General features: G+C 43.1%; 2 protein-coding genes and 1 pseudogene across 4 annotated transcripts in view; all 3 read right to left on the bottom strand.

Annotated features, from left to right (window-relative positions):
* Positions 1–4,661, bottom strand: part of Adh1-ps1 (alcohol dehydrogenase 1C (class I), gamma polypeptide, pseudogene 1) — an 18,177-nt pseudogene extending 13,516 nt beyond the window's left edge. Inside the window, exons 1-2 of the transcript XR_005501336.2 lie at positions 4,502–4,661; positions 3,263–3,364 (exon numbers count right to left, since the gene is read on the bottom strand). The product of XR_005501336.2 is annotated as an alcohol dehydrogenase 1C (class I), gamma polypeptide, pseudogene 1 (transcript). The remainder of the gene's footprint in view (positions 1–3,262; positions 3,365–4,501) is intronic.
* Positions 4,662–21,637: 16,976 nt separating this feature from the next.
* On the bottom strand, positions 21,638–43,920 carry Adh6a (alcohol dehydrogenase 6A (class V)). Of its 2 annotated transcripts, XM_006233371.5 has the most exons (9): positions 43,851–43,920; positions 40,518–40,619; positions 29,455–29,593; positions 27,738–27,825; positions 27,387–27,606; positions 26,491–26,751; positions 25,306–25,441; positions 23,493–23,631; positions 21,638–21,855 (listed from the first exon to the last, which is right to left on the bottom strand). In XM_006233371.5, exons 1-9 carry the CDS (start codon positions 43,905–43,907, stop codon positions 21,831–21,833), a joined length of 1,167 nt encoding a protein of 388 aa, XP_006233433.4. In that variant the 5' UTR covers positions 43,908–43,920; the 3' UTR covers positions 21,638–21,830. The 2 variants fall into 2 exon arrangements, with proteins under 2 accessions (XP_006233433.4, NP_001099945.1); NM_001106475.1 differs by lacking the exons at positions 40,518–40,619; positions 43,851–43,920 and having other exon boundaries at positions 21,640–21,855; positions 29,455–29,606.
* A 14,829-nt stretch (positions 43,921–58,749) lies between these two features.
* On the bottom strand, positions 58,750–70,338 carry Adh1c (alcohol dehydrogenase 1C (class I), gamma polypeptide). Its single transcript, NM_019286.4, has 9 exons — positions 70,258–70,338; positions 68,152–68,253; positions 67,460–67,598; positions 66,224–66,311; positions 65,909–66,131; positions 63,022–63,282; positions 61,113–61,248; positions 60,094–60,232; positions 58,750–59,386 (listed from the first exon to the last, which is right to left on the bottom strand). The coding sequence occupies exons 1-9, from the start codon at positions 70,273–70,275 to the stop codon at positions 59,362–59,364; spliced, it is 1,131 nt and encodes a 376-aa protein (NP_062159.3). The 5' UTR covers positions 70,276–70,338; the 3' UTR covers positions 58,750–59,361.
* Between the last annotated feature and the right edge of the window lie 1,310 nt (positions 70,339–71,648).

Here is a 71,648-nt window from a genome sequence, read left to right as displayed (position 1 = left end):
CAGCACCAACAAGTTTTATCTAGACATTCTGTTTATTTTCACTGGCTAGCAGAAATTGATCCTTGGAGCTTTCCAGATTCTTTGTCAAATTGCTCTTCTCTTTTGGCAGTCTGACTGCTCACATTGATTTCCTTTATTCCTCTGGGCTCTTTGGGGGATGGGAGATATTTATCTGTTTTCTTGGTCCGTTTGTTCAGGCCTTTGGTTCAAATAGCTGACCTACAATCCCATTTCTCTGGATACTTTTGTTTATCTGTTTGCTGCTCTCGAACGCCCTCTCTGGCTGGTCTTCAGGGAAATCAGCCTAGTCTGGTTCACAGCATTTCCCGAGATTCAAGTGCTCTTAGCATGGACTGTTGTTTCTTTGCTTGGTTCTCTGTGTCGAGCTTGCTGCTGCGTTGCTCACGGAGTTTCCAGGCCTCTCTTAATTGCTTATCCCCAAGTTCTCTGATATGGGTTTGGTGTGATTTGCCCCTGAGAGGTTCATATTCTAGACTCTTGGTCCCCAACAGTACTGACAGCTAGCAATGCTTTTGATTGATGGGCTCTAGTACAATACCCTCACGAATGGCTTAATGTCTTTCTCAAGAGGTTAGATGGAAAGACTTGTTAGGATGGTTCATCAGTTAGGAATGCTTTCTGCTCTGGCAGGGGACCTGCATTTCCTTCTTAGAACCCAAGTTAGGAAGCTCGCAACAGTTTACAATTCTAGCTTCAGTGTATCTGATGTCCTTTTGTGCTCTCTAGGGGCACACAAGTATACATAGATACATAGACACACAGAGACAGACAGATATGCACGTGTGTGTGCGTGCACACACACATACACACACACCCACTTTAAAAATGAAATACATCTTTTAAAAAGAGACTAGAGGATTGAGGATTTGGCTCAGTGGTAAAGCACTTGCCTATCAAGCCCAAGGCCCTGGGTTTGGTCCTCAGCTCCCGCAGTGGGGGTGCAGGGGTGGTGGAAAGAGACTAGATTAAGTTTTAGAAATAAATTAGTCTAGCAGGACTGGTTTAGTTACCAAGAGAGTTGAATATTCCTTCTCTGCCTTCTTGTAAGAGAACATGAGCCGCTTACTGAAAACTTGTTACAAATTAGCAACACACTCTTAACAGAAAACAGACTGAAACCAGTCTTTTTTGGGTTACTTCTCAAGATATGGGTCTTCCCACACTCTTTTCCAAACAAAGTTTGCCCAACTAACAGAGAGGTGCAGTGCTGAGACCTCTAACTTGTTTCTTTCCATGGCTAGAACATTTATGTAGTGTAGAGTTGTGGTAAAGACAAATATCTCCCTAAAGTAGCAAGTCTACTCCATGAGCAGGGGATTGGGACCATGGCCTTTTTCTAGATAGTGTATCTTTTACATATGAAGACCCCAGCTATCCCCTAATATAATAGCATTTGGAGGTGGGGCCTAATTTCAAAGCTTCCTGGTGAGGTTGCTCTCTTTATGAAGAGAGAGACCCAGAGCTTCCTTCTTTCCTCTCTCTCTCTCTCTCTCTCTCTCTCTCTCTCTCTCTCTCTCTCTCACACACACACACACACACACACATAAAGGCACAGCAAGAAGATGATATCTATCTAAACCAGGATGAGAGCTTTCACCAGAACTCAGCCTTGCTGGTGCCCTCATCTGGGAGACTTCCAGACTCTGGAACTGTGAGAAAACGAATCTTGTTTAAAGAACACGGATGAGAGGATTCTGATGGCTGCCGGAGCAGGCTCAGCCCTCATTTGGCCCTGACTGCTACAAACTTTTTCCAACGAGTGAGAATGGGAAAGGAGAGTGGCCCATCCATCCCTGGTATCATCTATCTGTCCTACCTGGAGTGGACAGTCCCTCGGAGGACAGTGCAGGAGAGTGAGGCCAGACCTCTTAGGCCCCATTCCCACGGGGAAGAGCATGTATTATTGTCTAGGCTGTTTCCTAGTGATGTAACAGAGTACCACAGATTGGGTCAGTCTTGCACTATCAGTTTCTTTGGCTCACAACTGGAATCTGGTGAATCTGAGAGCATGCTATCTCTCATCCAACAAGGGCCTCCCTGCTGTTACAGTAGGGTAAACTGCAGGTGAATGTGTGTGAGAGTCGGGCAGGTGCAGAATCGTGTTTTTATTAGGGGCCTATAAGTAATCTCTTCCTACAGTCGCAGCTTTAATCCATTTATGAGGGTGACGGCCCTTTAATCTACACACTCATTCTTCAGAGGCGCTGCTGTAGAACCATTGTGTTGGCAACTACACTTCAGCACAAGTTTTGGAGGACACCTATAGCTTTCAAATGGCTACACACCAGCATAGCTCTATAGCTATCAAATGGCTATACATCCGAACAGCTCAGGAACTGTGGGAGAAGGAGGTTTCAGAAGCAATAATTGTGTTGACTTTCACTAATTTTAATTTCTGTGTATGTGGGTACATGTATACATGAGCTTTCATGTGTGTGTGTGTGTGTGTGTGAGAGAGAGAGAGAGAGAGAAAGAGAGACAGAGAGAGAGAGAGAGACAGAGACAGAGAGAGAGACAGAGAGAGAGAGAACTTCCTGAGTGTGTATGTGTTTATGGTGCCTTCGTGTGTGTGTGTGTGTGTGTGTGTTTGTCACAAACACACACACACACACACACACACACACACACACACACACACACATGCCAGAGGCAGAAGTCCAAATATCTTTTCTCATTTGTTTCTCTGGTTTTTGTTTTGTTCTGTTCTGTTTTTGAGACAAAACCTCCCACTGGAACAGAAGCTCATCAGTTTGGCTACCCTGGTTGGCCATGAAGTTCTGGGGAGTCTCCTGTCGAGAGCTCCTGGCTACCAATGTGCACCTCATACTTGCATAACGAGTACTGCACTCACAGAACCAACTCCCCAGTTTGATGTTTAAGTCTAAAAAGCAATAGAATTTTTAAAATATCACTGATTACCTGGTATTCACATCTATCAAGTTTGTGACATTTCTACAAAATGCAGCCACCCACTTGACTATTACTATATGCTGGTATCTGTCAATAATGATAGGAAGTCTTAGCTCTAATATAGACTACCATTTTTCTTTTTTTTTTCTTTTTTTTTTCCCTTTTTTTCGGAGCTGGGGACCGAACCCAGGGCCTTGTGCTTGCTAGGCAAGCGCTCTACCGCTGAGCTAAATCCCCAACCCCGACTACCATTTTTCTTAAATTATAAAACCATTGCAAACATACATATACACAATCCACGCCTACTCCACACACTGTCCTTTGCACTCACCTTAACTCGAACCTCACAAGCCTTTGGTGGATCAACTGTAACCTCCTCGACAGACAGGGGGGCATTAGTGGTCCAGGCGACAGCTGCCCGGCATGTGATGACCTATATGCATACACGAATGGAGTCATAAGCTGACCTTACTGGTAATGAGCTACAAACAGGTGAGATGTGGTGACAAATTCACATCTCCCGTCCAGGCAACCATCCTGCCTATGTCCTTTTGACAATTGTCTCATCGGAGACAATTGCATGTATATTTTATGTCTAACTGGTTTAGATAAAAATTGAAATAAAAAGTTATAGTGGGATATATATATATATATATATGTGTGTGTGTGTGTGTGTGTGTGTGTATGTGTGTGTGTATGTATATTTTACTGTGCACATATTACACATTCTTTTAGCTCCAGAGAGCCGATCAGAATTCTTAGCTGGTTTCTCTATGTTTAAAATGTCACAACATATTAATGCTGGCTCATGAAATCCAAGTCTGCCCTGTGAATTAAGTTTCTGCATTTAATTAATACAATTTCTAATGTTAATCACTTACTTAGAGATTATAATCTGTCATGCAAAGGACATTGTTAGAGAACGTAAGCACCACCTTGGAAGTAAAGCAAGAATCGTCATCCATTTCATTTTCCTAACCAAAGTCCGTCCTCGTGAGATACGACCTGGATCATTTACTTTGCCATCATAACTTACCTCCTCTGCCCTACAGCATTTATCCATTTTAGCCTGAAACTCTCCACACAGTTCAGCTTTCTGGATTGATATTCCTTTATAGTACGCATTTTGAAGATACACATTGAAGCATTATATTTTATTTTTTTAACTTTTCAGAATTGTCTACACTGTTTATTTCTTTAGTGTTTCGACACAAAAATAAGGGGGGAGGTGGGAACACAGCCTTCCACTACCACCAATTATGCCATTTTCCTAATTTAGGACAATCATAAGGGTCAGCACATGTGGAGTGCAGTGGAGAAGCCTCACCCCAGGAAAAACACCTGCGTGATCATAGTGTCTCCCCCTTTGGGCAAGCTTCTGTGTTATTTCTTTAATTAATAACAGCTATCTTATCATGATTTTTGACAGAAATGCTCTAAAATTGACTTGTAAATTATAGTTCTTCATCATGTAAAGCATGTTCTCAGCACAGCCTTAAATAGTAAAGTGCATGTACATTACTAATTATGACCATTCAGGAATATATTCCAAGAGCAAACCCTGACTTACATCGCCAGATGTTTTCGTGGTGTGGCTGTCTCGTTCCATCGTTGCTTCTGGAAGGTTCAGACTGGAGAGCGCTCTGTCTCTAGCTGTTTACCTGCTGAACTGAGCACAAATGTTCTCTTCTACTCCAGAGAGACTCAGAGGAAATTATACACTAACCCGGGAGAGAGTGGAAGGGGAAGAGAGAGATGGAAAATCCAAAGAGAGAAGGATAACGGGAGGAAAAAACCATCGAGGAATGGTGAGGAGGAAAAATGGGTGAAGCAGAAGCAAACAAGGAAAGGAAGTGGTTGTTTTAGAAGAAAAGAGATGAAGGAAAAGTAACAACTTATTCTGCACCGAATCGTGTGCACATCCTGTCTTCTGATCCTGCACACCACTTCTAGACTACCTGCTCCTTTCTGGAGGAGCCCACCAAACTTCCTAAAGATTTATAGGTTTAACTTGTCCCAGAGTTCAAAGAAGAATTCCTGTTTCAGATGCTCTGAGTTTGTGGATGGGCTGGGGGGATTATGAAGAGGGACGTACTGAACTGTGAGGAAAGAGAGAAAAATGAGAAAGAAAGCTACCGACTGATGAAGGGTGTTCGGGAGGAGCGAGTGTAAGAAAGAGTGAAATTAAACAGGTTGTAGATCTACCTGCCTCGACCTGCCGAGTGCCGGGAGTACAGGAATGTGCTTCCAAGCTTCGCAGATTTAACACTGTGAAAGAAAACCACACCAAGCATGGATACAAGCGGGAAAACAAGAATCATCGAAAACACATACATTATATTTTAAACTGCACAATCAATGAGAAGCCATTTTTCTTTGACAAATATTCCCTGGGGAAGTATAAAGCACACATCAACTCACCCCGGAAAGCGAATGCAGGGCAGACTGAAGTAACGATTGATTGCACTAGAGTCCAACTTGTTGAACCACTGAGTTTTTATTGGGGTTACTAACAGGGAAGAAGCATCGTTTGCAGAAACAAGGATGGCTCAAATGCAGTTGCATCAGCATCCCCAGGTGACATCCCTGGAACTCTCTGCATGGCTGGCACAGGAGCTCCACAGTCGCAGAGACCGCTCTGCACCTTGCTGGTCAGTCTCTCTTGAGCAGCTGCTTACTGCTTCCACGACCCTTGGGAAAGGTCACGGAGAACCCCGTAGGCTTCAGTTTCCCAGCCGTGTGAAGCTCCCTCCATCCTGACTTTAGCCAGCTCCTTCTCTCTCTCCCGCAGTGTTTCAGGTCACAGGAAGATGCTGTACTGTGGAGACACGTCGCATTTCAATGCCTGTAATGCGGTTGGGCTTTACTTTGGATATTTCCCACAGCTGTCGCGTCTTCGTCATCCTCGTTCCTTTCGCGTCCTCTTTCTGATTAACCATACGATGAATCTCGTGCGGTCTCCATTAGTGTAGTTGGCCATTCTTCACCTTGGGCTTCCGAACCACTTACGTCCCTCCTTGAGAGTCTGTCTTTCTCTCCCCAACAAGTACCACTTTGTCAGTAATCTTTTTCCTTCTCTCCTGGCACACGTGTGGCATTACCCATCCACATTTGAATCAATTTAACTTGAAAAGAAAAGCTAGTCTCCAAGAGTAGCAAGTGACCATTGCTTCCCGGAAGCATGGGTTTCAGCAGTGATCAACACACTTGGGGTCTTACCTTACTCTGCCGACTGCTCCCGAACTTCTGTCTTGAGCTGCTACCTTCTGGCTAACGTCTTTGAGCTGGTTTGCCATCTGAAGGCTAGCCTGCCTCTGGAGCTAGGTGGCTTATGGTTGCATTTGCTGTGTCTTATGAAGCCTTTTTTTTACTGATTCTAGAAGCAAGAAATGCAACTCGGTATGAATACATAGATATAGTAGTTAAAACAAGGAATGCCTTCAAGGCTCATGAATTCGAACTTTTGATCCCCAGCTGGCAGTGATATTTGGGGTAACCTTTAGGAGGTTGATCCTTGCTGGAGGAAATACATCACCAGGATCTTCCTTTTTGAAGGTTTATAATCCCACTCTGCTTCTTATTCTCCTCTGAGTCTCTGTGTGTCTGTGTCTGTCTGTCTGTCTACCTTTCAGCTTTCTGAATGTATCTGCCACCCTGACTTGTCTTCCTCACCATGATGAATCATATACTAAAATAAACACTTTCTTCCTTAAACTGCTGTTGGTCATAGCGTTCTGTAACATTGCTGTTGGTCCTGCATCTTCAAGTCATTCGTCTGATTCGTCTATAGTGGAAGTTACCAAATATGAAATAGGAGAATGTGGTGTTCTTTGCTTTAGCCATCAAAACAGTTGCCTTGCATAAATTCCCCAGGACTTCAACCCTAAACTATCTCCTATTTAGGTTAAAGGTTGAGCACATACAATTCTTTTGCAGTCTAGTTAAAGTGGTAAACATAGCACAATTAGAATTAAAACAATTCCTTTAATTATCCATTGTACAAAAGCTCCTTAGGGAAGGAATAGTGAGATGTATTGTTTCTCCTTCATTTCCTGACTGTGATTTCTGACACAGTAAAATGTACACATTCAGTTCTCTGTTTCTGGCTCTGGACATAGCACTCCTGACTTTCAGGAATTTTTCCAATGAAGAACATGACTTGCATAGAACTCCTCAGGCCTTGAATATGCTAGGGTATAGGAGAATAGGGTATAGAAGAATAAGGTATAGGAGAATAGGGTATAGGAGAATAGACTATAAAAGAATAGGGTATAGGAGGAGAATAGGGTATGGGAGGAGAATAGGGTATAGAAGAATAGGGTATAGGAAAAGAATAGGGTATAGGAGGAGAATAGGGTATGGGAGGAGAATAGGGTATAGGAGAATAGGGAATAGAAGAATAGGGTATAGGAGAATAGGGCATAGGAAAATAGAGTATAAAAGAATAAGGTAAAGGAGGAGAATAGGATATGGGAGGAGAATAGGGTATAGGAGAATAGGGTATAGAAGAATAGGGTATAGGAAAATAGGGTATAGGAGAATAGGGAATAGAAGAATAGGGTATAGAAGAATAGGGTATAGAAGAATAGGGTATAGAAGAATAGGGTATAGGAGAATAAGGTATAGGAGGAGAATAGGGTATGGGAGGAGAATAGGGTATAGGAGAATAGGGAATAGAAGAATAAGGTATAGGAGAATAGGGCATAGGAAAATAGAGTATAAAAGAATAAGGTATAGGAGGAGAATAGGATATGGGAGGAGAATAGAGTATAGGAGAATAGGGAATAGAAGAATAGGGTATAGGAGAATAGGGCATAGGAAAATAGAGTATAAAAGAATAAGGTATAGGAGAATAGGATATGGGAGGAGAATAGGGTATAGGAGAATAGGGTATAGAAGAATAGGGTATAGGAAAATAGGATATAGGAGAATAGGGAATAGAAGAATAGGATATAGAAGAATAGGGTATAGAAGAATAGGGTATAGAAGAATAGGGTATAGGAGAATAGGGTATAGGAGGAGAATAGGGTATGGGAGGAGAATAGGGTATAGGAGGAGAATAGGGTATGGGAGAATAGGGTATGGGAGAACTGGTTCTAACGAGGCAGCTCAGTAGGACTCCTCATAGTCTCAGCAGGACAACTGGTCACCAGAAACCATGCCATGACTAGGGACTTGAAATGCTCAGTTTCACCTACTATCTTTTAGGGAGACAAGAGGGTTGAAGAATCAGTTAATGTTCCCTTCATGCTTATGCCATGATGATTCCTGTTGGTCTGGACACCTTGCAGGTTGGTGAGCACACCCATGTGCTGGGAGGGTGCGCTTTAATTTAACAAGGTCAGGGTTCCCTGTTTCCAGGAGCTATTTGGACCTTGTTCTACATCTTTTAGTTTATTTTCATATCTTTTAAATATCCTTTCTAATTAACCTGAAGTTGTTCTCTGAGTCCTGTGAGCCAGTATGGCAAATTATTAAAACTGATGAAAGGTCATTGAAACAGCTGACTCACAATGTCAAGGACATGAGTAACTTGGTCATCCACCACCCTTGATTGGCATCTGACATGGGAGACAGTCTCAGGGAACTGAGCTGTGGGCTTTGTGTTCAACTTTAGGTAGTTTGTATTGGAACTGAATTAGATTGTAAGAGTCCAAGGTGGAGTATATGGGGAGTTGGAGAATTGTCCAGTATAGAAACCTGATGTGTTAGATGTGAGAAAAACTATGCTGACAGGGGATTACTATTGGCAAAATATAAAGGACTAAAAAAATGAAATACCCAAAGAATCAATACATAAATGGGCAGATGAATTATGCAATTCTCAGAAAAGTCATTCAAACAATCAATCAATACATGAGTAAGTGCTCACTATCTTTAGTTATCGAGGAATGCAAATCAAAATTCTATCAAGAGTCCATCTTACCTCAGTCAGAGTGGCTCTCACTGAGAAGACCACTCCCAAGCTAACTGCAGCAAGGACACTCTGGGTTAGAACCACTACACACGGTTGGTGGGGATGTGTATCGGTGTACTCACTATGGAAATCATTATGAAGGGACTTAAAAAAACCAAAAACCAACTAGAACAAGAGCTGCCAAGTGATCTGGCTATTCTGTTCCTGGATGTATACTCCAGGGACTGCGAGTACAGCACGCCATGTTCACAGAGACTCTGTGCACAGTACTCAAGCTTTGGAGCCAGCCAAGAGGCCCACCATAGATGGATGGACAAAGAAAGTGTGACATCTATCCTCTATCTATGCTTCTGCCTCTCTGTCTGTCTGTCTGACTGACTGTATCTATCTAGCTATCTGTCATAACCTACTTATCTAATATCTATTTATCTATCATCTGCTTGTCTATTATACTCATCTATTTACCTATTCTCTCTTACCTACGATATGCTATCTGTCATCTTCTATGTATCTATTATACCATCTAATCTATCTACTATCTGTCATCTATGTATTCATTTACTATTTGTCTACTATCTATCTATTATCTATCATCTATCTATCTATCATTTACCTATCTTTTTTATGGGATTAAGAAGAATGAAATTGTCATTTGTAGGAAAATGTATAGAATTGGAGATCATCATATTAAGTGAAATAATCAAGACCCCGAAAGACAAGTGTTGTGTCCTTTCTCTCATTACAGAAGAATCTCGGCCACAAGAAAGAGTATTAAAAGCAAGTGGAAGAGGAAGACAGCCAGTAGGTGTGAGAAGGGGGTCAGGGGAGGGTAATGAGAGTGAATCATGTTAAAACATGTTATATATATGTGCCTGAGAATGTCACAGTGAAACTCATAATTGTATACAATGAACAACCCCTAATAAAAAGAAGCAACATTAGACTAAAGGGTTCTTAACGAAGCTTTTCCTGTACAGATTCACTACCTCATTTCCCTAGATATTCCGTGGCTATTCCCCCTTTATTTTCTGGTATAAAAAACATGCTTACTTGAAAGGACAATTCTCACCTCAATGTGGAGAAACAAAAAAGCCCAGGATTGCTGAAACAATCCTAAGCAGTAACATGACTGTTGGAAGTGTCACCATGCCTGATTTCAACTTGTACCACAGTGCAAATATAGTACTTGTATAGTATCAAAACCACCGTGGTATTGGCATAAAAAAAGATACCTTGATTAGTGGAATCAAACTGAAGACCCAGACGTAAATCCACACACCTATAGATCTATATGGTTCTTTTTTTATATAAAAAAGTCAGAAATACACACTGGAAAAAAAAGACATCATCTTCAACAAATGGTGCTGGTCAAACTGGATCTCTGCATGTGCAAGAATATAAGTAGAACCATATTTAATACCCAAGTTAATCAAAGACCTCAACATAAAACCAGATACTCCGAACTTAATAGAAGAGAAAGTGAGGAACAGTCTTGAATTCTCTGGCACAGGAAAAGACTTTCTGAAGTGTCAGCACTAAGATCAAGAGTTAATGGCACCTCATGAAACTTGAAAAGCTTATGAAAGGCAAGGACACTGTCATTAGGACAAAGCAACACCCTTCAGAACGGGAAGAGACTTTTATCAATTCCACATGTAGTAGATATATAAGAATTTATTATCAAGAAATTTGATCATCAAGTAATTTATTATCAAGAATTTAATACCAAGAAACTAGATATTAAAAAACCTAATAATCCAATTTAAAAATGGGGTGCAGATCTAAACAGAGAATTCTCAATAAAGGGATCTCAAATGTCTGAGAAACACTTGAAGAAATATTCAGCACCGCAGCCATTAGGAAAATGCACATTGAAACTATTTGAGATTCCTTCTTATACCTGTCAGAACGGCTGAGATTAATAATACAAGTGACAGCTCAGGCCGCCGAGAATGTGGAGCTAGGGAACACTCCTCCATTGCTGATAAGATTGCAAATCTGTACAGCCACTCTGGAAATCTATATGTCGGTTCTTCAGAAACTTGGGAATCTCTCTACCTCTCTACCTACGGCACTCTTGGGCATGTGCCAAAAGATATATCTATCCTACCACAAGGACACTGGCTCAACTATGCTCATTGTGGATGTATTCATGATAACTAGAAACTGGAAACAGACAAAATGACATCATGGAATTTGCAGGCAAATGGTTGGAACTAGGAAAAAAAATTATCCCCAGTGAGGTAACCTGGAGCCAGAAAGACAAATGTATATATTCACTTATCCCTGGACATTAGCTATTAAGCTAGTGATGACCAAGCTATGGTCCACAGAGCCCTGAGATGTTAGGTAAAGAAGAGTGCTCTAGCTGGAGCACATGGATCTCCTGGGGAAAGGGAAATAGAATATGTTTTATGTGGGTGGACTGGGGGTGGGAGGATGGGTGCAGGGGGAACCAGGTAGTAGGGGGGGGAATGGGATAAAGAAGAGAGTGTGGGGAGAGAAGACTGGAACTGGGGGCCACGTGGAGGGCAGTGTGGAAATCTAATGAAGTGGAAACTTCCTGGATTCTATGAGGATGACCCTGGTGAAGACTCCTAGTAGTGGGGGGTATGGTGCCTGAACTAGCCATCTCTTGTAACCAGACTTCTAGTGGCAGGACTGGGTTGCATTCAGTTGAGTTTGTTGGCAAGGGAGGGTCCCTTGGAGATCACTAGGCTGATGTGAGGACAGGGAGCTGCTCTCCACAAACTGACAGCAGGGCCCCACTGCTGAGGGTCACATCCACATAGCTCATTGAACATGGAGAGGCTGAACTGGTGTCTGACTGGAGCCTTCACCTCTACGCTCTAGTCTTTTGCTGGGAGAAGGCATTTTCCAGGAGACCAAAAGAGAAATGTTGACACCAGCCCAGACACAAAATCCTTGACCTTTGATCTGTCCTGTTTGCAAGATGTGCCCACTGGTGCAATGGTGGCACAGAACTTGTCAGAATGACCGGCCAATGTCTGACTTAACTTGAGGCCCACACCATGAGAGGGAGCCCATGCCCGACACTGATTGGCTATTCAGGAACTGGAGACAGGGTAGCCCTAGCGTAGAACCAAACATGACTGCTCTTAAAAAACGAAAAACCAATGAAATGATTCCTAATGATATTCTGCTAAACTTGTAGATCAACTCCTTGTCCATTCGTCACCAGGGAAGCTTTCTCTGGCAGCAGATTGGAGTCAAATGCAGAGACTCACAAACACGTTATTTGGAGAGGAGAGTCTAAATTAGAGGTCTCTATTTGACCCTTCACCTTGGAGATCAGGAACCCCTCAGAAGGGTTGGAGAGATAGCTCAATGGTTAAGAGCACTGACTGCTCTTCCAGAGGTCCTGAGTTCAATTCCCAGTAACCACATGGTGGCTCACAGCCATCTGTAATGGGATCCGATGCCGTCTTCTGGTGTGTCAGCAAGAGTGTACTCAGATAAATAAAATAATAAATAATTCTTAAAGAAATAAAAGGAACCCCTCAGAAGAGGGAGAGGAAAGACTGTAGGAGTCAGAGGGGATGGAAGATATCAGGAGAGAATGTCCACGGAATCAATTAAACAGGGCCCCTACGGGCTCCTGGGGACTGAAGTGGCACTCGTCCTCTGCATATATGTTGTGGCTGTTACCTTGGTGTTGTGGGAGTGGGTGTGTCTCTGACTCTTTTTCCTACTCTGCAGACTCTTTTTCTCCTGTTGGGAGAAATGGACTCTGTACATTTTTCCACACAGTGCAGTGCTCCACAAGTTGCAAGCACCTGCAAACATGTTTCTTTTTTTCCCTTTTTCTCTTTTTATTGAAAATAGATTCTTCTCTCATAGAATACATACAGACCTCAGTTTCCCCTCCCTCCACTCCTTCCAACTCCACTTCGCTCTGACCTTTCCTTCCCTTCAGAAAAAAGCAGTCCTCCAAGAGATGACAGCCCAACACAACAAAGGAAAATCATCTAAGGCAAGGCTAGAACTCTCACACTTCTCACACAGTGATAATGTATTTCACCACAATTTTTATTGCAATTTTTATGAGCCAAGGATGCCAGTAAAATAATTATCTAATAATATAAAGAGAGGTTTCTCTTTGCAAGTTCAAAGTTTGGCCTTGAAGGAAGTTGGGGGTGGATTGTCACTTCACAGTCTAGTAATGAAAGGCTGTGTAAGAAGGATCCGATACCAGGCCCTGTGAGGACATTGCCTTTCCACAGACTGTCACGTGATTCTGCAGGGCTTCCTCCTAATGGAGGGGCTAATTAGGAGTCACTTGTTCCTCACACTTCACACAGTTCCATTAGATAAGAAATTCCACCTTTCTTTCTGCTTAAATGCATGTTAGTTCACTCTAATGTAGTGCTAAATATGAAATTTGTAGTGCACTATATAAAATAGGATTTTAAAAAATTTAAATTGCATTTAGCAAAAAGAAAAAAGAAGCTTATATTTGCACATCTTTGAGATGTAAGGAAGGCCCCAGTGAGAGCAGTATCTATGCTTTCTGTGTGTTTATCCAGAGACAAAGCTTGCTGTTCAGACTCTCATCTTTCTCTGTTTAAGAGCTAAATGCCCAAGTGCTACCAGCTGAGATAACCTTAAATTTTTAATGCCCTTAACTAACCTGTTGAGAAATCGGGCAGGGTTTCTCTCCCTGTCTTGTGTAACCTCTTTGATCTTATCTCTGAAGGTGGCTCTCGATCAAGCACACTGTATCATTGGTTCCTATTGGGGTGTTGTAACCCCAAGCTCCTATTCTAAAAGGGTCTGTGCTCTCAGCAAATTATGGGGTTCTGAATAAATTATCCATTTGCACGTCTCCTAACTTCTTCCCATAGCCTGCTTTTCCTTAGGGTAATGAGTAGGTGAGACCAAATATTGGTTCTTCCATCCTTTGACCAAACTCTCAGCTCCCAGGCTCCTGGCAGGATGGAGTTACAGTATCACCACTCTCTTCTCAGGGATGCAACATAGTCTACTTCTTGAGGTTACACTGTAGCAGGGAGCCAGGGGTTGAATTTCCTTGGGGATTGGCAAGAACCGGTGGGCTGCTGGAGTGCAGAAGAGAGCCCTCTCATCTATGTACAGAGGCCCCCAGAAGACCTGGTGTGTTGGGACAACCCCCAAATCCATCACATCACAAATGTCTCTGAAGAACTGAGCACGTCCCACAGGAGGGTGGGACATACTGGTCGTTTCTCTAGGCACTATGTCCCGTGATAACATTTTGAGACTGAGAAACAAATCCGTGCTATGGGCATCTTCTGAGACCATTTCCTAGTCATCTGGGAAGAGCCTACCATGAGACTCAAAAATAAATAAATAAATAAAACAACCCTCCACAAACAAACAAACAAACAAACAAACAAACAAACACCTGTCCCAGCTGCCCCAAAGAACATATTAAAAGAATAAGTGAACAAGTGAGTGGGTTATTTCATTTTTCTTGAACCTCATGTTGGAAGGAATGTCTTGCTAACTGCTAGACTGATTATATTCCCAGGAATGGACCGTCTACGAAATGAGCAGTAATGATAGCAACGGGACACAAAACAGTGAGGGAGTTGCCAACAAAGTCAAGGAGGAGGGCTGAGAACGTGCAGCCGTGAGTGAATCTCCACAATCAGGGGAGCCCTGGGTGAAGGCAGTGCTTGGCCAAGCCAGCAGCCGCAACTGCCCTAGATAGGGGACCACTCCTGAGACCCGGTCATCCCGATCACCTCTTGGCACCCGGTTCTCCTGGCACTGTGCTACCCAGAGGCTGATGGACCTCTGAGCAGCAGTGAGAACCCTGATAGCTCCCTTCCTTCTTTGTGCCCAAGCCTGCCATGGGTAAAAGAGGAAAAGGAAGAAAAGGAAAGGGAGGGGCTGTGAGGCATGCGCATTAGGACAGAGAGTGCAAAGGAAAGTCTTCCTTGCTTTTTTGATGTTGGTAGTCTTTGAGGACTGCTGGCATGTGGGCAGGTGTGATTTTACAGTGTGCTTTTGTATGCATAAGTGTTTTCTTGTATCTGGGGCATCACTTGATCTTGACTCACGCCCAGATTTGTCACCACAGTCCTCAAGGGCCGTTTCCACTAACAGTGTATAGTCTGATCTTGTTTTCAATTTGGAGTGGCTACTCCCAAGTATCCCAGAATGAGCTGAAAGTTTAAGAGATGAGAAAACGAAAACCTAACCTCCTGTCTGGTTCACCAACTGACATGGGCAGCTCTCGGGGTTCTTCTGTGGGCACCTCTGAAGGGGTTTCACGATCTTGTGTTCCAGGGTGAGGAACTGAGCAGAGACCCGTGGATACAAGTAGAAAAGGAAACTTATTAGGAAAACATACATTTCCAGCGGTTTTAAGAGACCAGAGTGAAAAACGGCACCCACACCATGCTACACAAATGTAGGGGCTTTCCCGTCTGACTCGCAGCTCTAACTTTCAGCTTGTTTGCATAAATGAGGTTTCATCAGCATGTCCTACGTGTTGTAGCTGTCATGTCTACTTAGTTCTATATGTGATGGCTTGTTCCTCATTAGCATTTTAAATCTCCTCCCAAACATGGATTTTAATGTAACAAGCCAGGTCAACACAATGGAGCGCTTTTGCACCTGCCCCAGTGGCTCCAGCCAAGTCCCGTCAGCCTTAGCTCGGATTTCCAGCCTTCCTCTTTGCAAAGAAGCATTTCTCCTGGGCTAATTTCGCAGCCCTTGTGTGCAAGGCTTTCTGGACCTCACTCTCTGCCCCGTTCTCTTCCTTTAATTACTCCCTCCCTTAATTTTATGCAATTAATTATTATCACCCACTGAGTACTGAATTCATGCTCATTACTTGCATTTGAATGGCAAATAAGATAGGTGAATTTACTAATCACGAAAGTGGCTTCCGTAGGTTTTTGGTTGCAGGCTGAAGGCAGAGGAACAGACTTAGAAAAGACAGCAACACTTTCAGTGTAATTATTTGGAAGCGAAAACAAAACAAAACCAAGGAGAGATGGCAGTACCCGCAGACTGAAGTAAGATAAAGAATGTGGGTTATCCTACAACTCTCTTTTTGAGTCAGAAGACACTAGAAATGTACACAAAACATCATATTTTAGCATCTCAGTTACATTGTACAAAACAGGCTTTTGTGAATTAAGTTCCTTTCCCCCTTATAGTGTTTTCTAGTGACTACTAGTTAATTCTGAAGTTCAGATGATGAGAAAGACAACCATACAATCTACATGGCTTGAAATATCCCAACAGCAGCATAGGAGACATTTGTACTGTCCTCAAACTGGAATGTTGGTTACACACACACACACACACACACACACACACACACACACACACACACACTCTCCTGGTAATTTTGCTAATGTCTTATCTGCTTTACAAGATCCATGGAACATTTCCATCCATGGCAGAAACCATGCTAGTGGTGAGCAGCTCTGGGAATAAGCTGGGTCTTTGTGGTGGAAGGGGGTCTATTATAATCTTAATAATCTGTTAATCTTTGGACCTTGTGTACTTACTTAACTGCTGTTTTAACTTCATCACCTCTTATTCATGGTCAGTCCATAATCAGATGGACCTGTCATCTTCTGACTCCTCCTCTGTGGATTTCCTTAGTCATCCCCTAATTCCTAAAAATCTAAAAGAGTGGAAACCATAAGAACCACTCAGCATTCTCACACTCGCTCAACATCCTCATGCTCCAAGCACTATATTGTTTCTCCCAACATCAATCCAGGAGCCAAAGACTTTCCACATCCCTTTCCTGACAGTTATACAAATGACACTGTGGAAGCATTCTGGGGACTTTCAGAGAGACCCACAGAGAGGTGTGCTGACACACACACCCAACAACCCCACCTGACTTGTAGAAACCAATTTGATTTTCTCCTAATTTCCTAATAGCAGTTAGGATCATCTCTTCAGTGTCGGGGCTGATGAAAGCAGGAGACAGATAGAAATTGGACAGGCAGTTTTAGGGTAATAGAAATAGAAATACCAAATTAGGGTAATAGAAAAAAGTGGACCATTTTCTTTCCTGGCTAATTCGAAAATGTTCCAGGATGTCAGCATCTGGTCCTTGAGAGAAAGCAGAGATGTTTCATCCCGAATGTCTCTGGTTCTGCCATGGCCAGGGGCTGGGGATGTCAGAAAGAGGTGTTCTGTTTGTTCCATATCTCTTTCCCCTGAAGCACCATTTCGTGGAAAGCACAGTGAAGATAGAGCTGAAACTGAGGCAACCGGACCCCTTGAATCAGCTCCCCCACCCCCCATATTCCATCCTCCATCCAGAAAAGCCTCATTAATTTCAAGGTCACGGCCCTCAATGGTGTCCCACTCCCAGGCAGCCCCTGCCCACCACGTTTAGGAGTTCTGCTTGCTTTCAACTTTCTGTAATAAAATACCTTCTTCCTCTAAAACTTACCTTCCGCCGTCCATGGATTTTATTCTTTGTATTTGAGAGACAAGAATCTAAAAGCCACCAGGTTGGGGTGGCTTTGGTGGTCATTGACTTTTCGGGGTCCCTAGACCCTCCCAGCAAAGCACAGGAATAGAGAAAGACTCCCTTGCTCTCGAAGACACCCCGATGTTTTCTGTCACTGACTGGAAGTATATTCTGGATATTAAGATACTTGAGAGGTTGGGATCCACCCAAAGAGAACCTCCAGGGAGTGAGAAGACACACACCTGGCTCGCACAGTGTTGTTGGGTAGAAAATTGGCAGAGATCGCATGGGAAAACTGGCACAGGACTCCACGGCAAAGCGTTTAGCTCTCCTGGAGAGTTCATCAGATGAGGCTGGTTTCAAAGGCAGAATGTTCTCACTGACCTCTTAGCTAACTGCCAGCTGATTGGTTTGCCCCCTCCCACCAATGTGCAAATCCTTTTCATTGCTCCCAAATTTTATTCTCTTCAGATTTTTTTCCTCTTCCCTTTCTCATTTTTTAAAACGTTTTTTTTTAACCTCTGACCAACTGAGTCTCATAAGAAATGAAATGTTCTGTTTATAAGATCACCCGATGTGTCAGAGTCAGTCCTTAACAGTTTTTGTCTGGATGGTCTAAGGTGTATTGATAAGGGGTCAGTGTGACAAAGGTATAACTGGAATGGACCAGTATCTGTAACTCTTCCAATGAAGGTGTCTGAAAACACCTCAAGGGGTGTGAAGATACCCTTTGTCACGAACATAATCTTACCACTCAGGATTATTCATTTCAACACAAAGAAGTCTAGATTTATTTGCTTTACTTATGTACACCAGAACAAAAGAGGCATGCTCATTTTCAAACTACCTTAGTACTCTGGTTTGTTTTTAAACTTAGTAATATATTTCAGCCTTTGGAAAAGTTGTATAGTACACCATGATTTAGGGGAAAATATTATTCCATCAGTAACAATTACTGGACACTTGGCTGTTTCCAATGTTAACTGTGACAGTCTGGGCTTATATAAGTCTCCTTGAAGAAAAACACCTGAAGGCCATCCTATCTGCCTCCTTATTTCTCTAGTCTCATCCACAGACACTCTACGTGTTCTCAACGTGCTGCGGTGAGTTTGAACACACTGTTTCCTGTCTCATAGCATTTGCAAATGTCGTTCCACTCCTACAGAATGCTCTCAGCGACTCAGTGCTAGGCCAGTTTCTGCTCTCCTGAGAGCTTGTGGAGTTTTTAGGCTACATCATGGTGTGGTGGCATGGTCCATGAGCATCTTGACCTACCCAGCTCTATTGTGACTGTGTGCTTAGCTCAGTCGCTCCTGACCTGCCTTCTATGAGAGCTGAGGTGGGAGAGCATGACATTTTGCTCACTGCTAAGCCCTCACACCCACCAGGCTTGAAACAGTAATGAACTAAATTAAAACATCTTGTTTACTTGGGTGTATGTTTAGGATAAATTACCAGAAGAAAAATTGCTGGGTTGGAGGAAGCTTAAGACTTTTGTTATATTATGCTAACTTGTTTCTCAATAAAGACACAAATGTTCTCATACTTTTCTACACTTTGACATATACAAGTGTTATTTGTTTGGTGTTTTGCCAACCTGATGATTCAAATAATCATGTCTTTATTTTCTTGAGTATTCCTTTTTCTTCTATAAAATGATTGTTTTTGTGCATGTGTGTAGGAGCACTCATGATGCGTGCTGTCACGATGTGTGTTCATGCATTTGCTATTGCATGGGACAACTTGATGGACTCAGATATCTTCTACCTTTACATGGATTCCAGAGACTGAACTCAGGTCACCAGACTTTTAGAAACCACATTTACCCACTGAGCCATATCATTGGCCCATTACTTAGTATTTTTTTATTTGCAAGATACTTATTTCTGACATAGTTAATTTTCTACTGAGGTATTTATCATGTATTTATTAATTTATACACATTTTATACATTAAGGTATTTACCTAGCACCACCTTATAGATGATATAAATGTCTTCTCTATATATTTTATATTACCAATATTTCCCCCCACTGTTTTTATATCATATTTTTTACCTTTAAAAAAAATTGGTTACAAAAACACAGACACAAAGTTAGGGATACATTTAGATGTCTCTTTTAAAAGAACTTTTTAGTATTTTTAAAACTGAATTTAAAGACATAAAAAGTGGAATTTGGAAACACTTTTTTGAAAACTTAAATGTGCAACCCTACACATGGTTCCCTTTATCTACAAAATGGTGGAGTCCAATCGAAAACTAGCAGGATTACAGCAGAGTGAAGGAAAAATGTGAGAGGATTTTTCCTCATGGTCTTGTGTTTCAAAATCCAAAGGACTGGATGACTGACTGCTAATGAGTGAAGAGAAAGGTCGACAATATGAGGGGAAAGTCATGAATAAGAAGAGCTAAGCACCCGCTGGGGCAGCATAGTGGAGCTGGCCCTGGTGGAGAGAGCATGGGTGAGCGGCTGAGGGCATGAGCATGGGAGAGCTACTCCCACCACTTGTCTGCTGTGAGCTAGAGTTGGTACAGGGATGATGCATTCCTTACCTGCCCCTTGACACCATGGCCCTAAGGTCGTGAGAGCAGGAGAGCTAGCCCTGCCCCTCACTGGTTATATCACCTGGGAGAGCAGGACCTGCAACTCGCTGGAGCAACACAGTGGAACTGGTCCTCATGGCAGAGGCATGAGTGAGCCAGTCCCGAGGGTGTGGGAGCTGGAGAATTGTCCGAGCCTCTCAACAGAGGCAGCACCTGGGAGAGTGGCCTTAAACCTTATACCTCGACTGGGCAGCACAGTGAAGCTGCCTCTGGAGGCATGGGTGTCATGGGTGTAGGTAAGCAGGTCCCCAAGGCATAAGAGCAGGAGAACTGACCCTGCGTTCTGCCCAATGGTGGCTTTGGGTGACCTAGCCAGAGAAGTGTTGGAGAATTTGCCCTGGTGGTGCAAGTAAGGAGAGCTGTCGCATTGAGCAGCTCAGCTCCCACCCAGGCCCAGATCTAGGGCTCTGGGTTGGCTCACCCCAAAAAGCCATATTATCTGTGAATGGCTGGGATTCTTAAAAGGGACAGTCCTGCTGATCTAAAGTTGTAGGACCTCCATGTCACAGTCCTGGATCCAATATTGATGGTGTCATAGAAGCCAGACCAATGACTCACTGCAGTGAACATTTGCAGGTAAAGACGTGTGGACAGAGGGATAGACTGTGGGATACACTGTGACTACAACTTCCACAATGAGATGTGAGATATTTTTTATGCTGTGTGTGTGTGTGTGTGTGTGTGTGTGTGTGTGTGTGTTATTTTCTTTTGCAGGGGAGGTTGCAAAGGCAGCAGGTGAATTTGAGGGTACATGATGGGAAAGTCATAGATTATTAATAAAAAGTTTAAAAAAAAGATCTAAGTCTCATTTTCTTTCTTCTGAGTCTCTCAATTCCAAATGAGACAACTACACTGGATTTGGTGAGGAGAAAAGGCTTGATAGAAATGGGGGGTTGTGGGGAGGCGCTAGAGATGGGGCTGTGTTCCTCTGAGAAGATCCTATACCTTCTCTCTAAATTGCAAGTTTTGAAATTTCCCAAATTGGCAGCTGGGAGCTATGCTTTTCTAGCTCGTGAAAAAGTAAAAGCAGTGGTTGACGCAAACACTGAAGGACAGAGGACGGCTGAGTAAAAGCAGTGGTTGAGCAGTGGTTGACGCAAACACTGAAGGACAGAGGACGGCTGAGTAAAAGCAGTGGTTGAGCAGTGGTTGACGCAAACACTGAAGGACAGAGGACGGCTGAGGAAAAGCAGTGGTTGAGCAGTGGTTGACGCAAACACTGAAGGACAGAGGACGGCTGAGGAAAAGCAGTGGTTGAGCAGTGGTTGACGCAAACACTGAAGGACAGAGGACGGCTGAGGAAAAGCAGTGGTTGAGCAGTGGTTGACGCAAACACTGAAGGACAGAGGACGGCTCACTGCGTCTGAGAGTGCCTCTCACTAATGATGGCTCCAGAGCACATTGGAAAATCTGCAACATCATCATGTTCACTCAAGAGGGGGTGAAGGATGCTGGGAAGTTTGTATGTATGCAGGTTCCTAGAAGACGGGACACGGAGACAGCTTTCATGTACTTATGGCAGAGATCAGTTGGGTTGTGGACATGATCAATACTATCATGAGTAAAATGCCATCATTTCTCTTTTTTTTTTTTTTTGGTTCTTTTTTTTGGAGCTGGGGACCGAACCGAGGGCCTTGCGCTTCCTAGGCAAGCGCTCTACCACTGAGCTAAATCCCCAACCCCCATCATTTCTCTTTTGAAGGTCATAGTGTGAGTTACACAACACCCGTTCTTCCAACGTATTTTATTATCCATAGTCTAGAAGTCCTTGTTTCAGGAGAACAGCTGCCCTCGATTTCTGTCTCTTCCCGATGCTCAGAAACTATCGGGGAGATGAAACCGGAAGGAAGGAAAGTCCTTCCGCTGGCTCTTGGTCTCGGAAAGCCCTTCAGGCTGTTTCTGAGCTCTTTATCACTGAGATCTCAGAAGAGCAGAACACAACGGATGCTGAAATATAAAAGCATGATCATGAGATGCCTGGAAAGCACAATGTCAGCAAAGCAACTAAGGACTCTCAATGCCCACAGGTTCCCACTTTGATTTCACTATTGCCCCAATTCACCCAGGCAAAACCTTAGCATCTGAATGCGGTCTGAATTGGAATCCAACAACATATATAAAAGTAAGGCACCCTCTTCTAGGACCTTTCCTTGTGACTGCACAACCACAGAAGAGCCCAGAACCTCATTGCAGATACTCATCAACATCCTACTGCTGTAGCCTCTTGTCTAAAGGTCTGTACCAGAAAGAAAAAGATGGCTTTCTTTGGTTCCTTTCCTCTTGCAATATGCCTACGGCCTGCTAGATGCCTTTCCCCATACACAATAATAATTTAAAAATTTCAGGTGAGTTTTCCCGGAGCTTTGTTCTTGATTTAAATGGGTTGACATACATACTCAGTGACATTTTGACAAAGAAAGATAGGGCAAAAACTGTGAAGGTTTTCAAAAAACATTAGGCAAATGAAGTATGCAGGCAGTGTTGGGGAAAGAGTGTGATGAACTGGAGACCTGCTACAAAGTGGAACCAGAAAAGCACACTCACTGCAGCTTTGATTGGTTCTTCACTGTTCCTTACTTGATCTATTCTGACACTGCAACACTTGTAGCACTCCCTCCAAATTGAAACATTTGCTCCCAGAAGGAGGGAAAAAAAAGACTCAGGAAAGTCAGGAGGTAAGCAAGCTACAAGAGGTCCAGGGAAAACGTAAGTTTGTGTGATTCTGTAGCCCTGCCCAGGCTCATAGAAACAGTAAGCAATTGCTCGAGAAGAGTCTAACCAGTCCAGCTATAGACTCTGGGACGGTAGAGCTGTTTGTAAGTGGTGCAGAAAGCTGCAGGGATGCAGTCCTTGTGAATCATCACAATGCTGAGGTACTTCTCTGTGAGGCAGCTGCTTTAGCGTCACCCCTGTTCCCCTGAGTTACCCTGTGCCCCTGTTAGTAACCCCAATAAAAGCACAGCTGGACTCTGGTGCAGCTGTTACTTGGGCCTGTTGTAAGTTCCCTTTCTGGGGTGAGTGTGTGTGTGTGTGTGTGTGTGTGTGTGTGTGTGTGTAAGTAATACAAGTCCCCAGGAAATCTCTCTCACACAACAGTCTGCCATCCCTTCTTGAGCATTAAAAGAACATGTAAACAAATTAGTACTGGGGGGAGTAAATCAAGCAGACCTACAGTTGTGCTAGCACATGGGTTGAGCATCATTCAGAAAAGATGTGTAAGAACTTGTGCCCGTATCAGGAGTCTTAAGATGTTTCTTAGACTTCTTGCTAGGTTCCTGACTCAAGAAATCCAATTAATTTGTTTTAGGTAATTTCTCTAACCAGAAAAATAAAGACCATTCACCAGTGTGGAAAAATACATTTTCTTTAGTATCTTTCTGAAATTCAGAAATTGATTGTGTAGATGTTTCCTAAGAGGCCTATAGGTAAGCCTTTTCCTGTGTTGATGACATCAGGAAACAAGGAGATGTGTGTAAAAGATATTAAGGGTTCAAGTAGACCTCTCTCTCGCTCTTGACAAAACCACAATGAAATATCTGACTAGTCATTTCCTCAGGATATAGGATATCATCAAACAAACTCACGTTTTTCCTGAATGGTACAGCTCCAGGGCTTTGTGGAGTTGGCTAAAAGGCAGCTGGTGAGTCACTAAAGGATCTATATTAATCTTATTTTGGAGATAATCAGTCACTATTTGGGGAATGCAGTCTCTGGTTTTATAATCTGCAAAACAAAAAGTTTATTATTTTTCACATATTATTAATATGTTATAAATAATATGACCTGAGACCAACCAGGCTGGTGAGATGGTTCAGTGGGCAGTGGCACTTGTGTTGAAACATGACAACCCAGATTAGATCTTTGGGACCCACGTGCTAGAAGGGGAGAAGAACCAACTCCAGCAAGTCATCCTCTGACCTCCTTGTGTATGTCCTGGTACACACACACACACACACACACACACACTCAAACACACAAGTAATAATAAAATAAGTGTAATAAAAAATAAGTATCTACCAAGCAAAAGAGTAAGAAAAAAAATCAGTGAATCATGATGGATGGGTAAGATACCCATTTTTATCATTGAACATGAAAGAGAAATCATTTGTGCCCAAGAAGCCACTGAGTGACAGTTGTTGTTTAAACATGGCTACTACAGACAGTTGTGTTACTTAGTTGTCTTTTAAATAAAATCTGGTCGGGGGCTGGGGATTTAGCTCAGTGGTAGAGCGCTTGCCTAGGAAACACAAGGCCCTGGGTTCGGTCCCCAGCTCCGAAAAAAAGAAAAAGACCAAAAAATAAATAAATAAATAAAATTTGATCAATGTTCATATTCCTGAGTTGAAAAGCAATCTTTTAACCTTATAGACCCACACTGGGATTGCCATTAAAAGACCATTTCCTCTCACAGGCATAGGGATGGCACGGGAAGGTTCTTTATATGCATACATAGAACTGACATGGGAACCATCTGGCATGGGAACCCTCTTCATGTGCACGGAGATGCCTACAAATTCTACTACATCCACATGCTGAGAATGACAGGTAGACTTTGTCTACATACATGGGGATTGCACAAGAACCCTTTCCGTCCACATGCATAGCAATGGCTTGGACACTCACCACTAGGTACATGGATAGAAATGCAAGTGTTAATTTTTCAAATCAGCTAATCAGTATTGATCATAAATAAGGATCTTTCTGGAACTATAGAAGCACCTGTTCAAAAATACCAGTTTAGTGCATCCAGTGACACTTAAGACACTACAAGACATTACTATTCAAGTTGCACAACAAACTTTGAAGCCATCAACACAGAAGCAAAGTTGATTAAATTATTTTGATTGTCATAAAACTATTTCTCTAGGAGAATAATTATAATCCTCAATGCCTCCACTATTTTATTAGCTAATTAAAATTAGTTTGATGGTTTGGGAAAATGCCTTGGTAAAGTACTTTCCATGAATTCATGGCCCCAGCACCTAGAGTAAATAGTCGGGCATGGTCGTTATGCACATGTAGTCTTAACATAGGAAAGTGGAGACAGGAGGATCCCTGGAACTCACTGGCCAGTTAGTCTTGTTCAGTTGGTGATCTCCAGTTAGCACGAGGGACACTGTGTCAAAAAAATGAAGCAAGACAGAAGAAGACATCTGATATCAAACTCTGGTCTTCACAGTCATGCTTGCACACCCTTACTCATACATGGTCATATACACACATAAATACATACACATACCTATATCATACTATACCCTCCCCAAATTTAAAAAAAAAAAACCAAGTAATTTGAAGAATGTTGCACTCATTTCAGGAGGAGTCTTTGGATTTACCCCAGATGTCTGGTCCCCTAAGGGGAGAAGCTAAGTGACCACACCCTTCTACTCATCCACCTACCTCCCAGACACACGCCCTTCAGCGTTTTCCCAGACAAAATCTTGGAGGCTTCAAGGGATAAGTGTGTGTCTGATGGAGCCAGCCCAACGATCAGACAGACGCCATAGCTGTGGTTGCAGGAGTTCCAAGCAGCAGCCTGAGGAGACAACAATGACCACCAGCACACCCCGTGATCGCACCAGCTACCCACGAAGGGAAAGGATCCTGCGTACACTACACTTTGAACTTCCCTTGGATAGATGCTACTTCAAATTCAACTCCATTCACCTCTGGGGTCGTGGGCGTCTCCTCAGAGAATCAGTGCAGCATAGAAAGAAAAGGTGCAAACTCTGCGACTTGTGGGGCTCAGGCAATGTCTTTAACTTCCTGTTCACTGTTTCCTTGCAGGGTTTCTCTGAGTAATGAATGCTTGGTCGCCCTTAAGACCTCCAGAGCCACACCAGTGTACAAGAGTAAGTGGTGTGTGTAACCAGACTGCCGAAAAGGCCGCGCGTCCGTTTGTCTGACTTTTTACTTCCTATGCTTTCCTGCTCATTTAATTTCTGCTAAAACAAAGCAGAACAGAACACAGTAAACATAGATGAAATTTGGGGAAGCCTCATTTAAAAAAAAAGAATTTTCTGTTGATCCATAGGTGCACATTTTTAAAATTTATTTTGTCTTCTTAACTCTGTTTCCTTTCTCTTCCCCTCAAATTTCACTGTACTGGTCTCTTTTTCTGTCACCTACATCCCTATACTAACGTTCTTCAGTCTTTGGCCAAGGAATTAGCCACACATTTCAATGTAACGAGTGTATGTATTCTCTTCTTTAACCTGTATGACTCAGGTGTTGGCACCCAGTTCGTTAATTCCTGTAGCCATAGAACTTGACACATGGAGGAACAGGGATTTGACAGTTTCTCAAATTCTGTTAGAAAACGCAGATAAATAAATGTGAATCCAATAATGTTCTTATTTAGGTATAAATAACCAGAATTGAGAAAAGTGAATTCCTGATGTCATGGCTCTTTGCCTGTTTAAAAATGTTGTATACAGTAACTCTATCTCTTCATACATATTGCTTTTGTGTAATGAAATGAGGCCGTGGGGTGAATTTATATTCCATTTTCCATCTGGGGCACACAGGCTCAGAGAATTTATAATTATGCATGCTCCCCACCCCCACCATGCCTGGCAAACACACCATGGTATCAACCTGTCCGATGGCCTCAAAGGCAAAGTCAACACCGACACCTGTCATTTCCTTCACCACCTCCTGGACAGGTTTCTCCAGCTTTTTAGGGTTGAGACAGTCGGTGACCCCCAAGGCTCTTGCCCGAGGAAACTTCTGCTCGTTGATGTCAACCCCGATGATTCTGGATGCACCAGAGGCTTTGCAGCCCATGACAATGGCTGAACCGACTCCTCCGAGTCCAAAAACCACACAGGTAGACCCAGGGGTGACCTGCAGACTCATAAAGTGTTAAAACTGGGCATAGGCAGTTAAGAAAATAACAGCGAGTTTAAAAAAAAACTACGAAGCTTTCTGAAACTTAGGTATATGACTTTGGTCATTCGGACAGGTTCAGCATGGTCCCCTCCCCCCCCAAACCCGAGAGCAAATAACTGCAATACATGGATAACACAAATTTAAATGAGGTGCAGTCAAACCTCTGAACTAAGACCACTCCATGGGTAGAGAGAGGTTTATTGGGGTGGGAGTGAGGAGGACAAACTGCTGGGCTGTGGTCTTGGGGAGGAAGCCTTGTGAGTTTCATTGGGGCAGGTTTCCAGAAGAGGTAGGTGGGAGGCCAGAACAGCTAGGGAGTTAGTGTGGGGGACTTTAAAATAATCCAAGCTGTTTGGGTTAATCAGGAACTAGATACGCCTTGCTATTGAGGACCGGGAAGGGAAGTTGTTGCTTTCCCAGTGAACAGAAACCTGCATTACGAGGTTTCTGAGGGATGCCATGTTTAGGTTTCTGTTTACAGATAAGAATCCTGTTTACTCGATAAGAATCCAGGCCTCATTCTTAGGACACAGTCAGCAGCAATGCCGGTCGAGCCCGCTTTGTGAACGAACAACAAACACCTTGCTCACCTTGGCTGAGTTAACCGCAGCCCCATAGCCTGTAGGGAAGCCACAGCTTATGAGGCAAACTTTATCCATAGGAGCGGCGTCATCAATCTTCACCACGGCAATCTCGGGCACGACAGTGTACTCTGTGAAGGAACTTGTGCGGAAAGAGTGATAAATCTTCCGCCCTCGGCAGGAAAAGCGGGAGGTCCCGTCCAGCATCACCCCAGAACAAGGAAGAACACTGTGGGGCGGTATTGCAGATAGACAAACGTACAGGCACAGACACGAGAGAAAAGAAAGAAGTGGTCACCATTGGGCACATTCATTCCATGTGGGCCATCTGATTAAAGGGCTGGGGACAAATGTACTGACTCTTGTTTCTCACAGAAGTTTCCTTTGAGGTGCAAGCAGGAGTCACATTCTCGACACTGTGGGATAATGAGGGTGAGGACTTTATCTCCTGTATGGGAGGGGGGGAGGAGATAAATCAATAAATTTGAAATTATTCATGGGATAAAAATATAATAAAATCTTACCCATCCTCTTGAAAACATGCTCTGGACAAATGACGGCAGCCAGGGTGACATCTGGCGTTACTTTAAAGAATAGGTCGTTTTACCTGGTTTCAGATCCTTATCAATAATTAAAGATGAGGAGACAATGCCTGCTGGCTAGATAGTTGTAGGACTGCTTTTCCCTACTTAGAAAATAGAACAACAGAACCGGGAAGGAGTCTCAGAGTCATCTGGTTCAATTCTTTTGCTTTCCATTTAAAAACTTCAACCCCTTGCTGGTCGTATCCTGTTTACTGTAGCCTGTCAGAGCTTCGTCTAGAGTCATCCCACTGACTCTGGCTCCCACACTGACATTCAGCAGGCCTCTGGCACTGGTTTACTTGTGATGAATTCGGAGCTGCTTCAACTTCAGGGAAAAAAGGTTCTGCCTCTCATACGTTCTTTCTGGAACAATGACTATAAAAGGTAGCTTTAAAGCCACGGAGCTCTGGAGAGGATTTTGATAAAGTTGGAGTCCTGTATCGGCTCACACCCCACTGAGGTACATAGTGTTAGACTGAGTGGGGCTGGGAAGAAGGTTAACCCACTCAGTCATCACAGACTCCAGAGGACTCAGACAGGGTCTACAGTGTTGTCTCTGTACTGGCCTGACCCATGCGTATTGTATAGGAAAATTCCTTAAGATGGCATTAAAAATCTCTTTACGTTTAGATAAAGCACATTTTACCTTTATTGACTCTACAAGTTTCTAGATACTAGATCTCATATCTAGAAGAAGTTCTAACCATTTCCTTCAAATGCCCATGATTGGTTCCTACAAAATTCCCCACAGAATCTGTCTAGCTAAAGAGGAGGTAGGCTGCAAACGGTCCTATTTATACTGCATTCTGGGAGATGCATATTTAGCCCTTCATCGTCATGCTTTTTCTTTGGTGCACAGTAGGCGTCTCATAATTGCTATACATTTTGCGAATAGACTGATGGCCACCAATGGCCTTGCTGTGCACTTTCTTAAGTTCTCTTTCCCAAGCCATGATGTTTCTAAGTCACCACAATCTACGAGCGATTGCCCATGCGCCGTGATTGTTTTAGGCATGTGCCAAGATCCTTTAGGAGGCAACTGGGAAAGATTCCTTGACATGGAACCATCATCCTGTCCTGTAACTTTCAAGCAGTTCCGTTCTAGTTGATTAAAACATTCACTCACTTGTCAAATGCTCCAACTTTGAAATGGGCACTATTCTAAAACATTCTGGAGGAGCAAAACATAGATCTTACCCTTAAGGATCTTTCAACCTGTTTAGAGGTTCTCTACCCTCATTTCAATCTTTATCTGGCTTTGGGTAGAGATCCGGGAACTGTTCTCCACACCGTCTATTTGCCAGGAAAGAGGTGACAGCAGGGTGCCGCTCTGGATCACTGGCCTAATTTGATGACAGGATACCCCATCAACTGGAAGAATCTAGAGGCAAGCCCTACTGAGTGCACCGACAGTGCAGGCAGAGTGCCTCCTCCACCATCAGGAGTTCCCTAGGCAAGCTGCTCTGAAGAGAATCCCATTTCCCATCTTCTACCTGGTTTCACAGAGCAAACTCCATCACCAACGCTCTCCACAATTCCTGCTCCTTCATGGCCCGGGATTAAAGGGAAGTTGGCCAAGAGTTCTCCTTTCAGCATGTGGTCATCAGAACCACAGATCCCTGAAGAGATCATCTGTATAGAAATTAAATGATCAAAGATACTTGGTTTATGACTTTTTTTTTCCCCTCCTGCCTTTGTGGCTGAGTGTTCAGATTTGCTTTGTTTGATACAAATTACCTCACTTGCCTCTGAAACAACGCTCAGGTATTCGAACAAAACCTGCCCTTAAAAGAGAGATCCCTTTCAAAAGGCCAGACCCTACTGCCTGCAGAGACCCTACCTCCCTGCAACTCTCTCTGTGACAGAGGTAAGAGGCAGCCTTTGCTGTGACTCTGAGAGTAGAGACCGGGGCCCTTCTGTGTTCTCTGTCTTGCCCACCATGTTGAACCAAATCATGTGATATAAAATTTTCCAACAGCCCCCATACCCACAACTTATAGAAGCCAGATTTCCCCTTTGTTCTGGGGATTGATGCAGAGATTTCTTAGGGGTATTTGCTTGGGAGTAAAGATGGCTCCCTATGAGGCGACTCTGGCCTCCCCACCATTCCTCTCGTGGTTGGTCTTTGTTTCTCTTTGGATCTCCCATTTTCACTTTTGAGGAAGTGTCCTTCAGGCTTTAAACAGAAATCTCTCTCCTTTACGACACAATGTTTCCATTCATTGTATCGTTTCTGTCTAAAGGCTTCCCCTTTCGGTCTCTGTTAGACTGTGTTTCTGTTTGACGTTCCTCCTCTGCAGCCTTGGGGCCTGAGCATGGCCCTGAAGCCCTTTCTCCCAAGAAACTCCATCCTTGGACTGCCCACTGCTGATTTATTATTGCTTCTTTTATTATAGCTGACAAGAAGAGCATAGAATGTAGGTATGGAGGAAGGGAGACCCAGAGACTTAGAATGATTTACCTAAGGTCACATGGCCTCATGCTCAGACCTTGTATTAACTTAAGCCTTTATAAAAATCTAGTCTATATTACCCATCTGGTGAAGATTTGTTGAAACAAAAAGGTTTCGTTTTCGTTTTTGGAAATATTAATAATAGCTACCACTATCAAGAAACACAAAAGTTTAGGTGCCATATTGTGAAGTTTAATGTTTTGGGTAAATCCATTTTCAGAACTTCAAGCCTATACATTGAAATTTTTCTTTGAGGCTGTTTTTGGGCAGAGTGGCATACAGTTGTAATCTTAGTACTTGGGAGGGAGGGGCAGGTGGATTTCTGAATTTGAGGCAAGCCTGGTCTACATAGTGAATTCCAATATAGCCAGGGTATTTTTAGCATTTGGGAGGCAGACACAGGCATTTTATGAGTGCAAGGCCAGCCTGGACTACTACATAAAGAGCTCTAGGCCAGCCAGGGATACATAGTGGGAGGGGGAGATAAGATTATAGAACAAGGTTAAGTTAAATGAACTAATACTGCAATATTTAATTGTCTTTGGGAAGTTCGAAATCCTCTTAGATAATTACTTAAGATTTCTTGTCTATGGTTGCCTGACCCCTCTACATTAGATCTTCCCAAATGAAGCATCATATCCACAAAAGCCTATGTCTTCTAGGTCCTGGAAGAATGCAGAAAAGCAGTCAGTGGGTCTCCACCATCTGTGCTGGAAGTGGTGACTAGGACACCAGACAAAGTCATGTCTGCATTCAACAAGTGGGAGAAAAGATGTAACAGAGAGAAATACCCAGGTTTGGGGTCCTCGCTGTGTAAAAATGGCTTCAAGATGCTACCAAAGGCGAGAAATGCTTTTATATATGGAGGAGGCCCCACGTCCCTGTGTATAGCTTGCTGTGTATAGCAAATGAGAGTATGTGATTGTCTGGGGCCTTGGTTCCTAGAAGAAGCTAGAAAGGTATACTGGGCATATCCAGTCTCTAGCTTAGATTTTCATCAAGGGTTCAATGTCATAATGCTTCCTTCTTGATGCTGAAGTCTCTGACCTGGTGGGGTAGCCTGCATGTCTGATCTAGTTTATAGCCATTATGGGTTAGGAGCACAGCAGCCTAAGAGCAGCAACCAGTTAACTAGGAAACATTGTAGACTCAATCATCGGGCTCGACACAGAATATGTACCGAGTGCTGTCCAGGTTTGTGAGGAATAAGGGGACATGACCCTGTGCCCTGCTTAAACCCTGTGCTCTGCCACACCCGTCACGCTCATTTTGCCCTCAGTGTCTCTCTCGCACACACTGGCCAATGTGTTGGTAATTTACTGAGTGGGAGTTCCTTAGTTTTCTGTTTTGCCTTCCATCCCTCATCTGTCTCTCTCTCTCTCTCTCTCTCTCTCTCTCTCTCTCTCTCTCTCTCTTCATCCAAGATTTACTTTTTAGTATTTAGAAATTCCTAGTTTTATATTTACCCATGAGTATGCATGCATATCTAGGGATATGTGCACACAAATGCTGCTGCCTGTGAAGGACAGAAGGAGTGGAATCCCCTGGAACTGGGTCGTTATGAGACAAAATACACTTGGGTGCTGGGAACTGAACTCAGGTCCTCTGGACCAGCAATAAGTACTTACTGCCTTCTTCCCAGCCTGTTCTTCGGCTTTCTCCTTCCTTCCTTCCTTCCTTCTTTCCTTCCTTCCTTCCCTTCTTTCCTTCCTTCCCTTCTTTCCTTCCTTCCCTTCCTTCCCTTCCTTCCCTTCCTGGCATCTTGCCAACACCTATCATTTGTTGTTTATTTTTTCTTTCTCTCTTCCTCTTGTAACCCCTGACCCCCATCCTGAATCTCACCCTACCTTGCTGAGCCGTTATGGGCAGGAGTTATGGGCCTTTTTGTAGTTGTTGTATGTGGTGTGTCTAGTGTTGAATTTCCTCGGTAAACCAAAAACAGACAGGTGAATTTAATGTGTGCTACAGTGTGGATAAACCTATGGGTCTGGTGGCCCATGTGGTAAAGGACTGGCCCCAGATACTCTGAGAGATGCTGGGGCTTTTAGGCAGGGGGCCTAGCTGGGGACTGTTGGATCACTGGGTGAATGCCTCTGAAGAGAATCGTCCCTTCACCCTCTGGCTGGACATGCTGAGATGAGCTGAGATGTTCTCCTCATCATAGATTAAACATAATGAGGATAAATAGATCCTGGGCTGAACGCTTTCAAACCTTAACCCAGAATGAGCCTTTTGTCTTTCTAAGTTAATTATCTTAGGTATCTAGTGATGGTGAGAGAAAACTAGTACCACAGGCTGTTAAAGTCTAGTCAATACATCCTTGATCCTTAAGACTAAATGGCCTTGTGAAATTCAAGGTGCTGGGTTGAACATTTGACTGGGAAGTGGTGAGGGAGATAGCGTGAGTCTGTGCTTTTCTAGACGTTGTCTGAGCTCTGTGCAATATCTGTTGCGTTTTGGAAACCATGCATCTTGCAGTCCCTGTGTTGTTTCTGGAAGATGAAGTTGCCTCTTAGTCTCTCTTTCCGGATGGGTTTTCAGAGGCCAATACAATGTGTAGGCTTAAATCACGAGAGGGGACTAAGGAGTCTCTTAGTCACAGCGTGCGCATTGCCCTAATCTTTTGTATCATACGGTGTGGGTACATGCATGCCAGTCTCTCAAAACAAAATAAAAAACACCCTAAAAGCAAAACCATGAGACTGAAAAAAAACCCTTTGGATAACACTGAAAAATACATAGGCGTGTAACAGTACATGGTTTAAGGTAGAGATACTGTAATTAAAGCACAATGATCATAGGCAATGAGTTTGCCAATGCTTAGAGTCATTAAGAATATGCGCATATCCTTCCTGGTTGCTGCCGCCGCAGAGAGCCCGTGGGCAGCACCCCGAGAGCAAACTTGAGCCTCGGGACCACAGGTAAGACCAACTTGTCTGCTGCAAGAAAGCTGCCTGGTGAAATCGGGACACACAGAGGCAGAATTCCTCTAGGACCGGGCACGTCCTGTGTTTACCGGAAGTCCCACACCCTCGGATCCCGGCCCGCAGCAGCTCTCTGCTCCCAGACCCCATGGGAAAGAGACCTCACCGCCTGGTCAGGTGGGCACTTCTGAGGCTGCAGAGCGGAAGAGACCACCAACACTGCCCACCCCTGCCCACATCCCTGGCCCAAGAGGAAACTGTATAAGGCCTCTGGGCTCCCGTGGGGGAGGGCCCAGGAGAGGCAGGACTCCTGCCTGAGACACCGCTGGAACCTGAAGGAAGCAGACCGGATAAACAGTTCTCTGCACCCAAATCCCGTGGGAGGGAGAGCTAAACCTTCAGAGAGGCAGACAAGCCTGGGAAACCAGAAGAGACTGCTCTCTGTACATACATATCGGACGCCAGAGGAAAACACCAAAGGCCATCTGGAACCCTGGTGCACTGAAGCTCCCGGAAGGGGCGGCACAGGTCTTCCTGGTTGCTGCCGCCGCAGAGAGCCCGTGGGCAGCACCCCACGAGCGAACTTGAGCCTCGGGACCACAGGTAAGACCAACTTTTCTGCTGCAAGAAAGCTGTCTGGTGAACTCAAGACACAGGCCCACAGGAACAGCTGAAGACCTGTAGAGAGGAAAAACTACACGCCCGAAAGCAGAACACTCTGTCCCCATAACTGGCTGAAAGAAAACAGGAAAACAGGTCTACAGCACTCCTGACACACAGGCTTATAGGACAGTCTAGCCACTGTCAGAAATAGCAGAACAAAGTAACACTAGAGATAATCTGATGGCGAGAGGCAAGCGCAGGAACCCAAGCAACAGAAACCAAGACTACATGGCATCATCGGAGCCCAATTCTCCCACCAAAACAAACATGGAATATCCAAACACACCAGAAGAGCAAGATCTAGTTTAAAATCATATTTGATCATGATGCTGGAGGACTTCAAGAAAGACGTGAAGAACTCCCTTAGGGAAACACAGGAAAACATTAATAAACAAGTAGAAGGCTACAGAGAGGAAGCGCAAAAATCCCTGAAAGAATTCCAGGAAAACACAATCAAACAGTTGAAGGAATTAAAAATGGAAATAGAAGCAATCAAGAAAGAACACATGGAAACAACCCTGGATATAGAAAACCAAAAGAAGAGACAAGGAGCTGTAGATACAAGCTTCACCAACAGAATACAAGAGATGGAAGAGAGAATCTCAGGAGCAGAAGATTTCATAGAAATCATTGACTCAACTGTCAAAGATAATGTGAAGCGGAAAAAGCTACTGGTCCAAAACATACAGGAAATCCAGGACTCAATGAGAAGATCAAACCTAAGGATAATAGGTATAGAAGAGAGTGAAGACTCCCAGCTCAAAGGACCAGTAAATATCTTCAACAAAATCATAGAAGAAAACTTCCCTAACCTAAAAAAAGAGATACCCATAGGCATACAAGAAGCCTACAGAACTCCAAATAGATTGGACCAGAAAAGAAACACCTCCCGTCACATAATAGTCAAAACACCAAACGCACAAAATAAAGAAAGAATATTAAAAGCAGTAAGGGAAAAAGGTCAAGTAACATATAAAGGCAGACCTATCAGAATCACACCAGACTTCTCGCCAGAAACTATGAAGGCCAGAAGATCCTGGACTGATGTCATACAGACCCTAAGAGAACACAAATGCCAGCCCAGGTTACTGTATCCTGCAAAACTCTCAATTAACATAGATGGAGAAACCAAGATATTCCATGACAAAACCAAATTTACACAATATCTTTCTACAAATCCAGCACTACAAAGGATAATAAATGGTAAAGCCCAACATAAGGAGGCAAGCTATACCCTAGAAGAAGCAAGAAATTAATCGTCTTGGCAACAAAACAAAGAGAATGAAAGCACACAAACATAACCTCACATCCAAATATGAATATAACGGGAAGCAATAATCACTATTCCTTAATATCTCTCAACATCAATGGCCTCAACTCCCCAATAAAATGACATAGATTAACAAACTGGATATGCAACGAGGACCCTGCATTCTGCTGCCTACAGGAAACACACCTCAGAGACAAAGACAGATACTACCTCAGAGTGAAAGGCTGGAAAACAACTTTCCAAGCAAATGGTCAGAAGAAGCAAGCTGGAGTAGCCATTCTAATATCAAATAAAATCAATTTTCAACTAAAAGTCATCAAAAAAGATAAGGAAGGACACTTCATATTCATCAAAGGAAAAATCCACCAAGATGAACTCTCAATCCTAAATATCTATGCCCCAAATACAAGGGCACCTACATACGTAAAAGAAACCTTACTAAAGCTCAAAACACACATTGCACCTCACACAATAATAGTGGGAGATTTCAACACCCCACTCTCATCAATGGACAGATCATGGAAACAGAAATTAAACAGAGATGTAGACAGACTAAGAGAAGTCATGAGCCAAATGGACTTAACGGATATTTATAGAACATTCTATCCTAAAGCAAAAGGATATACCTTCTTCTCAGCTGCTCATGGTACTTTCTCCAAAATTGACCATATAATTGGTCAAAAAACGGGCCTCAACAGGTACAGAAAGATAGAAATAATCCCATGCGTGCTATCGGACCACCAAGGCCTAAAACTGGTCTTCAATAACAATCAAGGAAGAATGCCCACATATACTTGGAAATTGAACAATGCTCTACTCAATGATAACCTGGTCAAGGAAGAAATAAAGAAAGAAATTAAAAACTTTTTAGAATTTAATGAAAATGAAGGTACAACATACCCAAACTTATGGGACACAATGAAAGCTGTGCTAAGAGGAAAACTCATAGCGCTGAGTGCCTGCAGAAAGAAACAGGAAAGAGCATATGTCAGTAGCTTGACAGCACACCTAAAAGCTCTAGAACAAAAAGAAGCAAATACACCCAGGAGGAGTAGAAGGCAGGAAATAATCAAACTCAGACTGAAATCAACCAAGTAGAAACAAAAAGGACCATAGAAAGAATCAACAGAACCAAAAGTTGGTTCTTTGAGAAAATCAACAAGATAGATAAACCCTTAGCCAGACTAACGAGAGGACACAGAGAGTGCGTCCAAATTAACAAAATCAGAAATGAAAAGGGAGACATAACTACAGATTCAGAGGAAATTCAAAAAAATCATCAGATCTTACTATAAAAGCCTATATTCAACAAAACTTGAAAATCTGCAGGAAATGGACAATTTCCTAGACAGTTACCAGGTACCGAAGTTAAATCAGGAACAGATAAACCAGTTAAACAACCCCATAACTCCTAAGGAAATAGAAGCAGTCATTAAAGGTCTCCCAACCAAAAAGAGCCCAGGTCCAGACGGGTTTAGTGCAGAATTCTATCAAACCTTCATAGAAGACCTCATACCAATATTATCCAAACTATTCCACAAAATTGAAACAGATGGATCACTACCGAATACCTTCTACGAAGCCACAATTACTCTTATACCTAAACCACACAAAGACACAACAAAGAAAGAGAACTTCAGACCAATTTCCCTTATGAATATCGACGGAAAAATACTCAACAAAATTCTGGCAAACCGAATCCAAGAGCACATCAAAACAATCATCCACCATGACCAAGTAGGCTTCATCCCAGGCATGCAGGGATGGTTTAATATACGGAAAACCATCAACGTGATCCATTATATAAACAAACTGAAAGAACAAAACCACATGATCATTTCATTAGACGCTGAGAAAGCATTTGACAAAATTCAACACCCCTTCATGATAAAAGTCCTGGAAAGAATAGGAATTCAAGGCCCATACCTGAACATAGTAAAAGCCATATACAGCAAACCAGTTGCTAACATTAAACTAAATGGAGAGAAACTTGAAGCAATCCCACTAAAATCAGGGACTAGACAAGGCTGCCCACTCTCTCCCTACTTATTCAATATAGTTCTTGAAATTCTAGCCAGAGCAATCAGACAACAAAAGGAGATCAAGGGGATACAGATCGGAAAAGAAGAGGTCAAAATATCACTATTTGCAGATGATATGATAGTATATTTAAGTGATCCCAAAAGTTCCACCAGAGAACTACTAAAGCTGATAAACAACTTCAGCAAAGTGGCTGGGTATAAAATTAACTCAAATAAATCAGTTGCCTTCCTCTATACAAAAGAGAAACAAGCCGAGAAAGAAATTAGGGAAACGACACCCTTCATAATAGACCCAAATAATATAAAGTACCTCGGTGTGACTTTAACAAAGCAAGTAAAAGATCTGTACAATAAGAACTTCAAGACACTGAAGAAGGAAATTGAAGAAGACCTCAGAAGATGGAAAGATCTCCCATGCTCATGGATTGGCAGGATTAATATAGTAAAAATGGCCATTTTACCAAAAGCAATCTACAGATTCAATGCAATCCCCATCAAAATACCAATCCAATTCTTCAAAGAGTTAGACAGAACAATTTGCAAATTCATCTGGAATAACAAAAAACCCAGGATAGCTAAAGCTATCCTCAACAATAAGAGGACTTCAGGGGGAATCACAATCCCTGAACTCAAGCAGTATTACAGAGCAATAGTGATAAAAACTGCATGGTATTGGTACAGAGACAGACAGATAGACCAATGGAATAGAATTGAAGACCCAGAAATGAACCCACACACCTATGGTCACTTGATTTTTGACAAAGGAGCCAAAACCATCAAATGGAAAAAAGATAGCATTTTCAGCAAATGGTGCTGGTTCAACTGGAGGTCAACATGTAGAAGAATGCAGATTGATCCATGCTTATCACCCTGTACAAAGCTTAAGTCCAAGTGGATCAAGGACCTCCACATCAAACCAGACACACTCAAACTAATAGAAGAAAAACTAGGGAAGCATCTGGAACACATGGGCACTGGAAAAAATTTCCTGAACAAAACACCAATGGCTTATGCTCTAAGATCAAGAATCGACAAATGGGATCTCATAAAACTGCAAAGCTTCTGTAAGGCAAAGGACACGGTGGTTAGGACAAAACAGCAACCAACAGATTGGGAAAAGATCTTTACCAATCCTACAACAGATAGAGGCCTTATATCCAAAATATACAAAGAACTCAAGTAGTTAGACCGCAGGGAAACAAATAACCCTATTAAAAAATGGGGTTCAGAGCTAAACAAAGAATTCACAGCTGAGGAATGCCGAATGGCTGAGAAACACCTAAAGAAATGTTCAACATCTTTAGTCATAAGGGAAATGCAAATCAAAACAACCCTGAGATTTCACCTCACACCAGTGAGAATGGCTATGATCAAAAACTCAGGGGACAACAGACGCTGGCGAGGATGTGGAGGAAGAGGAACACTCCTCCATTGTTGGTGGGATTGCAAACTGGTACAACCATTCTGGAAATCAGTCTGGAGGATCCTCAGAAAATTGGACATTGAACTGCCTGAGGATCCAGCTATACCTCTCTTGGGCATATACCCAAAAGATGCCCCAACATATAAAAAAGACACGTGTTCCACTATGTTCATTGCAGCCTTATTTATAATAGCCAGAAGCTGGAAAGAACCCAGATGCCCTTCAACAGAGGAATGGATACAGAAAATGTGGTACATCTACACAATGGAATATTACTCAGCTATCAAAAACAACGACTTTATGAAATTCGTAGGCAAATGGTTGGAACTGGAAAACATCATCCTGAGTGAGCTAACCCAATCACAGAAAGACATACATGGCATGCACTCATTGATAAGTGGCTATTAGCCCAAATGCTTGAATTACCCTAGATGCCTAGAACAAATGAAACTCAAGACGGATGATCAAAATGTGAATGCTTCACTCCTTCTTTAAAAGGGGAACAAGAATACCCTTGGCAGGGAAGAGAGAGGCAAAGATTAAAACAGAGACTGAAGGAACACCCATTCAGAGCCTGCCCCACATGTGGCCCATACATATACAGCCACCCAATTAGACAAGATGGATGAAGCAAAGAAGTGCAGACCGACAGGAGCCGGATGTAGATCGCTCCTGAGAGACACAGCCAGAATACAGCAAATACAGAGGCGAATGCCAGCAGCAAACCACTGAACTGAGAATAGGACCCCCGTTGAAGGAATCAGAGAAAGAACTGGAAGATCTTGAAGGGGCTCGAGACCCCATATGTACAACAATGCTAAGCAACCAGAGCTTCCAGGGACTAAGCCACTACCTAAAGACTATACATGGACTGACCCTGGACTCTGACCTCATAGGTAGCAATGAATATCCTAGTAAGAGCACCAGTGGAAGGGGAAGCCCTGGGTCCTGCTAAGACTGAACCCCCAGTGAACTAGACTGGTGGGGCGAGGGCGGCAATGGGGGGAGGGTTGGGAGGGGAACACCCATAAGGAAGGGGATGGGAGAGGGGGATGTTTGCCCGGATACCGGGAAAGGGAATAACACTCGAAATGTATATAAGAAATACTCAAGTTAATAAAAAAAAAAGAATATGCACACATACCCACATACAGGCATAAATACATATGCATATTTTAAAACTAATAAGTAAGTAATAAACTCAAAAACGAATCTTAAAAAACAAAAAAGGAATATGTGGCATATGCTTACAGTCTCCACACTCAGGAGGTTGAAGCAGGAGGGTTGTCAGTTTGAAGACATATATATATATATATATATATATATATATATATATATATATATATATATATATATATATATATATATTCTGTCTCAAACAAATGAGTATCTCTAAATATTCAATATATCACTTATTTACTTTACAATCTTTTATCGAGAAAAGTGGGGAGAGTGATATGCAGAAAATGCTTAGGTCATTGTACGTGTCTATGCCTATGAACGTTTTTAAATAGATTTGTTTATTTTAAGTGTGTATGTGTTTCGCCTGCACTGTTGCCCGTGCACCATATGCATACAGTGTCTGTGGGGGCCAGAGAGGGCACTGGATCCCTTGAAGCTGGAGTTACAAATGGCTGCCATTGTAGGTGCTGGGAATAGAACCTGGGTCCTCTGAAATGCTCCTAGCTGCCGAGCTGTCTCTCTAGCCCTTACATCTATTTTTAGAGTGTAGCGTTATTTTCTTTGGTCTTCAAAAGTGAACGCTGGCCAACATCAACTTACCTTAATACGAACTTCACCAGACTTCGGTGGTTCAACTTGTACTTCCTCAATTGAAAGAGGAGAATTTTCTGCCCAGGCAATGGCTGCCCGGCATGTGATCGTCTAACAGACATGAAATGAGATAGCGATCATAAAGTACACCTCATTTTCTCTTCTGATCACATTTGCTATTATTGTCAAAGTATGAAAGTCACAGGGAGAGAGCCAAAAATAGATAAATATAAGTAAGACTTGCATTTCAAAAGTAAACCACTGAGAATTTAATACATTTCTCTCAAATCTTTCAAAATACATTTTACCTAAAAATTTTAATAACTTAAAAATAGTTTGACATCATTTTGTATATGGACATTTGCTTCCTCCTTTTCCTCCTCCTCCTCTTCCTCTTCCTTCTCCTCCCCCTCCTTCTTTCTTGTCTTCTTTCTAAAACAGTCAGTATTTACTGAACCATTACCTACACCAACATGTTTATAAGTATTTCTCCTGACTTTGAAGAACTTGTTAGTCACAGTTTACAACAACCACTTTATTTGGGTATATCCTAATTTCCTTAATAATTACCTAGACACGGCAGTGTTTCTATTGCTTTTATTTTACAAAAGGTATTGCAGTGAACATATTTGTTCATGTTTTTGTTCTGTTTTGTTGTTCTGTTTGTCTTTTCTTTTGTTTGTTTTGTTTGGGGGAGGTGTTAGTTTGTTTCCTTAAGTGAAAATTTCTTTGGAAGGATGGAGTCATTACTAGTGCTATGCTGATTTCCAAATCTCTTTCCAGAAAGATTAAATCACTTGACACACTCCCCGGAATAACAAGTAGTCTATGCTATCATGTATTTCATTTTAATTAGCATTGGCTATATCATTAAACAAAATATTGGGCAGGCAGAAAAAGCATAGTATCTTCGTTAGTATTTTTCAGTGTATTGGTGAGGGTATTCAGTATGGTTAGGAGATCTGTAGAAGGCTTGGTCCTGTGTTTACAGATCTATTGGCATCTTGTTTCTTTTGTTAATGCAAATGTTTCTTTAAACGTCACAGGAGAAACTTGTTGCCTGTCAGCTCCTCCTACACGATTTTTTCCTCTGCTGTTTTGCTTATATCAATTTTGGTTGAAATTATGCATATGTTTTGTGATGTTTGTTTATAGAAGTCTCTTCCTTTGCTATTTATTCCCTTTCTACAGACAGAAATGTCTCTGTGTAGTAAGGAATGTTTCTTATTCTCTCTTTGAAGTTTTGTTAGTTTGATTTTTAAACACTTAACTCTTATGTTTAACTGGAGATTATTTTGTTGTATAATGTGAAGCTAGAATTTAATGAGTTGACCCAGGATAGCATGGGTTACCATTCTTTTCTACCCTTTCTCCTCACATTAGCACTGATGCTGCAGAACGAATTCTTATTTTTCCAGACTTCTCTTTGGAAACTGTTTCTATTGCCCTGGATGTGCATTCTCACAACAGTTTCTTCTTTAATGAGTAGACTAGCTTAACTTTTAGATTTAATACCTGGTGATACTAGTTTGTATAACTTGAAATGTGTGCCACATGTAGGTATAACTTTTGCATTGGTAATTGTAAGTCAAGTAAATCTGTTGTGCCTTCAAGAAATTTAGACTCCAGTGGAAAAGATCATACAGGAGTTTATCACATAAAGAAAAGAGAAAGGTGTCACAAGAGTGTCCAAGTAAAGGTATAGAAAATACTACTGTTGTCTGAGCACACCATTAGAGTAATTTTGCTTTCACTCAAAAGTTTCATTAAAAGATAACTTTCAGGGAAAAAATTCCTTATTTCAAAAGCAGTACACACATAACTCAAACACTAAGTTACACAGATAAATGTGAGGGGAGGAAACACGGGAAACTTGGCATCCAGATCTCACCACTGCTAACAATATCGGGTAAGTTCTTCAATGGGAATTCTGTGTGCACTGTGTGTTTCTATGACCACACTGAGCGAGCTGGGCACAGGCTGATGTTCCATATAATGTGATGAGTAATTTTCAGGTGCTCTTTCTTTATTGACCACTTACCACTCACTGACTAATACATTGTAACCGCAGCTTCCTAATATTTAATACACTGTAACTGCAGCTTCCTAATATTTAATATATTGTAACCGCAGCTTCCTAATATTTAATACACTGTAACCGCAGCTTCCTAATATTTAATACACTTTAACTGCAGCTTCCTAATATTTAATACACTGTAACCGCAGCTTTCTAATATTTAATATGCTGTAACTGCAGCTTCCTAATATTTAATACACTGTAACCGCAGCTTCCTAATATTTAATACGTTGTAACTGCAGCTTCCTAATATTTAATACACTGTAACTGCAGCTTCCTAATATTTAATATGCTGTAACTGCAGCTTCCTAATATTTAATACGCTGTAACCGCAGCTTCCTAATATTTAATACGCTGTAACTGCAGCTTTCTAATATTTAATACACTGTAACTGCAGCTTCCTAATATTTAATACCCTGTAACTGCAGCTTCCTAATATTTAATACGCTGTAACTGCAGCTTCCTAATATTTAATACACTGTAACTGCAGCTTCCTAATATTTAATATACTGTAACCGCAGCTTCCTAATATTTAATACCCTGTAACCGCAGCTTCCTAATATTTAATACCCTGTAACTGCAGCTTCCTAATATTTAATACGCTGTAACTGCAGCTTCCTAATATTTAATACACTGTAACTGCAGCTTCCTAATATTTAATATACTGTAACCGCAGCTTCCTAATATTTAATACCCTGTAACCGCAGCTTCCTAATATTTAATACCCTGTAACTGCAGCTTCCTAATATTTAATACGCTGTAACTGCAGCTTCCTAAGAGTCCACAGATGCTGCTTTCATCCATGCTTTGTCATGATGTCTGACCATGATGCTGTCAACCTGTTCCTAGGAACATACAAGAGGGACACTTTCCCTGGTGTCCATTTCCAGATCAAGGTCCCTCCCAGAGTACATGCAGATCGCATGTCAGCCTCTTAAGTTTCTAGACAAAACGGTAGACAAATCTTAAAGATTTTCCTACAGTATTAGTAAATGATCCCTTGTAAACTTGTCAGAAGTCCATTCTCCAAGCAGTGGAGGAAGACTTTCCACGTCTTGGAAAAGTTTGAGTATTGTTGTCATTAAAACATGACAACTGGGGTTGGGGATTTAGCTCAGTGGTAGAGCGCTTGCCTAGCAAGCACAAGGCCCTGGGTTCGGTCCCCAGCTCAAAAAAAAAAATGACAACTATCCGCTCTGAGAGCACAGAATCTGAACTGATGGCTGGGAAGGTGACTTGGGGCCCTCACAGAGAAGTTCACTCACCTTTCCCAGGGTATCCATGGTGACTTTTCTGGTTTCATGTGTGTCCTTTGGGTACATCTGAAGAGGCTTTGATTCTGAAGCTTGGAAACCCAGGCCAAGCATTTATAGAGTTCATGAAACCGAAAGCCATTAAAAGTAATTAGCCTATCAAGATGGAGACTACCAGAAGGAGGAGTGGAGGGCTTGAAAGAATATGAAAGACCAGGACAGGACAATGAGGGAGGAGATAGATTGACAACCGTGGTATGAGGGGGGAGGGTAATAAGAGAGGATATTAGCAGCCAAGGTGGTGGGTGGGACAGAGTCAACTTGAAGAGGAGGCAGTGGCAAGGGGCTACGAGACACTGCAGAAAAATGTGCAGAGAAAGAACAAGCCAGACAGCACCTGCTAATTAACAAACAGGAGGAGCAATTATATAGATGCTATTGCCAAATAAACAATAAAGACCAGGTTAAGCCTGGGTTGCTGTAATCAGAGGAGTGAAAAGGCACAAGCAGTCCCATGAATTATAACTTAAAATCTTGAGAAATGCATCATGCAAATGAGGAATGCTAAAGATGAAGTAAGGCATTATGAAAGAGTCTCTCACAGGTCAAAGGATGGCGCTTCCCTGAAAGCAGGAAATGGGTGTGGCTCCAAAATAGGGGACTGTGTCAATCAAGGTGAAGTGAAATAAGGAGGCCATGCTGATGATGGGGTGGGAGCGGGGGTCCGGGGGGTAAGATGTTCAAAGTTTGTGACTTTGGCCTGACCCAATAGGCATCTGCTTTCGCAAATGAGTGAACAGAAAAACAGGAGAGCAGGCAGCTGTACCCCCACAGTGGGCGAGCTCCGGCCGCTGCTGTGTTTGCCTCTAATTCACATCTGGTAGTCCTATATGCCAGCATGCTCTGGGAACTTCTATAATGACGCCCCATTGTCATTTCTCTGCTAATACTCAGGGCCTATCATTCTTGGGGTGTACTGCTGCTATCCAGTGAGTGTCATTTGCTGGAAGCAGGGGTGAGAAAGTCACTGGGACAAAGGTCTGTAGGTGTGGCCATGTTCTGGCAACAGATCAATCTTAACATTCCAGTCAGATGATCTGAGGACCTGCCTTTTTCTCCTGGACCAGAACTGGAATTAGGTCAGAGAGACCCAGTTTACCTACCATAAAACCTGATCAAAAGGATGCTTTTAGACGGGCATCCTGATGACTGCGGTCTAAAGGGAAAAGCATCGTCTTAATGTACCCAGAAATGGTTCAAGAAAGAATTTTCAAGAATGAGGGACTAAAAGCTATTCAGTAAAGGGCCTTTTGCAACTGTCTCCATTCTCATAGTTTCTGTATCCTTGTTCCTCCTCTTTGATTATTGACACATTGACCTGCTCAGTAAAGTTTCATGTCATTGGCAGCAGCCTAGTACGAAAGGCCACACCTTGAGGCAATGTCCAGAGGTGAACTTTCCACCCTCTAGGGGCCTTACTGGGTCTTGTGACATCTCCTGGAACTTTAAAAGAATCTGTCTACCTATAGATGTATGACTGTTTTGCCTGTCTGTGTGGCTTTGTATCACGTGAGTGGTTGGTACACTTGGAGGCCAGAAGAGGGCACCAGATGCCATTAACTGTAGTTATAGAGGATTGTGAGCCATCATGTGGGGGCTAGAATAGAATGTGGGTCCTCTGGAAGAACAACCAGGGCTCTTAACCATGGAGCCCCCTCCCCAGTTCCACCTGGAAAACTTTTAGTCTTTGTTTTTTTTCTACCAAATTTTCTAACTTTAGAACGTGACTGGGCACAAGATTAGAATCCTAAGAGATGATGCCAGGTGCTGTGGTGTTCACAATGGACTCCTGACAGCTCCCACCCACCCCACCCAGTCAATGTGATTTCTGGGACTCAGTTTCTGTGTTAGTCAAGTTGTTCCCAGCGGCAATAAGCTTAGGGAAAAGGCAAATGATTTGTCTCACAGAAACCTTGGAAGGAATGCACGTTGAAAGGAAAGGTCACAAGTGTAGCTGGGAGTTGATCCTGAAACCTGTTCGGCTTTGACAGGACTTCCCCTCTCTGATGTGAGCGGAAGGTAGACATGGAAAGAGTGCCATGCCAACACTAACAGACCTGGATCCAAGTCTTACTTTCTTCTCCAACTTACTAAGGCTTAAGAACTATAACACCAGGTTTCCTCTCAATGAAGGGATGATGTTATCTTAACTAATATAACCTAGTAATCTCACCTTCTAGGTTTCCTCCCAAGCACTAAATCAGTTATATACAGATACTAAGTACAGCCTTGTACATAGTAGGTCTCTGTGTTTATCGTCATTGTCACTGTCACCATCACCGTCACCATCATCACCGTCACCACCATCACCACCATCACTACCATCACCACCACCACCACCACCACCATCACCACCACCATCACCACCACCACCACCACCATCACCACCACCACCATCACCACCACCACCATCACTGTCACCATCACCACCGTCATCACCATCACCACCGTCACTACCATCACCACCACCACCACCATCACCAGGATCACTGTCATGTTTCTCAGAGCATTTATTCCATTTTTCCTCAGCACTGACTTGGTTTTTGCCCTGTGGTAGGGAATATGGCCATGGAGAAACCACTTGGTTCTTAAATTTAACAACTTCAATCCCAAAGTTCTTATCTCTCTCCTCTTAAGCCCACAAAATGCAAGGAAGACTCTCTTCTCTTCACAAGGATCAGGTGTTCGCTTGCTCCAGTGGGGTTGGGTAAGAACTTGGCAAATGTCATGGCAGCTATGCAGATGCCTCCGAGAAGGTGAGAATGTGTGGGGAAAGCTCAGGGCCGATAACCTCACCACCAATTCTCATTCACTGAGGACAACCAAAGCCCAAACCTTGCTTTGAAAGCCTGCCTTTTCCTGTAGATGAGGCCAAGCCAGATTACTTTGCATCTCACACTCTGCACTGTATACATGGTGTCCTCTCAAGAAGATAATGTGCCAGGATGTAGAGAGGGCCATGGGAGGAGACATGTTTGCAAAGGCAACTTTGGCACAACTCTTGGAAAGTAATACAATGTTTACTTGATATGAGGCAAAATAACCACTGGCTTGTAGAATCAATGGAGTATTTTAGTAAAAAAAAAAAAAAAAAGAAGCAATTAAAAGGCGCCCAGTTGGGGTTGGGGATTTGGCTCAGTGGTAGAGCCAAAGTGCAAAGCCCTGGGTTTGGTCCCCAGCTCCGAAAAAAACAAAAGGAAAAAAAAAAGGTGCCCAGTTAAAACATAACAAAATACTGAGATTAAGTTGAGTTTGAAGCTATTTTAATTTTATTCGAAGATGTATATTCCTAGTGTTTTCTGATGCTGTCCTAGGAGTTGTTACCTATGTAGTTTGGTCAGTACAGCTCTAGCTTCCTTATGTGTCGATAAAACATACAGTGTGTGCTTATACAATCTAAGTTTGTCCTTGCTTTACCTAACTTTCCATTACTATAATAAAAGTCATGAGACAAGCTTGTTTAGAGAGGAAAGGTTTGTTTATTTTTGCCATGATCTGCATGGGAAAGTCCTATGCCACAGGCTCCTATCACCGTCCTACCTGTTGAGTCATATGTGGCACATCAAAGAAGGGGCAGATGTGTACTTGATGTCCCTGTGTCTCCTTCTCCTCATGAGGTCACTAGAATTCAAGCATGGAAACTCCACCCTGATGAGGTCTCACCTCTGGCTGTTGCAGTTAGGTTGCGTTTCCACCCAGGCTTCCATCGCCATAAAATGTAACGTCAGTGGGGACTGAACCGGCTTATCTCTGGAGGAGAGGCTGTATTCAAACCATGGCCCTGCTGGCTTGTTTGGCTTCAAACAAACCAATGTGTGCTCAGTCCCCCATAGTTTATAGTTTCTCTGCCCAATTGGAGGATTCTTCTCTCTCTGAGTCTGTCACCCTTGGTTCACTCCCGCGATGGTTCAGGGGCAGGTCTTGTTTTGTTCCTGCAGCTCACCCAACCTGGCATGCACACCGAGTCTCTGACAGAAACACTGTCCTCTGGGTTAAATTTGAGTCAAGAGACCCAAAAGTCAAAAACCAAAGAGCACCATGTTCTTTCTCTTCCTCTCTGTATGAGGTTTGAATCCCTCCTGTGGGGACTTTGATGGTGGCTACGTTTTGACTTGGGTGATTTGAGCATCGGTGAAATGTCAACTCATGCTTCAGCTGAAGCATTCCCATAGCAGAGCTGAGGTGCACTCAGGGTGCCAAGAAGTGTCTGAAGGATTTGATTTGTCTTTTGCCAATTTATTCATAGCGCAACCCCCAAAGAGCTCTTTCTGCCATGTTTTGAAACTAATAAAAATCATCCTAGGCCTTACATATAGAAAGACTGGGGTTCAGAGTGGAGGAGTGATCCCATTTGACGAAACACGAATCTGGACTATATCTTACAAAGACTTACTCCTTTTATCCGAAGGTGCCCTTTAAGTGGCATATTAAAGGTACAGAATAGCTACATGCTAACAGCCCATGGATGATGTCCAGTCTTCTCTATGTGCCTGTGTACTTCAGTGAGGAGAATAGTTTGATCCTCGTGCCAATGCCCTGGGTTAGAGTTATCCTTTGAAGAGAAATGGATGTGAAGATGTTAGCTCTATGGGCAGCGATGCCTGCTGTAGCTGGTAGACAGGAGTGAGTGAGCTCTGATGTCATCACCTCCCGTCCATATACACACACCTTGATGTCATCACCTAGACACACACACACACACACACACACACACACACACACACACCACACACCACACACACACAATGCCTACTGCCTTATTCCCTGTCCTTCTGAGTTCTTAGGCCATGTCTTTTCAGACAAGATTTGAGGCCTTTGATATTCCTTTATGCCATTCACTTTTCTACCTTACCCAGAATTCCCTATAGTATTTGCGTAAGGAGAGTTGGGCAACTGAGGACAACTCACAGTTTGTCTGCTCTTACAGGCACGCTGCTGTGCCTTTGGACCTTGTCAGGGCCCCTAGGAACTCTGACTTGAATTGTCCTTGTTATGAAATCAACTTCTAACAAAACAGGTAGGAGGAGCTGTGGGGCCTTCCGAGTGCAGCGGAAAACATTTTTGTGCTTTGAGCATATGCGTGCAAATACTTTGCTCATAAGTATGTCTTTACATAAAGTCAAAGTACAATATATATTCTTAGTACAGATCTCAGAGTTACCCTTGGGTATACAGATTACAAGCACTCCCTCGGGATGGGGACTCTGCTATCATAGGGAAGCTCTGGGGAACTCCCTATGGCATTGTAATGTGTGCGATTTCACATGTTACACATACACAGAATTTCATAGCTTATGGTATTTAACTTGTGCAGTTATGGCCTTTCTAATATTCTACCCAGTGTGCATTTGATGGCTTTGCGAGAAACTTAAGAATCTATTCAATGTCATTAGAGACTAAATGCTCATGTAAAACCATTTGTCAATGTGCACTTTCAAGACTTCAAAGGGTGGTCCTTATATATCTGAACTTCTTCCCATAAAGATAACTTCAGGATTAGATACTCTTAACAAAACATCTGTTAACCCAATCACATTGATTTTGGAATAAAACCTCCATGAAAATGATTTTCACAGATAGACATGCTGCATATTTTTAACCATTTCTGCCACAGGTCAGTGTAGGCATAATGTTTCTGTGCATTGTGCAAAGATTCTTGTGCTATTTAAGGCTAGTTTCTCTGCTCTCATATCTTGTTTTAATATGGACACGGGATTATAATGCCTGTGTTATAATCTGCTGTCTGAAATCTGTGTAAACAGTTCTTACCATTTATTCTCTGCCTTGTCGATAAATACTGATCACCCAATGGCTGGGTGGAAACTTCCTCCTGCCAGGGGAAAGAGAAAGAGAAGGAGGGAGATTCAGTTGGCCATGAGGAGAGGATCTAAGAAGACATCATGGAAAAAATCGGAAACCCAAAGAGCCAGATCAATAATAATAAGCAAGAATCATGGTATGGTGACTAGGAGATAACTAGCTTAGGAGGCTAATATAAATCAATATTGCCCAGAAATTGAGGTGAAGCATGAAATAAATCTTGGTTTCTCTGTGTGGTTATTGGGGACTAACAAAGGTAAAGAAATACATCTGCTGACTGAATTCACTGTTTTCATCTATATTAAAAACAATTCCTTCTACAAGTCAGCACGTCTTTATCATTCCTCACTTAAACACAGTAAGCCATTCTGGAGCTCTGTGTTCTTTATGTGAACTACGTGCACTCTACTGCTGCTGAGCTGGCATGTGGTTTCTGCCCTCTCTGCATTCCTGGAGGTTACACAGAGGAAAGATAGTCCAGTCTGCAGCCTGCAATCTGGAGTCCTTAACCCACAGCAGTACGCACCAATAAGAGTGGTGTCTCCTTCCAAAGCACGTCAGTCACAACTCCTTTCCTCGAAAAGCGTGCTCACTTGGACGTTGAGACCTTGGCATTGTTCACGGCAGCCAGTTTTAGGTCACATATTGCTTACATGAGGTTAAATATTTCCCAGCATAAAAATCCTCATTTCCTTCCTCGTGGACTTCACGTTCCCCCTCCCAGTCAGTCAGTTCAGAGCTGTTTTCTTCTTGTTTGTATTACTTGCCAACCTTCGATCCACACCATACATATCAAAGGCAGCTGGGCGGATCCGGCACACTGGGTTCCTAACTGGGAACAGAGATTTCTTATTTAACTGCTCTTGGCTTTAGTTTCTTTACCTGTAAGGTGGGGGATGGATAAACTGTCTGTCCTTCGAGGGTTTGAATCTCAATGTCATTTAAACAAAAGCTTCCGCTGCAAAGGGAAGATGAGTGTTTATTCGAGAGCCGATTTGAGTAAGCCAGACCCAGTATCACAAAGCTAGGTTAACCCCAGTTGCAGGTTCCTGCATGGAAGGTGTTCCCTGAGGTCTTATAGGAGTAGAACAAATAAAGTCACAGATCGACCAAGGCAACTTGAAAATATTTTGGTGAGTGTTGCAGAGATGCAGGTCAGATACAGCCAGGTAGACGGGTCTCAGGTGTCCTTTGACAGCATTCTTAACTGCCCACTGATAGGACAATAGGGCTTCACTAGCACATTCCAAAGCCTTTTTTCTGTCAATGTTAGGTCTGACACACAGTGGCAAGGAAAGGCTATTTGGCTGGCTAAGGATCCCTGTAATAAACTTTAAACGAGACCTTGAACTGGCAACATTCTAACCCCTCTACACTCACTGAGTCAGACATGGCATGTGGCACGTGCAGGTTCTTTCCAGGAATTTTCCCTCCTTCTGGAATGGTCTGTGATGGACCTCATTGTGCTTGCTTAGTCCCTACTTTGATTCCACTGGAAGGTGGTAAAAACAGTAACAGGCAGGGTCTAGCTGCTGGGGCTGTGTGTGCCTTCCTGGGGTTCTGGGGGATCTCAGGCTTAGCTTATCCTTTTATTCTGGGTGATGAATGGCTTGAGCCTTGTTATGTCGTCCCACTGCATGCCCAAGCAATGGAGCCTGTTTATTTTGGTGTAAACCATCCAAAGCCATGGGCTGATAGCCACCTTTGCTCTTTATCAGTTGTTTTGGCGACTTGTTACAGTTGTGTGGGGGTGGGGGAGCTCCAACCCATAACTCGGTGAATGTGAGCCACAGAGTATGGGCGCCATCCCAAAGGACCCCTCAATACATTTAGCCACAATCGCTATCTTTAAAATAAAGCTGGGGCCAGAGAGATGGCTTTCCCAGAAAAGTGCTTGCTGTGCAAGGACTGGGACCTGAATTTGGTCCCCCAAACCCAGGTTTTTAAAAAGCCAGGCATGGTACCTTATCCTTGTAATCCCTGGGCTGGAAACAAGACAGTGGCTAGTCAGCCAAGCTTAGCTGATGAGTTCCAGATCAGTAAGAGATCCTACCTCAAAAACCAGGGGGACAGCTCCAGGAGGACTGACGCAGGAGACATTGGAAGAAGTAGACTTGATGGTACACACAATTTACTTCTGCTTAAGCCATTAGTTCACAAAGATAAATTTAACTAAGAGAGCCCTGCCTCCAAAATACCCCAGAAATGAGTAATGTGCTAACCAGGCCTGTTAGAGAAAGGAAAAATTTAGGATGGCAGGAAGCTAGTGTTTGTTCTCCAGAATTTACCTCCAGCTAGGTTCCATCCCCAGAACAAAAGGAGACAGCCCTGAATTCCAACCCCCTCTTAGGCCTGTCCCTACAGAAAGAAGCATCCTTCCAAGGAAGGGCAGCTCATGGGGTTAGCACAGGGTTACAACAGCCATTAAGTCCTGGTCTGCCACTAGTCGTCCTGTGCTCATATCGGAGAAAGTTTAATTCTGCCCAGTGGGCAGGATGTACCCTGGTAACAACTCATTGAAAAGGACACGGTGCTATACTTAAGAAACAAGTCTGGCAGTCTCTTTGCTGTGTCAATCTCTCATCTGCCCAAGTAGCCAGAATTGAAATCTCCTTTCCCCATTCAAATGGTTCAAAGTGTAACCTGGGGCCATGACGTGAAAGAGATTTAAGGACGACAATGTTTGTGAAATGCATGAGCCTAAGGTATAAAAGTAATGTCTTCTCCTCTTGGAGAGATGGATGTGTGCTACGTGAAAGAGCTTTTGCCTTTATTAATCTCTAAGTGTACATGGTGATTTTCTCACATTAATTCTAGAACAGAATGACATTTGAGGTTGTCCTTCAGTCTAGACATTCACACACCCACACAAGCATGCATGCACACATCCTTGTCCCAAGTGAAGCTGGTGGTTTTGGAGAAAAGGTGCTTACACACACACACACACACACACACACACACACACACACACACACACCCCTGTGAATGTCAGCACATCTGGAAAGTGCCCTGTCAAGTGTGAGTGCTTTGGGAACACAGAGGGAGAGGCTGTTCTGAATGAAGGACCCGGGGGAGATAGAAATCAAATGCTCTTTAAAAAAATAAATAAGAACCTCTCTGTGTCTTTTCTATTACCTTTGTTCAGTGTAGGTTTATGTTCGACTCTCAGAGGAAGGAGTTTGGTTTTTCTTTATCCATACCTAGCAGCTTCAGAGAGCATACTCTTAAGGTCAGCAACTTAATCTGGATGTAGCCTAACACAATGGGCTCATTTGTCTAGAATTAGCAAAGGCGTAATTTGATGATCAATTCAGAACTACCCCAATGCTTCTCGGTTGGGTAGTCACGGAGTGCCACAGTGGTGCCACCCAGCAGGTTTGCAGCACCTGCCTGGGCACTTCCTTCATCTTTGGAAGGTGGGAAGGTATGCAGCCCGGCCCTGAGGGCTCATCCTGATCTCAGTTTATTTAGCCTTCCCATTTGCTTCCCCCCGACCCCCACCCCTGTCTTCAATGCAGTGCCTGTGTTTGTTAAATGCTTTTTAGTCCTTTGTCCCCACTCCCCAAGTCCATTTCTTGCTCAGCCCCTTGTTTATCATATTGTTTCTCCTCTTCTCTATTTCCTGGCTTATTTAAATCCACCCTAATTCTGATGTCCAAGTCAGGAACCTCTCCTTGGGGTTGTTAGACGATCCATTTTTAAAGTCATTCTTCCTTTCCCCAAAGTTTCTCTGCCATCGTGTGCTTCTGAGCTGAAGTCGCAGGGCTAACCCGTCATGGGCCTTTCTAATTGTTTATCAGCCGACTGTCTCAGGTATTCGTCATAGCAACAGAAATCTGATGCAATAATGAGATCAATTGCCGGGGACTGACCTGATCGGGGGACAGAGGGAAGGAGGAGATGACACACGTACACATAGTCAGAGAAGCCGGGATGGGGTGCAGTGGGCTCTGTTATGGAGAAGTGGTAGCCACCCAGGGGTTTGGCGTGTGTGTTCCATACGGTTGAAGAAGGGTGCAGAATTGGCACCTGTGTATAAACAAGGAGGTGGGGTTAGCAATCTGGGTAGAAGTCTTTGTATGGAGAAGTCGTCATGTTATTACATATTTATTACATAACATATTTGTTAGCATCCAGGCAGAGAACGCCGTGCTGGACTCTTGCTGTACACACGCTGAGAACATTCACAGCTGGGCCAGAGGAAGGCTTTGTCGTCCCTCTGAGGCTCACCCCAGGGGGAAGGTTTATCATTTTCCTCTGGATCCGAGGGTATGGTCCAGTTCTTGATATGGCTGTGCTAGTGTCAAACACTACACACTGACTCTGGGCTTTACTCACCGAGGGCTGCCCACCATGAGTAATGAGAGCTGCTGGCCGACCCCACCAGCAAGTACTCTCAGTACATCATGCCATGAAACTGTTCTACTGTTGTTTCGTTTCTCAGAAATTTAACTTTTACCAATGTCTTTGCTAGGTTTTAAGCCATTTTTTCCCCTGAAGCTTTGTGGCACATTTCCCTCAAAGTAAGAGAAGTTGATTGTCGATTGGCTCTTTAGGATACAGTACAGAGTCAGGCAACAGTTGCAATGGCTACTGGCAGTTTTACCGGGCCTTGTGCTCTCCTGGAGTCTGGTTTCCCCATGGTGGGCAGTGGTCCTTTCTTTCTTATTTGCTTTGTGCTTTAATCCTTCTCATTGGAAAGTCAGCCTCACCTCGTGTGGTCTTCGGTTGGAAAGCTCTGAACACGGGGGCGGTGTTTGTGGCCCGCTAGATTTGTGCGTCATCTGGTGAGTAGGATAACTTCTAGAAAAATCCAAGTATCGGTACATTTTGATTTGTTTTCTTGGGCTGACCAGCATTATTACAAAGACTTTTAAAGGCTTTTTGTTTGTTTGCTGTTTTGTTTTTGTTTTGTTTTGTTTTTGTGAAAAGATACCTTTCCCCACTGCTGGCATTTGGTGGCTCAAGGGAGCAGTTGAAAATCCCAATATAAAACAACCTGGAGAAAATGACAGACTCTAGGACTATCCTGGTGACTCCAGAAAGTTTATTTGTATGAATCCTGTAAAACTACAATCCAAAAATCTACTTGACTGATACAATATCATGTTTTCTCTTAAGGTCTGTGTGAAAATGTTCAATATGTAACCTACATAGGTACCATGTGACATACACACATCTGCTTTAGAGAACCCTGGGTTCCTAAATGATCCTGTGAGAACAGTTTCATGATTTGGAGTAACCTGACACACAGACGAAATATTTCTGGCAATTTCCCCTGAGGTTTTAGACATCTGGAGGGGGAGTAAATATTATTTTGACAATTATTTGGCCAGAAGATTAAAAAAACAAAAGAAAACACTCCCCACCTCCCACCCCCGACCCCAAACAGCAGTTACACTGTATCAAAGCTATTTCACAATGTTAGCATTTGAAACTTTTGCCTTTTTCCTCTTCACTTTATTTATTTAAGTTATATTGTTAAGTGATGGCCTCGGGTGTGTCATTGTGGAGGTGACACAAAACAGCTGCACTAGGAAGTTCCCTTCAGTCTTTTCGCTCTTTCCAAACCCATGGGACCTGGCCAGCTCTGTTCATCTCTGTAATCTTTCTCCATAGGGCATGAGGCTACATGGGAATAAATTGGAATTTTTATTTGCACTTCTGACTTTCACAAAAATTGGTTCATTCGAAGAATCATTCTGAACCTGGTCATGTGGTTGGGAGAGCACCATACCTACCTGAGCTCACAACATAGGATGTTCTGTCTGAAGACTCCCCGACCTTTCCAGACAGGAAGTTAGGATTCCTTGTTCTTCCAGTTACAGTGTTCAAGGACCACTCTTACTTTACAAATAAGGCTGAGGTGAATGGCCTCATGCTTTTACCTGTTTCCACAGATACCTTTATTTCTATAGAGTTATTTCCCACGTGTAACATTGCGAGGAAGTGGACAGGCATGTTTTTACATTTTAGTAACAGTTCTACCATGAACTAACCTAAAAAAGCCAATAAACGGGCATTCTCTGTAACCTTCAACTGAACGGTGCATTTTTTCACTTGGAGACAGAAAATTATCTCTACCTCGAATACTCACATAAAGAAGTTTTAGGGGCTGGGGATTTAGCTCAGTGGTAGAGCGCTTACCTATGAAGCGCAAGGCCCTGGGTTCGGTCCCCAGCTCCGAAAGAAGAAGAAGAAGTTTTAAAGACAGGATTCAACCCAACAATTTTTACTTACCAAAATGTAGTCAAAGCGACTCCATTTTCAAGTGAGGCTAGAGATTTACTCTCCACAAGGATGATGGAGAGGAGACCTCAGACAACCTGCCTCAGGCAGTAATAACCCGGTAATTGACAGTCTCTCTGATTCTTCTGCTTTTAGTAAAGAGAATTCCACTTGAAAAGTCTATATTTATTTAAATGTAAATTTTTGGAGCCTTCAGAAGAAAACTTTATTTTCAAAGTTATTTCCAGCATCCTCTTCTTACCTTCTCTACAGTGTGGCATCACCTGCAGACATTTGCTATTTATACTACAACCAGCTAAAGATCTCTTTGTTTCAAAGATCTGTTTGTTTTTATATTACCCTAAGGCAGCTAGATATCTGTTAATTACTGGCATCTGGGTAAGAAGTGTTTTTTTTATTTTTTTTATTGGTTATTTTATTTATTTACATTTTAAATGTTATACCCCTATCCCCTTTCCTCTCTGCAAACCCCCAATCTCCTATTCTCTCTCCCCTCCCCCTGCTTCTATGAGAATGCTTCTCCACCCATCTACTCCCACCTTGGTGCCGTAGCATTCCCCTATGCTGGGTCATTGTGCCTCCACAGAACCAAGGGCCACTCCTCCTATTGATGCCCAACAAGGCCATCCTCTGTTACATATGCAACTGGAGCCATGGGTCCCTCCATGTGTACTCTTTGGTTGGTGGTTTATTCCCCGGGAGCTCTGGGGGGTCTGGTTGGTTGATACTGTTGTTCTTCCTATGGGGTTGCAAACCCCTTCAGCTCCTTCAGTCTTTCCCCTAACTCCTCCAGTGGGGTCCCCATGCTCAGTCTGATGGTTGACTGTGTGTGTCCGAATCTGCATTAGTCAGGCTCTGACACAACCTCTCAGGGGACAGCTATACTAGGCTCCTGCCAGCAAGTGCTTCTTGGCATCAGCAATAGTGTCTGGGTTTGGTGTCTGAAGATGGGATGGATCCCCAGTTAGGACAGTCTCTGAGATAAATATCATGCTTAGATGAGAATTAACAAATGAGGGGCTACGGAAGCAGCTCAGATGGTAATGTGTTGACTGTGCATAAAGACTTGAGTTTAGATCCCCAGCACCAGGGTAAAAGTTTCATAGGGGCTGGGGTGATGGAAACAGGTCCCTGGACTCACATTCTTTCTCCCTCTCCCTCTCTCTCTTCCTCCTTCTCCCCTCTGTGTGTGTACTTGCACATAAACATGCATGTGTTGGCTAGTTTGTATCAACGAGACAGAAGGTAGAGTCATTCAGGAAGAGGGACTTTGGATTGAGAAAATGCCTTCATTAGACTAAAGGCAAGTATACAGGGAATTTTCTTGATTAGCAATGGATGTGGGAAATATAAGCTCATCGTGGGTGATGCTATCTCTAGGCTGGTGGTCCTGGGTTCTATTAGAAATCCTTCGGGGAAGCCACTGGGAGCAAGCCAGGAAGCTCCGTTCCTTCCTGGTCTCCGCTTCAGTCTGGCTTCAGGCTCCTGTTCTGTTTGAGACCTGGCTTCCTTTAGCAATGGACTGTGAGGTGAAACTGTAGGCTGAAACTAACCCTTTCCTCACCAAGTTGCTTTTGGTTATGGCGTTTGATCACAATAGAAAGCCTAACTGCGATATTAACCTGTGTATGTGTAGCAACAATAATTAAGGGGGGGTCATGATTTTAGGAGAAGGGAAGAAGGGAAGAATTAGAGGGTGAGAGGTTTGTGGGGGTGATATAGATGTGGGGATCATGGATCTATGAATGAAGATTTCAGTGTTGACCTCTGACTTCACACGCACACACACACACACACACACACACACACACACACACACACATGGATGGATTCTCTGGTGATCTGTCTGACCTGCTTTGCTGGTTATGAAGTTACTATATTTCTTAATGCCATGCTGGATAATTGAAGGAGCAGGCTAAGGAGCAGAAACCAGTTCTTTCTCTCTAATTAAGCGTGCTCTGACTCAGTCTTGTGAGATATTAAGAAACCTCCGGGCTCTCTTCATAATTATAACAGGGCCATAAAGACTTTTCTGATACTGAGTCTCGGGTGAATGAAATGAGCAAGCCAAGTTTATATACCTGTTCATACATGTACACATGTATCTCCTCAAGTCCACATACCTGTTCATACATGTGCACATACGACTCAAGTCCGCATACCTGTTCATGCAGGTGCACATGCGTCTCCTCAAGTCCACATACGTGTTCATACAAGTACACATGCATGTCCAAAGGTTCACATACTTGTTCATACAAGTGCACAGACATCTTCTTGGAAAAGTATTTAACCCTAGTTAAACTTCCCCCATTTTACTATTATACTTAACTCACCATTTTCTCTCTTCTTTCTAATGCAATGATACACTTCTTTTTTTTTTTTTTTTTTTTTTTTTTTGGTTCTTTTTTTCGGAGCTGGGGACCGAACCCAGGGCCTTGCGCTTCCTAGGTAAGCGCTCTACCACTGAGCTAAATCCCCAGCCCCAATGATACACTTCTTGAATATTGTTAGATATTTGGCAAACAGTGTTTAACATGTCTGGATAATGTTGTTCCTTTAACATTTAAAGGGAATCCTCAGTAATGGTTATAACAGCACGGAGGTAACAGAATAACTGTTCAGTGGAAGTAAGAAATTATCAAATGTCAAATTTGGAGTAATGTCCTCACAGCTGTGGCCTGGCTCTCTTCTCCAGCTGCCTGTTAAACACCGTGAGCAAAACACCCAGCCCATTGCTCTTCGCCCCTCCCCGGAACACTGTACTATTTCTGGAGGTGTTGGGTCAGTCATTATTTCAGGTTTTTATTGAAGGAAACAACTCCATATTCATTGTCCACCAAAGGGCATAGAAGCAGAGCGGCCATGTGTGGTGCTGCCTTTTAGTTCTTACAACAGAGATTCTCCAGCTTCCAGCCCAGCTCTGTCCCCTGACCTGCTGTGGGTTCCTTGCACACTCACGCCTTTCATAAAGAAGGAGGTACACACAGTAGAACGGGAGGGGTCGGGAGAATGAGCACATGGGGTATTCTGTGTGCATGGGGGAGAGAAAGGTCTGTCTGCTCCACTGAGTGTCAGCCACTGCGATTCCAAACAGAAAAGAATGCAAGTTGTCAACAAGACACACTGTCCTCAGGAGGAGAGATGATCTAAGTCAATCGAAAAAGAAGGATGGTTTAGTACCCCACAGTTCCCCAGCTGAGGTGCGAAAGCCATAGATAGGATTGTAAACATGCGGTTGGAACAGGTTCCATAGAAAACTCAGTTTCTCACGGAAAGCTTGCACAGGTGCTTTATTGGCTGTGTGTCTCTGAAGAGCAAGGTTAAGGTTGTGATGTGGCTGGCGCTTGATTCGGTAGGCGGAGGAGTCAGAAACCGGGAAGGCATTCATGTGTTCTCAGAACGTCAGGACGGTACGGATACTGAAAGTCAAAATAGAAGATACCGTTTTCACACTCCACAACCTACACTCCCCATATGCACGAGTAAAACATGTGTTACGAATCTCTGAGACAATCTATCGAGGTTCCCAACCATTCCATGTCCAAGGTCAGGTCAGTAGATGAACCTTTCTGATCTCTCTTGCATTCTCTCCAGCTCTAAACTCATTCGTGACAGCCTAATGGGACCACCATTTTGATTCTGGTTCTAGTTGAGCATTTTTTTTTCTATTCTTTTTTTTTTTTTCGGAGCTGGGGACTGAACCCAGGGCCTTGCGCTTGCTAGGCAAGCGCTCTACCACTGAGCCAAATCCCCAACCCCTAGTTGAGCATTCTTAAGCAACACTCAAAGCCTGGATCCCTGAAGTAAGGAGTTTAACAACAGGCAATAACAGGCATTCCCTCCTTGCCATGCACTTTACAGTAGCTTTTTAGGCACCATTATCTCATTTAAACTTCATCCTAAACAACAACAATGTGACCAGGTGGATTATCACAGTTTGTCGGTTTTAGGAACTGTGAAAACTAAAGCTTAGGTTTGCAAACTGCCCTAGGTCCTATACGCATGTGCAGAGCCAAACTGGCGACAGAAGCCCGGCACCCCATTTACGGTCTTGTCCCATCTCTCCTTCATTTTCTGTTAGCCAATTCCTCTGCCATAAAAAAAAAAAAATACTCTCAAAGCTTACCTCTTTCCAGCACGGAGCAGGTCAAATGCTTCATTTATCTTTTCAAAAGGTAAAACATGAGTAATCAGCGGCTCCAACGGAAACTTCTTAGCCATGAAGTCAGCGACAAGTTTGGGGACGGCATCTTTACTCTTAAACCCTGAAGGGAAAGCAGCATCTCCATGAGATCCAGAGATCCAGGTGGGGAGGGGGGCGGGGCAAGCAAGACAGGGTCCTTTCCAGGGAAACTAAAGCTCTCAAAAGTACAGAGGTCTACAGGCTGTCTCGAGGCTCCAAAACAATGTGCATTTCATTAACATTTTTATAGTGTGCCACCCCGACAAACCATGGTCTCTGGCTAAGGAAGGTGGCTTATGAGCTTGTTCCTAGAGAAATTCTATCTCGGATGTTTATACTCGAAGTAAGGGAGCTGTTCAAACTTAGGTAATGAGTGTAGGTATGAACTACTACCGCAGGATTTCCTGTGTCCTACAAGGCATTTTGGGGGTCTCACAACCACACAAGTAGAAGGAGCCAGGCAAAGCTCCGGCTAGTTTATGGGGACACAGAGATGCTTGTCCTACGATTTCCTGCATTAGTTCTTGCTTAGAGAGAACGGTCATTTTCATGTTTTTAAATTGTTCTGTCTTCTAAAAACCTGACCTTCTCTGTTGGCAAAAAGGAAGAAATTCTGAAATAAGTTAAGAATTTGGTCCTCAAAGCTGAGGAGATGGCTCGGACACTAAAGTCCTTCCACTTGAATTGGTCTTCAGCACCACCAAAGAAAACAACAGCGGCCAACCAAACAGCTGACGTGGTTGTGGGAGTGCAGCCCTGGAGGAAGGAGACCAGTGGGTTCCAGCCAGCAAGGCTAGTCTGTCAGTGAGCTGTAGGCCACTGTGACCCCGTCTCAAAGAACCAGGCAGATGGCTCCCGTGGGATGACATCAAACGTTCTCTGGCGTCCACACACATGTACGCACGCCCACCTTGACATGCATGAACAGATGCGGACGTTGATCTCTCGCTGTAAATACATACCGCCGAATATTGCTCCTTTCCAGGTGCGTCCCAGCAGCAGCGACATGGGGTTAACGGAGAGGCTTTGGGCACTGGGAGGCACCCCGACAATGACGCTTACACCGCATGCTGAATGGCAGCTTAACAGGGCAGAAGTCTGGAATAAACATTAATAGTTAAAGTAGATTCTTTTGTGGTCCCTGTGCAGCTTCAGGCAATGCAAAGAAATATACTGAAGTTTGTTTGTTTTTTGTTTTTTTAATGAAAGAGTGAATGAATTAGTTTATCTATATTTAATTCTTCCTTGAAGGAGCAAGTCTCATCATGAGACGTGAAGTCTGGTTCTCAAGGGAGAATATTGTTTCCCCACTGCATAACTATGAAGTGGTTAATTCATTTTTCATTTGCCCACAAAGGACAACTTAAAAACCAGTACTCTGAGCCAGACATTTAATGGTGAGGAAGATATAATGATATCATCAAAAGTTGTCTCTTGACCCTTTGTCAAATTCTCTTTTAATGAGTCCATCCTCTGATGCTCTCACATGGAGAACGGGCATGTTTCAAGTGGTCATGCAATAGTTGTACATTATTCTATAGCTGTGGACATCAGGAAGTTTTTGCCTCCCAGTAGGTGGTTTCCTCTAGTTTGGTTTTTTGTTTTGTTTTGGTGTTGTTTTGGTGTGCTTGTTTAAAACACACTCTATAATAAAGAATCATTCGGAATCCTTGAAGTTACATGATTGGCCTTTTGATTTCTCAATATGTTTAGAAACCAGACGTGCTCAGGACATGTGGTTATCAGACTTCAGGATCTCCAAGTCAGTTGACAACCCTGCTTAAGATCCAGCAAATCGGGAAAACTGCCAATGAGCTACAGAGATGCTGTGGCCCTGGGAAGAGCTGGAAGCTGGGGTTGGAAGGATTCTCCATGCAGAGAGGAGGTGCTATGCTCTTGGCTCTTCTACCGTGTGTGGCCTCTTGTCACAGTTCAAGGATAACAAAAAAAAAATCACACTCAGGGTACCATATCTATTCTCTGTCACCAACTCTGCCAAGACCTAAGGATGACTTTTAAGGTCTCTGGTGACAGGTCTTAGTAGAGTTCTAGAGGTCTTTGGTTAGGGGAGACGTAACCGGAGACCTGTTCTTTAGCCAAGGATGACATTTGCAACTACTTGAGTGTGATATCGTTTGTATTCCAAAACCACATGCACTCTCAACTTGACCTTAGTATCGTTCTCACGGCTGGCCTTCACTGAGCACTTACCACGCATGTGCGCACGTCACATGGTGGTGGGGGCGGCTCTGTGGTCCGTATTTCATATGCACTATCTTGTGTAGATCATAAGCAACCCTATAAAGTGCACTTTTTAAATTTAGGGGGTGTGCAGGAATCTGTTAATTCTTTTCTAAAAGGTATTTACGACAACACCCAGCACTCTGCTGTCTCCACGACGAGAACAAAACCACTTCCCTGGACCTGCTGTATGTTAATAAAATGATCCTTGGCCCCAGATTGTTCATTATTCCTCTTGGCCATATGATGATACCTAAAAATTCTTTTCAGAATATTTAATTCTAAATATTAAATAATATTAAGAATAGGGAAGAAAATCATATCTGTCTGTTTAGGACCAGAATTTGTATTTAAATCTGCTCGATGAACTGATTTTTACAGAAAATCAGTAAGCTAATTTACAGTGTCCCAATTATAAGCTTTCCTGCAGTAAAGGGGGATTATTACTTGAGACACGTTTGCAGAACTGACACGAAAGGTTGATCCTGACAGTGAATTAAGCAATCTGAGCAGGAAACAGGAAATGGGAAATTACCACTCCAAAAATAGGTTTCTGCATGAGATTTCTTATTGGCTATCTAGAGCATTCTAGATGGCAGGACAGATCTTAAGGTATGCCACAGTACATACCATGGTGTCAAGACGGCCAATGACTTCAAATGAAAAGTCCACCCCTCCATCAGTCATCTCCTGGAGAACTTCCTGGATGGGTTTGGTGTAGTCTTGAGGGTTGATACAGTCAGTGGCACCTAACTCTTTGGCCTTCGCAAACTTGTCTTTGTTGATGTCCACGGCAATGATCTTGGCTGCTCCTGCTGTTTTACAGCCAATGACGACAGACAGACCAACACCTCCCAGGCCAAACACGGCACAGGTGGAGCCTGGGGTCACCTGTATTTTCAGAAAACGCAAGAGTGGACTGAATGGTGACTGTTCGGAAGTGTTCCACACTGCACAAACTGCCTTGCTATGTCCTTTATCGTGGCTACTTCATTCCATCAGTTGGCAAACCCTCTTCTGGTTACGGTTGCCCAAAACATACATCATCTGTTTTCAAAATTTGCTCTATTAGATATACCTGGGGATTTCTTTGTTTAATCTCAGGGTTCAGTAGCAGCTTCTACAGTTAAATTGGAAACACTGTAGATGGAATCTCACTCCTACCCCAATGGGGGAACTCGAGTTGATGATCTTTGAGTTCTAAATAGAAATGACTTTCATCTTTGAGAGCTTGACAGTAACATCTTAAACATGCACATAAGCAATTTGGATAAATGGAACAAGTGGTCAAGGTTACTCCAAGAGACTAAAAAGTAACCCAACTGCCCTTTGATCATGAACTCTTTTCTTGGTTCACTAACTATCAGTAGTCACAACCAGGGTACTGGGAGCAGAAGTCATCTGAAAAGCATCCAGAAATCATGCCTGGTTCAAGGCAACCACAACGTGGACAGGAAACTTTAAGACATTGTATCATGAGACCAGTGTAATCTCTGTGGGGCTTTATGCCTGAATTTTTAAAGAAGCAAGTGAAAACTACTTCAACAAAAGCTGGTCTGTATTTCAATAGTGATTAATTAAAATCCACGATTACAAGTACCCTTCCTTGGCTGGCAAATAGACCCACTAGGGCCGAGACAGTCAAATAATGCCACAGCACTGACTGCATTCAGGTCCGAAGCCACAGGAATTGGAAAAGACAGGGTCTTCGTCACTGTGGTTGGTTTAGGTCTGTTTAATAGAAGCAACCATCTGCCCTCATTTCCCCACCATCACATCCCCCTAGCGGTGTCTATCTTATCAATCGTCCATCACAGGTTCTTAAATGCTCTGGGACACATTGCCACTCTCCATCTGGGCTAGAAAAATGCAAGGCCTGTTATTGTGACTGAAGTGATGGCCAGTGGGTACTGCAGTTTCAGATGTGGCGGATAGTTCCAAAGAAGTTCTAGTCTTCCTTTCCCTAGTAGCTCACAGTAAAACTGCAGACGAATAGTTTTACCTTTCTGTTTCTTAGTTTGCATGAAATGAGAGGTAACTGCTGGATTGTTTTCAACCGTTTGGGAAGGAAATGATTTTTAAAATTACTGCCTAAATGAAGCAAAGAAGTGCAGGCCGACAGGAGCCGGATGTGGGTCACTCCTGAGAGACGCAGCCAGAATACAGCAAATACAGAGGCGAATGCCAGCAGCAAACCACTGAACTGAGAACAGGACCCCCGTTGAAGGAATCAGAGAAAGAACTGGAAGAGCTTGAAGGGGCTCGAGACCCCATATGTACAACAATGCCAAGCAACCATAGCTTCCAGGGACTAAGCCAATACCTAAAGACTATACATGGACTGACCCTGGACTCTGACCTCATAGGTAGCAATGAATATCCTAGTAAGATCACCAGTGTAAGAGAAAGCCCTGGGTCCTGCTAAGACTGAACCCCCAGTGAACGTGATTGTTGGGGGGAGGGCGGCAACGGGGGAGGGTGGGGAGGGGAACACCCATAAAGAAGGGGAGGGGGAGGGATTAGGGGGATGTTTGCCTGGAAACAGGGAAAGGGAATAACATTTGAAATGTAAATAAGAAATACTCAAGTTAATAAAAAAAAATTACTGCCTAAAATGTCTCACTTCTAGCATGCGTGTGTATGTGTGTGTCTGTGTGTGTGTCTGTGTGTGTGTCTGTGTGTGTGTATGTGTGTGTATCTGTGTGTGTATCTGTGTGTGTCTGTGTGTGTGTCGGTGTGTGTGTGTGTCTGTGTGTCTGTGTGTGTGTGTGTGTATCTGTGTGTGTCTGTGTGTGTGTGTCTGTGTGTGTGTGTGTGTGGTGTTCATGTGTCTTGGTTGCAAGGGAGAAGATGCAGTGAGGAGGACCAACGCTTTGCTTAAGTTCTTTTGCATCTTCTGGGATCAGTGCGCGGCCATGCTACGGATAAATAAAGTACAGCTGGGAGGAGACAAACCGATTGCTTTGGCTACTTCAGAACCTAACATCACCGCAACTGATGAACGAAGTTTCTTTTCGGCTCTAGAGTAAGTGACTACATGAGTTCCCAGCTTTAAAATTTGGTAGTCATATAGAACATATGGAATACAATGTCTTCTGTATGTATACATAATGTATAAAATATTCACTTTTTTCTTAATTCAGAATCAGCACCATTTTCATCTTTAAAAACTTTTATTTCCAATTCCTTCTGGGGATGTTTTTCTGTTAATAATTTAACACCATAAATCTATGAAATGACGTAGGAGAAACCTGGAGTAACAAATATCCCCACTGTGGCTTGATTTAGAAATAACAGTGAGGGCATCTCCACTTTATAAAACCTCACATTTGTCCCAAATAGTCAAGCTTGTCTGTCTCTGCCTCCTTAAAATACAGAGCTTTTCCCTGCTTCATACGGGGGCTGGAGAGGCTCATTTTTCTTCTACAAAAATACCCCTATGCTCAGGAACAATGTCTCCCCTTTTGGTACCAAGAATATGTACTTAGCTTGTTCCAGGGGCCATTGTCCATCCTACCTTGGCGACTTGGACGGCAGAGCCATAGCCAGTCGAGAAGCCACAGCCGATGAGGCAGACTTTGTCCAGTGGTGCAGCCGCATCGATTTTGGCCACCGCTATGTCATCTACCACAGTGTACTGGGAGAAGGTGCTGGTGCTGATGAAGTGGTGAATGGGCTTTCCCCTGCAGGAGAACCTGCTGGTGCCGTCGAGCAAAGCTCCCTTAGGCTGTGTCAGATTCCTTGGTGAAACACAGGAATACAAACGATGTGAGACAGAATGAAACCAGAGTGCCGCCCAATTGTGCAAGAAGACAATAAGAAACACACTCACTTAGTTTGGCAACAGAGGTTGCTTTCCGGGTGCTTGCAGATCCTGCATTTTCCACACTGGGGAGAGAACAGCGGGATGACTTTATCACCTGGATGAAGAGAAACAGAATGGCAAGTGGTTGTGAATGACCCAGTTAGGGCCTCCAGAAGAGCATGATGTTCCCAAAGCCACTAAATCATTTCTCCATGGTCCAGTTTTTGGCTTTTCAAGGTGACTGTGTGTCTCCTATTATGAAATAATGCTCTAAAAAAAAAATCCGTTATTTTTTTTTAAAGAAGCATAATAAAAATGTGACAAGCTGCAAATTGCTTTGGAAATCTCAGTTCCTAACAATGAATTAGATATTTTCTCTAGGAAATAAAAAAGAAATAATAAAAGCTTCACTCAAACCAGACTAGTTCTTTACTTTTTTTTTTTTTTGCTTACAGTTTAGTCATTCAGAAGTCTGATTCTACTGACTAAAGCAATCTTTTTGAAGATGAACATAATTTTTGTTTCTAAATCATGTATGCTACCTATGTTATTGGACCAAAAAAAAAAAAAAGGTTGGCCATTATATCTTACAGATAAAATTAATGTGGGATGAGATCACAGAAATTTTATTTCTTTTCACCCTTTACCTCTGAAAACACACAAAGTTTTCATGCAGAAATCAGTAAGTACTGGGCAGCCTACCACTTACAGCCATGATTAATGATAATAAGAAAGTCTTTGTGTGGCTAAACCTATGGCGGGTGTCTGGCAAGTAAGACAAGCCATCACTTTTCTGCCCTCAGCACAGAACAGCTTCTGTGAGTCTAGACACTCAGAACAGCTTCCGTGAGTCTAGACACTCAGAACCTGGACCTGCCTTTTTTGCCCTGGGTATATTTGTAGGTATGTCTGGGTCTTGAAAGTCCACAGAGCTCAGGGTCATTATAGCAGATTATCAACTCCACCCTTATCCCTTATGGGCACCATGCTTCCTGATCGTCATAGAGGAGACACTGACTTGATGCCTGATATCTAGGAAACAAAGAGATGTTGAGAGAGAAAAGACATGCTTGGAGGTAACAGGACTCGGGCTTGGGGGGGGGGGGGGAGGAATGGGCGGAGGAAGCTTTCTGTTGCCTGGCCAATTGAGACCTTATTCGAGCTTTTCCGTCTCCCACTTCCTCAACTTCCTCTCTTAGGGGGTTGGGGAAAGTGCTCTTGAGATCAGAACCAAAACACAGGCCCTGAGGGTGAATTCTGTACCTGGTTTCACACAAGTCACCCCTTCTCCAATGCTCTCAACAATGCCAGCTCCCTCGTGGCCTAGAACTGCAGGAAGAGGCGTGAACAGGGATCCACTAACCGCGTGATCATCTGAGCGGCAGACTCCGGTGGCCACCATCTGTGGGTTAAAGATCAAGTTCAGTTGTCTGAGTTTGTGACTGTGAAGGTTTCACACACCCTGTTTGCCTGAAATCCTGCTTCTGAGGAGCTCGATAACAATCCCCGTGGCTTCCTAATTCCAAAGATTTTGTTGTCCAAGATTCTCCAGTGTTTTCGTCTGCCTTTTCCCAATTAAATGTCTTAAGAGTCAATTATCAATCCTGTGAAGTAAGTGGCCCTGAAAATGGATTTTATGAAATATATAAAAATGCATTCTGCTTTAGGTAAATAGAAATAGGACTTTAGTGCCAAGACATCACCTAATTTGAGTTGGGTTTGGACTCAAGATGTTTACCACTTCATAAACACATAAACATCTAGAAAATTCTTGGATTATGTTAAACATACTTTTTAGTCACTTCAAACTTCGGGCATTTGATATTGATGGCTTGCCTTAGCAGCAAATTAATTTAGCACGTGAACGGGGCTGTTAACGGCTTTCTGGATGAGGGTATGGAGGATTTTCTGAGTTTTTCACACCTAAGTTTACAGAACTTGAAAAGGGGTGTCACCTTAATGCGAACTTCATGGGCCTTGGGGGGTGCGACTTCTATGTCCTCGATGGTGAAGGGCTTGTGAGGCTCCCATAGCACGGCCGCTTTGCATTTGATTACCTGGAAGGCAAAGGGTTACTTCAGCTCCAACGAGATCACAGCAATTGTATCCTTCTATCACTCACACACACACACACACACACACACACACATACATAAATGGCATCTGTCACGGCTCTGCCACTCAGTAAGTGTTACATAGAAACAGACAGTTCTGATTTACAAAGAGTTAAAGTGCCTTTAAAAAAAACGTGTGACTCCTTAGCCCGAGGTCAGGAAAATGCAGGTTACTGTAACACACCTAGCAGAAGTGGTGCGGGTGCTGCTGAGCTCACACTGTTTTTCTGACTGCTTGCTTGTTTTCTTGATGTCACTGGTACTATTCTCAGAAAGATTGTTAAGTGCAAATATATAATGATTTGTTTTTCAAGCACTGAGGACAGAACCTAGAACTTCGTGCTATCTGGGCAAGTACTCTATCACAGAGTTAACCCCCGGCTTTAGATTTCTTTTCTTTCTTTCTTTCTTATTTTCTTTCTCTCTCTCTTTCTTTCTTTCTTTCTTTCTTTCTTTCTTTCTTTCTTTCTTTTTTTTTATAAATTATTGGAGAGAGAGATTAGAGAGAGAGAAAAAGAAAGAGGACTCTTTTTTTTTTAAAGATATATTTATTTATTTTATGTATGCGAGTACACTGTAGTTGTCTTCAGACACACCAGAAGAGGGCATCAGGTCTCATTACAGATGGTTGTGAGCCACCATGTGGTTGCTGGGAGTTGAACTCAGGGACCTCTGGAAGAGTAGTCAGTGTTCTTAACCGCTGAGCCATCTCTCCAGCCCCCGGCTTTAGATTTCTGAGAAAAATAATCTAATAAGCAGCCCAGGCTGGCCTTAAGCTAGGGACTTTTCTGTCTTGTCCTTCCTAGTCCCAGGATTTTAGGGATGTTCGACCATACCTGTCTACATCACTACTTTGCTGTTCTAGGCAGGACAAACATAAACTAAACATCATCGTGGCACTGTCATTGACCCCTGTACCTAAGACTCAGGTGTCTCTGTTCCCTCACTTCTTGTTTGATTGATATGAATTCACTATTTTTTTTTTGTTTCACTTTTTCAGTTAGAACTTTCAGCTTAACTTTTTTCCTAACTACTTTTCTTTGAAATGTAATATGGCGTCCTAAACATAACCAGCATGCAAAGCAAGTTGGAATAAAACTAAGGAATCCTGTCACACGGTGTTTACAGAAACCTCTGCAATTTCGGACACCTGGTTCTCGCTCCGAGCTGTTGGACTTTTGACTAGAGTAGCCTCTGTGCCAACAGAAACATAGCCTTATGTAATTAAGCAATTAGATAGCGGGGATCAATTAATTATACTGAGTGACTGCTTGCCGTTCTGGTGGGACCATGAACAGACTGAACAAGTGAGTGTGACTCTGTAGAAAACTCTGTGCCATATGTGTGCATTCTTAGTGTCAACAACCGATTCTGCTTTTATTAGATTTAATTTCCCATAAAATCTGGATTTTTTTTTAAACAGGAAAGAGACTGTTTATAGAATTTCTGTAGTAATCCGTGAGTCACGGAGTCCTTCAAGTCACAATTTGCACCATAAATCTCACTGTGAGTGACTTTAAAGCTTTCCAATCAATCCACCTCTTGTTAGAAATTTTATCTAAAGGCAAGGAGGACAGTACTAAATTCCCTGAAGCAAATTCCTCATATGAAACTCTTGTCCGATTTAACGTTCCTGTGTTCATAATAAAATATGATTACGAAGGACAGCACATTGTTGGTATCTTAAGATAAATACAGACTTTCGATAAAAGACCTAAAAACTTTCTATTTGCAAAGCAGTCACCATTGGCTTGGAAAAAGTCCTACAGAGTTAATGAGGAAATGAAGGCATTCACAAACCTAGACGCTATACCCTCTCATTAAAGATACTTAGTAGCAGTCAAGCTGCACCAGACCCCAGCGTGCCTGTCATTTCTAAGTTAGGATTCTGCATCTCTTCACATATCAATGAGAATATATTTCCAAGGGTGAGGTATTTTTCCTTACTTTTCCAGCTGTGCTCATGCTGTCCTTCGCTGTGGGCAGGAAATGGATGGATCCTCGTAGACTTCTTCCCTCCTGCAGTGAACTGGGCCAAAGTTGCACACAGATTTTATTTGCTGGGGTGTCAGCTGATCCCACATGTGATCTAGCCCTTCACGACGACACACCCATCAGTTTATTCTCACTGCAAGTTAAGTTAAAACAAAGGGCTCTGGCCTGTCAGGCAAATCTTGCTCTGGGAATGTGCTATTGGGCACTTTTTTTTTTTTTTGATTCAATAAAGTTTTATTTTCCCAAATGTACAGCCAATTGAATCTGTTTATGCATCTTCACCAGCAGCTGGGGCAGCTCCACCTTTTGTGTTTCTGGTGTAAATTACTTGGGCTCTGTGCTTTGAAACCAGCTTGATAAGTCCTTTACTAAGTAGGTCCTGACCAAGGAACCTCGAATCTTCAGTCTCTCGGAGACCACAGCTGGAGTAATAAGCTTACAGTTGGAAACTTCCTTACAAAGTTTGTCCTAAGTAGCTTTGTCAAATAGGACAAGATTGTTCAGCTTGTCCCAAACTTTGCCTTTGGACCACTTCTTCTTTTTGGCCTTGCCACCAGATTTATTTACTGGGTCTTTGTCTTTTTTGGCCGTTTTTCCGGTATCCTTCTTCTTCTTGTCGTCTTTGGGCGGCATGGCGAAGTTCACAGAGTAGTGTGGACCACTGCAACCACACTAAGATGTCGGGGGGTGGGGGAAGCATATTTTGTTTTTATTATACTTAACGCTTCCTTTCTCTTTTATCTCCCTGTCTCTCAGTCCTCTCTTCCCCTTTCTCAACTGCACTTGGTCAGGTTAGAGCACTGTTTCCTTTTACTCAACAGAACAAACCTACCACTTAGAGTCCACAATGTGCACAGTGAAGAGGAGAGACAAGGTGGCAGGACTGATGGACAGACAGACAGACAGACAGACAGACATTCATTTCAGGGAAAGGAGGTTTGGCCTCCGTTCTTCAAAGCAGAAACACACCTTCAGTCGCAGCCAGGTGCTGAGGCCCCTGGTCTTTCTGCAGCACAACCCCAGGCTGACTCTATGGCTGACTGAGAGCCTGCAGGCATGGAGCTGGCCCAGGGGTGGCAGTCATGAGTAAGAGATGAACTCCACTCCTGCCAAGAGATAGTGGTTATAGCATCGTCTATTCCTTCTTGCTGAGAGAGCCTGGACAAATCTCACCGCTCTTTGCCATAGTTTCCTTTTCTGTAAGATAGAGGTGAAGAAGAGTGCCATTTCAAAGAATAGATAAAGCAGTAAGCACGCAGCCTACCGTGGGACCACATGGGTGGAAGACAGCACCATGAATTATAGCTAGACCGCCGTCTGTGAAGATAGACTCACAACACACT

The sequence above is a fragment of the Rattus norvegicus genome, chromosome 2, assembly GCF_036323735.1.
Source record: "Rattus norvegicus strain BN/NHsdMcwi chromosome 2, GRCr8, whole genome shotgun sequence".
Classification (NCBI taxonomy): Eukaryota; Metazoa; Chordata; class Mammalia; order Rodentia; family Muridae; genus Rattus; species Rattus norvegicus.
Note: the sequence above shows the minus strand (reverse complement) of the source record. Positions and strands in the feature narration are given on the sequence as shown.

Bases quoted from the DNA above. Each gene is read 5' to 3' on its own strand.
- Adh6a (XM_006233371.5), bottom strand. From the start codon at position 43,907: ATGTACCCAAAGGACACACATGAAACCAGAAAAGTCACCATGGATACC. The intron at 40,620-43,850 runs GTGAGTGAACTT...CATGTCTGTTAG, and splicing joins CCATGGATACCCTGGGAAAG to ACGATCACATGCCGGGCAGC. The intron at 27,607-27,737 runs GTCAGTACATTT...ACCGCCCCACAG, and splicing joins AACTTCTGTGAGAAACAAGA to TGTTCTTCCTTGTTCTGGGG.
- Adh1c (NM_019286.4), bottom strand. The intron at 66,312-67,459 runs GTACAGAATTCA...CTCTTCATCCAG, and splicing joins GGTGACTTGTGTGAAACCAG to GTGATAAAGTCATCCCGCTG. The intron at 66,132-66,223 runs GTGAGTGTGTTT...TGTTTCACCAAG, and splicing joins AACCTCTGTTGCCAAACTAA to GAATCTGACACAGCCTAAGG.